Source organism: Elephas maximus, chromosome 25 (genome assembly GCF_024166365.1).
Source record: "Elephas maximus indicus isolate mEleMax1 chromosome 25, mEleMax1 primary haplotype, whole genome shotgun sequence".
Lineage (NCBI taxonomy): Eukaryota > Metazoa > Chordata > Mammalia > Proboscidea > Elephantidae > Elephas > Elephas maximus.
Window position 1 is genome coordinate 15,956,466 of NC_064843.1, and position 71,919 is coordinate 16,028,384.

Genomic DNA, 71,919 nt, shown 5'->3' on the forward strand with positions numbered 1-71,919 from the left:
AACTCCCTGAGGGACCGAATTGCTGAACTGAAGGCTGTGGGGACCATGGTCTCAAGGAATATCTAGCTCAATTGGCATAACAGAGTTTAAAAAGAAAATGTTCTACATTCTACTTTGGTGGGTAGTGTCTGGGGTCTTAAAAACCTGTGAACAGCCATCTAGGATACTCCACTGGTCTCACCCCTTTGGGAGCAAGGAATAATGAAGAAAACTAAAGACAAAAGGGAAAGATTAGTCCAAAGGACTAATGGGCCACATCTACCACAGCCTCCACCAGACTGAGTCCAGTACAACTAGATGGTACCCAGCTTCCACCACTGACTGCTCTGACACGAATCACAATAGAGGGTCCTGGACAGAGCTGGAGAAAAACGTAGAACAAAATTCTAACACAAGAAGAAAGACCAGACTTGCTGGCCTGACAGAGACTGGAGAAACCCTGAGAGTATGGCCCCCGAGTACCCTTTCAGCTCAGTAATGAGGTCACTCCTGAGGGTCACCTTTTAGCCAAAGATTGAACAGGCCCATGGAACAAAACAAGACTAAAGGGGTGCACCAGCCCTGGGGCAGGGACTGGAAGGCAGGAGGGAACAGGAAAGCTGGTACTAGGGAACCCAGGGTTGAGAAGGGAGAGTGCTGACATGTCATGGGGTTGTTAACCAATGGCATACAACAATGCGTGTACTAACTGATGAGAAACTAGTTTGTTCCGTAAATCTTCATAGAAGGTTCAATTAAAAAAAAAAAAAAAAACTTTGCCATGGAGTCAATTCCGATTCATAACGACCCTATGGGACAGAGTAGAACTGCCCTGTAGGGTTTCCAAGGCTGTAAATCTTTACGAATGCAGACTGTCACATCTTTTGCCTGTGGAGCAACTGGTGGGTTCGAACCAAAAGGCTTGCATTTCAAACCCACTATGAGCTCCATGGAAGAAAGATGTGGCAGTCTGCTTCTGTGAAGATTTACAGCCTTGAAACCCTGTGGGGCAGTTCTACTCTGTCCTATAGGGTCATTATGAGTTGGAATCGACTCATTGGCAATAAGTTTGTTTGTTTTTTTTGGTGGGTCTTGTATATCAATGTGTCCCTACCCGCTAAAATATTGCCTGGTAGAGTAGGCACGTGTGGTTGAATGAATGTTTGATGTGTTGAACATTGACATGACTCTTCTCAGATTACAGATTAATCACTTCATAAACATTTTCTGTATCTATTTGAATCCGAGATTTGTAATGTCAATGGCATAAAAAACCCATGTGCTTTACGGAGATGATTTCTTCAGTTGCATCCGCATTCTATGTTTTCCTTTAGTTACGGTTTGGATGAATGGAAAGCATCCTGAATATGGTAGGGGGCCTGCTTCTCCTCTGTGGAGGAGGCATTGGTGCAGGCCCTTTGCATTCTTCCTGTTGCCCTCATCAGTATAAATCTCTTATGCGCAATATGAATTTAAAAGTTCCCTGAACTGTTTCTCATAATAAAATCACGTAATCTTTCTCATGTGGGATTTACGCTGCGTCCACTTTAAGATGACAGCCTTCAGGTCTTTTCATCATACGCAGAATGGAAAGCTTAATTAGGTTATATTTGTCATAAACATTTGCATGTGTCCTATATGGTTGCTTTGAGTCGGGGTCGACCCAACAGCAATGGGCTTGGTTTTTTTTTGTTTTTTTGGTGTTTAGCAACTACACAATAAAGACACGTTTTAATGACCTGTATACATTCTGTGTACCGCAACTATGTCCCAAGAGATAGCCTCTCTTTCTCTTGCTAAAATTGCACACAATATTCTATACGGTGTTGCATTAAACACACACACAAAGATATATATATATATGTACACACACACACACACACACTGGGCCTTGTTTTTATACACATATGTTTCTATATATATTTATACATATGAAACCATACATATAACATATTATATATATAACATATATACATAAACCAAAACCAAACCCATTGCCATCAAGTCGATTCTTACTCATAGCGGCCCTATAGGACACAGTAGAACTGCCCCATAGAGTTTCTGAGGAGCACCTGGCAGATTCAAACTGCCAACCTTTTGGTTAGCAGCTTTGGCTCTTAACCACTACACCACCAGGGTTTGTGTGTATATATATATATATATATATATATATATATATATATATAGGTTCAGATAGATAGATAGACAGATAGAGAGAGACAGAGAGATACTGGGCCTCTTTCTTTTTTTTTCCTCCCAGTTCCCTTTTAGAACTGGGAGGAAAAAAAGAAAAAAAAAAAAAGGCCCAGTATATATATATATATGTATAAATATAAATAAAAACAAATATATATAAACATATATGTGTATAAGGATGTGTATAAAAACAAGGCCTAGTGTGTGTGCGTGTGTGTGCGTACATATATATACATATAAACCAAACGAAACCCAGTGCCCTCGAGTAGATTCCGACTCATAGTGACCCTATAGGACAGAGTAGAACTGCCCCATAGAGTTTCCAAGGAGCGCCTGGTGGATTCGAACTGCTGACCCTTTGGTTAGCAGCTGTAGCATTTAACCACTATGCCACTGGGCCTTTTTCTTTTTTTTCTCCCAGTTCCCTTTTAGAACTGGGAGGAAAAAAAGAAAAAAAAAAGGTCCAGTATATATATATATGTAGTATGTATAAATAAAAATATATATAAACATGTATGTTTATAAAAACAAGGCCCAGTATGTGTATGTGTACATATATATATCTGTGTGTGTGTTTAATGCAACACTCTATAGAATATTGCAGTGCAATTTTAACAAGAGAAAGAGATGCTCTGTCTTGGGACAGAGTTGCAGTACACAGAGGAAACCCTGGTGGCATAATGGTTAAGTGCTATGGCTGTTAACCAAGAGGTCACCAGTTTGAATCCGTCAGGTGTGCCTTGGAAACTCTATGGGGTTGTTCTACTCTGTCCTGTAGGGTTGCTATGAGTTGGAATCGACTCAACAGCAGTAGGTTTGGTTCCATTTTAGAAGGCGGAAGAGATAAATCATAAAAACAGAGCCAATAGATAGAGTCCGAAAGAAAAAGAAGCTTCCAAGGAATGTTATACGTAAAAATTGACTTAGCACGCTTTCTATTTCATCATGAATGATTATTCAGATTCAGAATGAACGCATTGAGAAATTATGAGTGATCCAAGAAAAATAATGTTTTTCAACTCAAGGCTTCGTTATTACAATCAAAACTTATTTCATAAAAGATGACATATTGGCCATACTACACATGTTTAAAGAGTGAAAATTATTTCTTACGCATTTGAAAATGTACAAGAAATATATACATATAATTACATATTTTCATATACACTAAATATATAAAAATAATTGTATGTTTATAAACCAAAAACCAAATCTGTTGCTGTAGAGTTGAGTCCGACTCACAGCGACCCTATAGGACAGAGTATAACTGCCCCATAGTGTTTCCTGGTAGTGGCTGGTGGATTTTAACCGCTGACCTTTTGGTTAGCAGCCCAGCTCTTAACCACTACACCACCAGGGCTCCTATTTAATACACAGTATAATATATTATACTGTATAGTACGCTACAATATAGCACACTTTACATAGTATATACTCCATATATAGTATGTGCTCCATATAGTACATACCCCATATACTATACACAATACACTATAATATAGTATGTTGTTGTTAGGTGCCATCGAATTGGTTCAGACTCACAGCGACCCTATGTACAACAAACAGAACAAAACACTGCCTGGTCCTGTCCACTCTCACAATTGTTGATATTTGAGCCCATTGTTGCAGCCACTGTGTCAATCCATCTTGTTGAGGGTCTTTCTCTTTTTCTGATGACCCTCTCTCTACCTTACCAAGCATGATGTCCTTCTCAGGGACTGGTCGCTCCCGATAACATGTCCAAGGTATGTGAGACGACATCTGGCCATCCTCTCTTCCAAGAAGCACTTTTTGCTGCACTTCTTCCAAGATAGATTTGTTCATTCTTCTGGCAGTCCATGCAATATTCTTTGCTAACACCATAATTGAAAGGGATCAATTCTTCGGTCTTCCTTATTCATCGTCCAGCTTGAAAATATAGCTTGGCTCAGGCTCACCTTAGTCCTCAAAGTGACAATCAAGTGTTCCGGAATTCCTATTCTTCACATTGTTATTCATAACTTGTTATCCACCACACAGTCGAATATAAAACCAAAAAACCAAACCCAGTGCCGTCAAGTCGATTCCGACTCGTAGTGACCCTATAGGACAGAGTAGAACTCCCCCACAGAGTTTCCAAGGAGCGCCTGGTGGCTTCAAACTCCCGACCCTTTGGTTAGCAGCTGTAGCACTTAACCACTATGCCACCAGAGTTTCCAAGGCATAGTATTAAATAATTTTATATTAAAATATTTTTATGTTTAATATATAGTTAAATATATTAATATAGTTTATATTTGAATACATTTATAAATATATTAATATAGTTTAACAGATATTAATCTTTATAGTTTTTTTCAAATGCTTAAGAAATAATTTTTAATCTTTAAACATGTGCAGTATGGCCAGTGTGTCATCTTTTAGCGTATACCCCATAGAAAGCCTGGCAGCTGATGGCACAGTGGTTAAGCACTTGGCTGCTAACCAAAAGGTCAGCAGTTTGAACCTACCAGGTGCTCCACAGGAGAAAGGTGTGGCAGTCTGCCTCCATAAAGGTTATAGCCTTGGAAACCCTCTGGGGCAGTGTCTTAGCCATCTAGTGCCGCTGTAACAGAAATAGTACGAGTGGATTGCTTTAACGAAGAGAAATTTATTTTCTCACAGTCTAGGAGGCTAGAAGTTCGAATTCAGGGTGCCAGCTCCAGGGGAAGACTTTCTTTCTCTGTCAGCTCTGGGGTAAGGTCCTTGCCATCAATTTTTCCTGGTCAAGGAGCTTCTCAGTGCAGCAACCCCAGGTCCAAGGGACGTGCTCTTCTCCTGGCACTAATTTCTTGGTGGTAGGAGGTCCCCCTGTCTCTCTGCTCCCTCAAAAGAGATCGATTTAAGACACAACCTAATCTTGTAGGTTAAGTCCTGCCTTAATAACATAAAAACCAAACAAAACCCGTTGCTGTTGAGTCAATTCTGACTCATAGCAACCCTATAGGACAGAGTAGAACTGCCCCATAGAGTTTCCAAGGAGTGCCTGGTGGATTTGAACTGCTGACCTTTTGGTTAGCAGCCATAGCACTTAACCACTACGCCACCAGTGTTTCCCCTTATTAACATAAATGCCAATTAATCCTGCCTCATTAACATCGTTGCAGAGGTAGGATTTACAACACTTAGGAAAATCACATCAGATCACAAGATGGTGGACGATCATCCGGAATCATGGCCTAGCCAAGTTGACACATATTTTGCGGGGACACAATTCAATCCATGACAGGCAGTTCTACTCTCTCCTATAGGGTTACTATGAGTTGGAATCGACTCGACGTCATTTTTTTTTTTTTAATATACCCCATTGCTGTTGAGGGTTTCACAGGGGCAGCTGGTGAAGCCAAACTGCCAACCTTCTGGTTAGCAGCTGTAGTTCTTAACCATTGTGCCACCAGGGCTCCCCAGAAATTATAATTTAAAAATTATATATTCTCTCAAGCATTATAGCTAAATCCAGTTTGTTGTTTGTGTACTTTGTCGGTTTTGGATTTTTTTTGTGTGTGTCTGTTTCTGGTTTGCTTGTTGGTTGCTGTTTTTTAAGGTAGTAATTATGAGCCCTTCAGCTAGTACATAGAATCCTCCACATTTTTAACGTTTTACAATTTAAATTTTATAAACATTTAAGCTGGACCGAGATGAATCTATTTGGTCCAGTCTAAAACATCTAGCACTTACCCTTACCTACGCTGTACGCTGTGTTTTTCTAGCTGACCTGACCTCACTGGGGAACCACTGTGAGTATGTGTTGCCACAACTGAGTCAGCTCATAGATTTACAGGAGATATTAATGGGTAGAATGTAGGGTTGGCTTGGATCAATGCCACACAGCTTCTTTTTCTCCTTGAGTTCCAACCCTCTATTCAGTTTATCTCTGTGGTGAGTCTCCAACTTTCACCAGCTCTCCTGAGAGATTAGAAGAAAATTCTGCCCGTGGGGCAGAGCTCAGGCATTCACCCCAGCCCTGGAGCCGTCACTGAAGGTTTGTGGGCTGCCCTAATGCTGCAGCATAGCCAGAACAGTGGGGCAGAACGTGGGGCTTAGCTGTGTGATCCTGGGCATGTTGACTCATATCTCTGTGCCTCGGTTTCCTCCTCCATAAAATGAGGATAATAATAGCATCAACCCCATAGGGCTGTAGTGGGGATTAACTGAGTTAATATACATAAAACTCTTTAAGTAGTGCTTGGGACATGGTGAGCACTATATAAAAGCGTTTACCGTTATTTTTATGTGAGTAGATGACAGCCTTCCACCCCTGTGCCCCATCAAATGGCTGCTTGTTGTTGCCCTCAAGTCACTTCGGACTCTTGACAACTGTATGTGTCTCAGAGCACAACTGCCCTCCACAGGGTTTTTTATTGGCTGATTTTTCAGAAGTAGATTGCCAGGCCTTTCTTCGGAGGTGCCTCTGGGTGGACTTGAACTGTCAACCTAGCAAATGACTGTTGTTTTTAGTTGCTGTCGAGTCAATTTTGACTCATGGCATCTCTATGCGTACAGAGTAGAACTGCTCCATAGGATTTTCAAGGTTGCGACCTTTTGGAAGCAGACAGCACGCAGATAGAGAAGTCCATGGGTCGGTTTGAACCGAGAGCCCTTCTGCTGGTAGTCAAGTGCTTAAGCATTTGCGCTACCCAAGGATCATTAGCAAATGGGTAAATCAAACCAAAAAAAAAAAACAGGCTCGTTGCGACTCATAGTGACCCTTTAGGACAGAGTCAAACTGCCCTATAGGGTTTCCAAGGAGCGGCTGGAGAATTCGAACTTTCGACCTTTTGGTTAACATCCAAGCTCTTAACCACTGCACCACCAGGGCTACTGCTCTGTAAATAAGAGTTGAGAAGCATCTGAGAGGTTCGTTAATTCTAGCTTTAAAATAGAGAAAAGAATATAGGAAACATCTATTCAAGAGGAGGGGATTTATAACCATTCAGGAAAAAAAAATTTACTAAAGAACAAAGTTTTCCTTTATGCGTTTGGAAAATGGAGTTGTTCACAGTAAACAAGTCTTTTGCACAGTAAAAGCGCTGTAAAGGAAGAGAAATTGCTGACTCCTCCCCGCACGCAGCCCTTGGGAGGAAGGCAGGGCCAAAGGGACTTTTAGCTGAGTAATAAAGCAGTATTCCTCACAAACACCACCCTCCGTCCTTGTCCCCAAGACTGTAAAACTCTGGAACCAAACTCTCAAGGTCGCCTAGGTATTTTACAGAAATTACTGGAGAAGTGCTGCCCCAGGATCGTACATTTTTAACTGGTGTTTATTGGGCGTATTCTGAGAAAGTGAGACCTCAAACTGGCTAGTGGCTTATCAAAAAGTGCTGCAACATATTTTTTTATGGTTTTAGGAATAACCCCACCATGTGAATTACATAAAAACTACGCTAGTTTCTTAACATAAAGTTCTCCTTAAAAAAAATATATCTTGTGAAAAATAAACACACACACAGGAAATCAACAGTCACTGTGATCGTTAATAACATCTTAGTGGATGAGAAAGCATTTTTAAGTAAGTCCCTTGTATTGTTCAGAGTCTGGGTCTGTGTGTGTGTGTGTGTCGGGATAAAATAATAGCAAAATTACTTCGAAAAGAAAAAGAGGAAGCCATTCTACACTAATAGCAGAATCTAGATGGCTTCCTATTCAAATAGGGACCTTCCCTGTTGTGAAAACGGGCCAGGAACTTCCAGTTAGGGAGTAGAAACAAGGCTTGAACATTCCTTGGGAATCTGAGGAGCTGGAAGTACAGGCTTACTGTAAAAGCAGAAGATAGGAGAACTCACAGCGCCAGGGTGTACAGAAGGGAACATTCAGATCAGGTTTACAAGAAGCAGCGTGTAGAGAGGGTAAACCACGACTGTGCCAGGAGCCCTGGATTAAGCCTCTGCTCTGCAATTGACTAACTCTGTGACCTTAGGAAGGTCAGGCTCTCTCTGAGCCACTATTTCCTAATCTGAGAAATGGGATATCATGCTCCTTTCTCTGCCTCACAGACTCCTATGAAGATAATTTATCTGTAAGATCCCTCTTAATAAAAATAAAAAACCTGTTGCCATTGAGTCAATTCTGACTCATAGGGACCCTATAGGACAGAGTAGATCTGCCCCATAGCGTTCCTAAGGACCGCCTGGTGAATTTTTTTTTTTTTTTACCATCACCTTTTGGGTTGTTTTTTTTTTTTTTGGTTAGCAGCTTCAGCACTTAACCACTAAGCCACCAGGGTTTCCCTCTTAATAGTACAATGCAAACAAAGGGCATTTTGCTGAAGGAGGCACATGGCCAAGCTTTCCTGTATTGTTTGGACTAAAACATCGTTTCCTTGTCTACATGACTTATCTACACCGATTTACAGTCATTTGTAAAGATGAAATACACTGCTTCCATTGCTGGCCTATGGAGAAACTCCCGTGGTTTAGCACCTAGTGAACGTACCTAAAATTATTGTTTTAAAAATAGGTATCCAGAAATACACTCCCTGGGCAAGAAAGAGACAAGATGATTTGTCCAAGTGAAAACCAGCTCACTTGCAGTTGATTCCTAAGCAAAACATGTGTTTACTATCTTTTGGCACAGGGTAATAGCCTAAGTTTAAGCGCTCTTGATAAATGGATCAAGAAGCTGGTATTTCCTAGCCAAACACATTCTCATCTCTATCCTCTTGCTAGCCAAGTTCTGCAGAGCTCTGAGTGTAAATATGTAATGCCTGCTAGGAACATGGGCCTGCCTATCTGTGGGCCCACACCCATTTGTGTTCCACATGAAACTTGGAGGGAAGCCAGGGGTATGGCCAAATAATTACTGTGCCAGAACTAATCACAGGCCAGTCGGAGGAGGGGACTGAGGCCCCTTCGCCTTGAGCCCGAGCCCTTGATGGAGGCTTTTTTTTTTTTTTTTTTTGCCTGCCTGCTTGTCACCCTAGCAGTACCCGAACCCTTTGGGGCATCAGGAGTCTGTTAAATTATCCCCATCTTATGCTGATTTGGTGCAGGGCTGCCTGGAATTGGACCAGTGTGGCTGCTTGGCTTTTCTGAGCCTGTTTTTGGCGTAGGTAGGCAAGGAGGAGAGAAAAAAAAAATATGGTGTAAGCAAGTTTCGAAATCTTAGATCATTTCATGAATGACTCAGTGTTTCCTTCTGGAAAAGTGCAATAATTGGCTTTCATTAATAACTGAGCTTTGGCAAAAAGGTTCTAAATATTGAGAAGGCTTCCCTGCTATCTGAACACAGCTGTCCTCCAAATCTTCATTTTTATAGGCTTCCAGAGGAATTTCATTCACATGATAATCCGTACTTGTTGAAAAATAAACTGTCACCTACTTCCTCCTTTAGGCTTCCTGTTCTTTCTGAGGAAAGCATTTAGGTTGCCTCTTTTTTTTTTTCTAAGTTAAAGCTATTCTTTAAAAGATCAGTTATACACTGCACAAAAAGAGGGCAGACATTTATATCCTCCTAGAATAAGGAAATCATACAGTGTATTTCCTTAATGCATGAAATACATAACTAAATAGATTTCAAATATTAGCTTTAATCCATTTGGGCACATTTCAATTTTAGAATTTCAAGAAAAGGTCATTCTCTCTCTCTGTCTCTCCTCTTTTTCTCTCCCTCTTTCTTTCTGGGCACAGACACAATCCTGAAGTTTTAACACAGAAGACATCCATTTTTCTGGCGTTACTACTGTTGAATCCTGAGCCACAAACCCAGAAGACTCAAATGAGTCATTACTGGGATAAGTGTTTCTAATGTGAAAGGTATGCAAATAGAGTTTAATCGGCTGAAGGAAGACTCTGTAATTCAATAAATAAAGTCGAGAATGTTACTGTGGTTACCGTGGACTCTATTTGCATACAGGCTTATCTTGTTTTTAAAGCAAACGGGGAAAAAAAGAGGAGGAAGAAGGGGGGAAAAAATTCCAATTTTTGCCACACGTTCGCATAATAAAGCACCACAGCTCAAGCCCTGTCAACAAACAAAAAGTGCTTAGTGTGGAGGAATCCACAACACACTGAAAACATTTTCTAGAATGGAGCAGGGCGCAAACATAGAAGTAGCCTCAGGTCATCTCACCGAGAAGATTGCACAAACTTTTTGTCGCTTCTGTCTGCTGTTAGGTCAGAACGGGTTCTGTTACTGCTCAGGTTACAGGAGCCGGCCTGCCTCATTTGTTGGAGTAATCACAAAGTGTCTCCCTCGCTGTTTCTGGAAGACAAACATCAAACATACAGTCAGATTGAAATAGAATAGGGAAAGACAAAAAAAAAAAAAAAAAAAGAGCCTCTCCACCTTAGATTCTAATTGCAAATATTAGATTGTAAATAGTGCAAACACTAGCTTCAAATTGTAAATGTTCTCACTTTCAAGGCCGTGAATTAAAACCAGAATCACTTATCACCACTTTAGAAAAAAAGCTCAACTGTTCATGTGAACTACGTAGTATTCGTTTTGGACTCCAGAAGAACGCTGACTCCAGTGCCATTGCTCATCCATGGAAGGTGGAAATATGTCAGGGAAATGCGGGACGAGGACAGAGCATACTTGCTCAGGTAGAGAGTGAATTTAAATAAATACTTCAGAAAATATCTAAATTAATCATCTGCGCAGTCACTATGAGGAAGTCGGGCAGTGCCCCTCAGCAGTCAGGTTTCATTCCGGGCCGCACGTGGGCCACCTTCGAAGGGGATGCCTGGCGTTGCGCACACGGCGTCTCACACTTGGGATTGCTGTTTATCAGACGCTCATTCCGCCTGCAAGTAGCTGAATCGCCGTCTTCCAGGTCCGCCATGTTAGGAGGATTAGTGAAAAACGCTTGGAATAGAAAACATGCAAAGGGTTTAAAGGTCCACCTCATAAATACTTTGAGGTGTTTCTATTTTATACAGTTAGACAACCTAGTGGTGGAGGAGTCATGAAGGTTTTTCTGAGAATTTACTCATGGGCAAAATGGAGCAGGGGTCCTTGTTTTAATTAAAAGTGCCCTGGACTCGATTTTGACTCATGGCGACCCCATGCGACAGAGCAGAACTGCCCCCATAGAGTTTTCTAGGTTGTAATCTTTATGATGGCTCAGTGGTTAAGAGCTCCGCTGCTAACCATGCTAACCAAAAGGTTAGCAGTTTGAATCCACCAGCTGCTCCTTGGAAACCCTACGGAGCGGCTCTACTCTATCCTACAGGGTTCCCATGAGTCGGAATCCACTTGACGGCAAAGGGTTTGGTTTTTCGGTTTTGATCTTTATGGGAGCAGATCGCCAGGGCTTCCTTTCAAGGAACTTCTAGGTGGGCTTGAACTGCCCAACATTTGGGTTAGCAGCTGAGTACTTAACCATTGTACCACCAGGACTCCTTTATTTTTTTAGTGACTGTGCCAAAAAGAAGAAGAAGAAGAAGGAAAAAAAGGCTGATTCGGAAGTGGAAAGAGAAGCAAGGAGTGATAAGAGCCTCCTGCACTTGGAAATAAAGACGATGTTTCCTGATGTGCTTTGTTCCCTAAGATTGTAATACAGATATATGTGTTACTGTGCTTTGAAAAAGAAAATCTACATATGTATTTTTTAAGAAGTTAATACATGCTTGTGGTACCAAATTCAAAAGTTACCGAAAGAGTATATAGAGAAAAACAAGTCAGCCTCCCACTCACACCTCCAGCCTCTTGCAGTGGCCTCCCTAAAAGTCACCACTATGGTGAGTGCGATGACTTCTTTTTAAAGGAGATAATTACCCTGTCAATTTGGTTTCCATTATAATGTGAATACCCCTTTTGTGGTCTTTATCCTTGGATAATTTGCTCTGAAATATCTTAAGAGATCAAGAAGAAAGATGTTCAGTGGTATGGTAGTCTTCACCTGTTAGAGTTTTAATTCAGCTGTCAGTAAAACCGTTTTTATTCTATGTTTCACTTTTCAGAGATATTCTGCACCATCCTACCCAACCTCCCCCAACCAAAATGATTTTGGGGTGAGGGAGAAAAAGGGGTAGCGGGGAGCCTGGACTTTTATACAGCGTTCGTATTTTACAAACTTCCATAAGATAAAGAACAACAACAAAAAAAAACCCAAGATGTGATTCAAGAAGCTGACATGATTTTTAAAACATGAGAAAAAAAAAATCATGGTAAAATATTACGTGAGGAAAAAAAGCAGGATACTACCAAGTACTATGTCATTTGTTGAAAGTTGCAAGAAAAATACAGCAAAATAGGAACCGTGGTTATCTGTATGTTATGGATTGGTTTTAGGGGTGTTTTCTGCATTTTTCAAATTTTCTATAATGACCAGGAAGGCTTTCTAATCACAAATATCAAAAAGTAGTTTTTAAAATAATTACATACCTTGTACTAAATGTACTAAAGGACATTGTAAAATTTGAGAACTCTTGGATTTGAAATATGGCAGGTACATAGACCCAATAGCAATATTCTACTTTTATTGTGAAGTTACCTGAATAATTCTGTGGCCTGTACTATAGTCCATTTACATTTATTCCGCACTCATTTATGGTTTAACCACATAGATTATCATCTCAACATCTATGCCCACAGTTTGGAAGATGGTATTTTTAATACTATTCTGTATCAGGACATTCTGTATCAGGTCAATAAAAATTAATTACGTTTGGATACCAAGGATCTGCTTTGCTTTTCTTGAAGCGCTGGTCTTGGTACCTACAATAAACTTGAAAATGGATTACAGCTACTCCACCCTAATTTGCAAAAAACCCTGGAGGTAGTTTCTTGGCTTAATCAGCATAATGATCCATTTATACTTGTGATGTTATTTTTCAGTTGGTATGCCTGAGTGTGCTTAAATAAAAAGGACAAAAATAAATTTTGGGGAAAAAAAAATTAATTGCTTTCAAATGTTCCACTAAACTCAAACCCATATACTCTTACTCAAGAATTCCCTTGCCAGATGATTACATCCTTGTTGGCCAAATCTCTGTAGCTTTTTCCTCTTTTCTTAATCTTAGGAACTACAGAAGATATTTTGTGTCCTTGGCTGGTCAGAAACTGTAAAAGGTTTCAAAAGATTTAAATAGTTAAATGCCATAGGAAAACAGTTTAAAGCTTAAGAATCAGAAAATAGCAGAACCATCTTAAGCCCCGAAAAAGGAAAAGTAGGTATATATATTTTTTTCACAATACATTTAAATAGCCATTTATTAACTTCGAATGTAGTTTCTGCTGAGAACATCCCAATAAATGGCTGGTCTCTATGACTAAGGAGATATTCCAACTAAGGATCTGCTGATAGGCAAGGAAATATCAACAAGGCCAGGAGGTCTCATACATAGGTCGCTATCTAACAGACAGTACCAGGAAGCCACCTGGCTAGATACTGAAGAAGCAGTAGTTGTGCCCAAACTATTACAAGTTTGCCGTGATTATTTCAGTTCATTGAAGAACTGCAGATGGGCACCGTCCACACTGTATTCTGTATAGATGGAATACACTAAAATACACTGAGTCCTAGAAGCTCTGAATTCTAGAGCTCTGAATTCCAGTGTTCTTCGAATGGGTTTACAGTGTTTTGGTCCGTATTTAAAACCAAGAGACATCAAATCTTTAACAACTTGGAGACAATTGTTTTCTAGTAAATAGGAATGGAAAAAGACAACTTCAGACCGAATTCAGATATCATCTGTTTTTAGGAGCAAAACTCTTGCTTAGATATCAGTAATAGCCCCCCAAATATTAATAAGAACAATTTTATCTCAATCTTGATTTCTTTCTAGTTGAAGGAACACTCAGCTTCTTGGGTTCAAGATAATGTCTCACAACATGACATAGCATGTCTCCTTTAAGACAATGTCATAGTCATGGGGTAGTTTTCTTACAAGGTTTTTATGTACCCTCATAGGATTTTGTGATAAAAGCAAGGAGCAGAGAAACTGAGGCAGGGAGAGAGTCAAACTGTGGCTCTTACATTACCCAAGACACCAAAAGCCCACACTCTCTTTAGTTGAAGCCAGTACAGTTGGCTCTTGATTCAACTTGGCATAACTGTTATTTAAAGTAAATGCATTTAAAAATCTATTTTTCATTATAATTACCATGTATGGTTAGAGGTAGTTCATTACTCTCCAGGGTCAGAAGCATAAAAGGAAAGGCTCTTATTTTCAAGAGATCAAATCAAGGGTTAGTCTACCCTCCTAAATAGCCTGAGAAGTTCTCAAATGCCAGAAATGTCTTTAGAAGAAATACAATTCCTAAGTAGACCTTCTTTGCTCCCTCTTCGACCTCTCAGAAGGCAGGTTTGTCATTAAGACAAAAGCTTGCTTTCTCTTGGGGTATAATACCATGGGCTTCTCTTCTCTGTCTTCTTATTTACAGCTACCCAAAAACCTGTTGCCGCCAAGTGGATTCCCACTAATCACGACCCTATCCGGCAGAATATAACTGCCCCATAGGGTTTCCAAGGAGTGGCTGGTGGATTCAAACTGCTGGCCTTTTATGGTTTGCAGCCGAACTCTTAACCACTGCATCATCCTTTACAGCTACAGTACTTAAAATTAATCTATCAACCTGGAGACCAATGAAGAAAAGAATTCTTTGAAAAGATAGAGTTTAAAGAAGAGAAGACTAAAAGGGAAAAATGGGGTCATGTGTCGGAGGACAGATTTGGGATTCCCGAAACTGCCAAAAATGGTGTTCAGAGTAAATAACTGTTACAATGGTTAAATCCGATATTTACAGGGAGAATATGTCTGCTGATAATCGGACATTTCAGTGAAGGTTGCACTTAGTGCTGCCTTTGCCATTTGAACGTGATCAAATCTATCACATTGGAAAACCGTGTAATCTCGTTTGGAAATCTTCCCCAGGCTTTTGCATCCTATGTGAGTCCTGCCAAAAAAAAAAAAAGTCCTGCCAGGGAAGTTTAATACGAATCTCAAACTTAATTTAAGTAATTTATTAAAAAAGAAACTTCTGGCCCGGTACTTTGAACCTTTTAACTATTAATAACCAAGAAAGATGTATTTTCAAGTTGGTAAAGTTTCCACCTATTCTGCCTGCAACTGTGATCTCAGTATATATAGGGTGTCTGTGAAGTGTGGAAACAAAGAATAAGTATGGCTTCATCTTTTTTTTTTCATCAAGGACACCTTTAATCTGTAAAAATTAGAATAGAATAAACTAGCATAGAGCATGACAGAATAAAATAAAACAAAGAAGTAAAGTAAAATAAAATAACACCGTGTTTCCAGACTTTGTGGAAATCCTCTGTTAAGAGCTTGTGGGATATGTCGATCCAACTGAACAACTAGATGAAATGGGAGACTTCCCCAGCAGGAAATGGCGCTTTCTGATGCTGCTAATTAAGGAATGTGGAAGCCTTCCTTCTGAGTCAGTTTGGCAGTATGTTGAACTCTGCACTGCTTACATGATTGTTGTATGAAACTTTAGAAATGAAACCAGAGTGTCTTGTCACTTAATATTTAAGAAGCAAGAGGTGGTGTGTATGCGTACGTGTGTGTTTAAAAGGTTTCTAATCTTTAACATGGTTAGTTGCAGCTGGCCTTTTTATCAGCTGATCAAATTTACTGCCTAGTCTCAGATGTCAGGGTGCCATCCCAAAGAGAAGATTTGGACCATTTACAAGTTAACATTTTAAGGTACACGGGCTTATCATAGGATCCTGAGGATTCACTGGAATTATGTAGCAATAAAAACATCTCTATGGGACTGTGAATTCTTATTTGGTAAAATATGTGTTTATTTGTTGGATTTCAGAGGTAATAGAAGCATAGTATAGAAAAAAAATAGAGAAAAACAGGAAGTGGAAAATAACCATGCATATAGCTAGACAATCATTTCAAAATTTTATTATAAAAATTTTCAAACTTACACAGAAGTAGAGAATAGTAAAATGAACTCCCATATATCCAACATCTAATTCTTTTTTTTTTAATTTATTTTATTTGCTTTCTTGTTGAGAATACACACAGCAAAAAAAAAAAAAAAAAAACAACACCAAATCAACAGTGCCTCCATGTACAATTCAGTGACTTGATGGCATTCTTCAAGCTGTGCAATCCTTCTCACCCTCCTTTTCTGAGCTCTTCTCCCCCATCAACATACACTCATTGCCCCCTGAGGTTCCTATCTAATCTTTTGAGCTGCTTTTGTAACTTTGATGCCATATAGCCAACACCCAATTCTATCATTCCAGGACGTCAACCACATTTGCTTCAGTTTTTCCTTGTTAAAATATTATAAATTCCAAGGTATCGTAATATTCCAAAGTATTATAAATTTCAAGATAGCTCCTCCTAGATGCTTCAGTACATATCGCTAAGTATGTATATATGTTCTCTTTAATAACCCATTATTGCAGTGAATGAAATTCACAGTAAGTCTTGGATATCACAGAATGCCCAGTCCATAAAAAAAATTTCCCTGATGAGAAAAACCAAAGGTAACGCTTTTATTTCACCGGTTTCATTTTTTTTTTGCTTACTAATATACAGATTTATATAGTTCATTAAAAAGTAGAATTTGACATCTTGATTCCATTTGCTCTTGTAACTGTTTCCCAATGGTATATTTTTTTTCAAAACTTCGTCATTTTAAAATGGCTGTGTGGGGATAATTTGGATGACTAAGCATTCATCATTTATTTGTGTGGCTCCAAAAATACACTGAGAAAGAGAGAGACAGAGAGAGAGAGAAAGAAAGAGAGAATATGTTTTTCCCCCATAGTAAGTCTTGTTGCCGTGAATATCTTTGCTCATAATGCCTTTTCCTTGATTAGGGCTGTTTCCCTGGGATGGATTCCAGGAGGGCTAGTGCACCAAAATGTATGAACATTTGTAAGGCTCTTGACTGTTCTTACGGAGTTGTTTACAAAAGAACTGTACCAATTTACACTTCCACTTACAAAGGATGAGTGAGGCTCTATTAAAATGTTTAAAGCCAGTGCTTTTCAGAGCTTTTATAAATCATCGGCTGTAAGAGGCTGACTTTATGTTTGTCATATGGTCAGAGTCATCTCAAAATAAATAAATACACATTTTCTATAGCTATAAAAACATAGCACGCACAGACTGCCAAACAACCACAAACTAACTTTGATTAAACGAGGAAACCGGTCGACTTGTTGAAAATGTGGTAATGAGATAGTTTCCACCCAGCCGGGCAACCCAGTCCCAGCGGGGGAGGGGAGCCTGCATTTCTTCATGCCTTTCTGCCCATCCTGAAGAAGGTAGAAATGAACAGGTCAGCCTTCTCCTTGTTTCCCTTAACATATATATATATTTTTTTAAAGCTGAGTATTTGATTTGTTTCCACATGGCTGGGTTGATGATGCAGAAATACGGTTAAAAACTGTTTGAAAACTAGCACACAACTTCTGGTGGCAGCCGTTTCCTGTAAACGCAGCCCCATAGTACTGGGTAACAGGGGATTAAACCCGAGCCATTTTAGCTGCGACTCCAAATTCTACTTTGTTTCCTTGGGGACACACTGTTCTTATTTGTAGACTTCAAATAAAACTGCTTCAGAAACTGTTTATTTCTGTTGATGGCATTTTTATTTTGTTTTAGGAATATAGCCTATGTAGTTATAAATTCTTCTAGAATATTCAACTGTAATGGTTTGCACAAGTTTGTGGGGCAGATTTTGTGTGTTTTATTTGAGGCAGGAGAAGGAAAACTATCTCATTACTGTTATATTTATGAGTAGAGAGAAGAAAAAGGAGAAACTTGATAAGAAAATACTTAGCTGCATGATGGCCCTTAAAAATACAGCAATTGAATTTTTAATTCTTTTTTTTTTTTTTTTTTGAGGCGGGAGGGTAGTTCAGAAAAGATGGCCTTATTATCCACGTTTGCTTTTCACTGTTTTCATTTCACTCAGCGCTGGCAAAGTAGTTCCTCAAAGCAAGTGGGAACAAAACATAATCTCTTAAAATATTTTTAAGAGGACATGCAGGCTTGGTATTTGTGAAAATATGTCAACAAAATGTGCTAACCAGATTTTTAAAAAAATGCTGTCAAAGAAGCCAAAGGGATTCGTTAAACTGAAGAGCTGTTTTTAGGACAGGGAGACATCCAGAGAGAATAATGGCTCGTGCCATTTTGGCTGACGTTTATTGAGTGATCACTCTGTGTCTGGCACAGTTAAGGCTTCACTGTGATTATCTCACACAGCCTCCCAACTGCCTGAGGCATTGGGCGACACTGTGATTCCCATTTTACAGGTGAGGTGAGGTAACAGGGATCCCAGAGGTGAGCCGTGGAGGCAGGGGTTGAATTTGGACACCCTGAAACTTGTGTCATTTGTTCATTTCCGGTTTCTGAGGAAACCTCGGTGCTGGAAGTCTGGGTCCATTACGGAAGGGAACTGTGTGGCCGTCTAATCTTTGTCGCTCGCTCTCTGTGCGCCTATCAGCGCATGGTTCGGCCTTAATCTCTTCTCGGAGGCCCAGCGTGGGGTGGAGGGTGGGGCCTGAGGAGTGCACCTTCAGTCGGCGACTAAGTGCTGTCCTTTTAGCCACTCACCTCCAGCCCTGTCTCCTTCAGGGCCCTCCCAGGCCTCGCTTGACCTCCATCTTGGAGACGATGCCCAAGGAACTTTGAGGATCGCCCAGGAAAGGTACATTTCCTCAGAGAACAACGCGCGCGCGCCCTTTGTCTACACTGCACGGTCTAGTTGGTGATTTAGAGCCACCCACGTTCTGGAGTAGACGAATTCAGTAGGAATAGTCTCCTTCTGGAACTATAAACGCACATTCTTTCCCCTTCCTGCCCAACTGTTGCCCTGGTGGTGCAGTGGGTAAGAGCTTGGCTGCTGACCTGAAGGTCAGCAGTTCGAATCCACCAGCGGCTTCTTGGAAACCAGATGGGGCAATTCTACTCGGCCCGATATTGTCACTATGAGTCGGAATGGACTCCACGGCAACGGGATTGGTGGGGCTCTAACTATGAATAAGTGGAGCCCTGGTGGCGCAGTAGTTAAGCACTCGGCTGCTAACCAAAAGGACGGTGATTGGAATCTGCCAGCCGCTTGGTGGGAGAAAGATGTGGCAGTCGGCTTCCATAAAGTTTATGGCCTTGGAACCCTATGGGGCAGTCGTACTCTGTCCTATAGTGTCACTCTGAGTTGGAATCGACTTGAAGGCAATGAGTTTATGGATAAGTACCCTGGCAGGGCCCCCAGTGGTTGAAAACATGTTTTTGGGTGTCATACCTGGTGTTGATAGCTGGTGAGCCTCTTCCAGACCCTGATTGTCGGCAATGGTATCTATTAGAATCGTATGCTTTAATTGAGCACTTACTGTGTGCTAAAACCTCGCTGAAGCATTTTATTAGTGAGGACTTACTTCTTTTGCACGAATACACTTGTCAGTGAGTACTACTGTCACCATCTGAAAAATGGGACAACGGAGGCAAAGGCAGCACACCTGGGTAGTTGGATGTGCTGATTCGAACCCAGAAAGCCAGTTTCAAGCGCTCAGCTTTTTAACCACCGCATCGCGTTGCTGCTGAGAGACCCAGATTTCCAGTCTTGGCAGTAGGGATATGACCCTGCCTGACCCGTTGCCATGGAGTCGTTTCTGACTCATAGCGACCCTATAGGACGGAGTAGAACTGCCTTAAAGGTCTCCAACGAGCAGCTGGTGGGTTGGACCTGCCGACCTTCTGGTTAGCGGGACGTAGCTCTTAACTACGTAGTGACCAGGGCTCCAACTTCCCTGCCTAGGTGTACAGAAATGGTGGTGCTTGGTGCTTGGTAAATAGTGAATGCGGCTCTCTGGGTGGTGCAAACGGTTAACGGCGTTTGGCTGCTACCCTAAAGGTTGGTAGTTCCGGTCCGTCCAGAGGTGTCTCAGAGGAAAAGCCTGACTGTCCACATCTGAAAAAAAAATCAGCCCTTGAAAGCCCCGTGGAGCATATTTCTACCCTGACACACATGGGGTTGCCATGACTCGGTGTCCACTGCAGGGCAACTGGTTAAGTAATGAGAGGTATTATTATTATTCTCTATTTTCCTAAGGCCAGGGTCAATCTCTTAGTACAAAAAAGACTGGAAAAGAAGGAGAATGGGCTTTTGAGTTAGAAAGCTCTGGGCTAGAATACCTTATTCTAATTGTAGAACCTCAGTTAAGTTAGAGAAGTTAGTAAATTAGAAAGTTTATTAACCTCTGAAGTTATCAGTTTCCTCATCTGCCAAATGGATTAAAATATACGTGTTATCAGCAGAACTAAATATATAATGATATAAGTCGTAAACGTCGTATGTAGAGTTGAGAATGTTGGCACATAGCAGAGGCTCAACACATTGTTTTATCTATTGCTATTATTGCTTTTGTTATTGTTGTAAAAGTAACCTGAAAATGTGGACACACTTAGGTATTTGAGTGATTTCAGCAAAGGAAGATATCCGTGTTGCTGTTTTTATGAGCACTCTTGGTTTTATCAATCTGTTTTAATAAGCTTCCGATAGGCCAGGTCATGTCATTCCTCTGCTCACAACCCTTCAGTGGCTCTTGGGTTCATTCTGAGGAAAATCTAAAGTCTTTACAAAAGGTCCCAGGCAATCAATATGCAATCCCCTAGCCATCCTCCTTTTCTGACTCGTCTGCTGTTCTTATGCCACACCAGCCACAATGCCACGCGGGCCTCCTTGCTGTGTGTTCTTCCTAATCCCTTAGGCCGGAATGCTGTCTTCCCAGAACTTTTCATGGCTCCCACTCTCACCTCCTTCAGCTATGTACTCAGTTGTATCCAAGGTGAAGCCTTCCAGCTCAGCCTATTTAATACCACTCCCACCCATCCCCCTCCATCCCTGGCCCACTTGCCTACTTTATTTTTCTCCTTATCACCATCTTACATGCTATAATCTTAAATGCGAACTCCAGGAGGACAGAGATTTTTATCTCTTTCGTTCCTTGCTCTTTCTCCAGGACCTGGAACAAAGCCTAGCACAGAAAAAAAAAAAAAAAAAAATAGCACAGAGTAAGTGCTTAATACGTGCTTGTTAAGAGAGTAACTGAATGAATGACCGCACAAGCCCAGGAGCACATCATTTAATTAATTAAATAGCATAGAGTAAGAATGGAAACACTTCCTGAGTGCCTGTCACTACTTCAGGTGCTACAGAGGCCACGGAGGAAACGGGCCTTCCTTTGAGGAGCCTGCAGTCTATTCAGGCTAGGCAGACTCCGGTAAATGTCATAAAGGAGGCATGCATCCAAGGAGAGGTGGAATGAGGAAGGTGGCATTTGGAGTGGACCTTGGGGGATGGGCAGGATGACCACAGATGGGTGTTTGCCTGAATATGCCATGTGTGCCTGGGGAGATGGAAGAGGGGCAGCAGGCAGTGGGGCCAGGAGATTGGAAAGTATGGAATGGTTTATTAAATGTTTATTAAAAAGCAGTATATGGGAATAACACGAATTTCATTCCAAGAAGTTCTCTTTCACGGTATTTAACACAATTTGTAATTATGTATTAATAGTTAGCTCACTTTTAGTTAGACAGGTAAAATATGAATGTTTTTCCATGTAAAAAGATCACAGCAGTTAGCCACCAACTAAACTGTCCTGGTTCCTTGCCTACATTCCAGAATTAACCACTTTCGGTGTGGGCCTTCCCAACTTTTATCCCTGCATTTGCATAAATATTCCTTATAGGTCTGTGTGTGCATTATATATTACATTAAAGGCTATGTATATTTTTACATTTATATATTATATAAATTTTATATATAATATATACATGTTTAAGTATATTATATGATACATAAATGTTATATATACATATTTATATATGATTTATACCTAAATACATATATATAACATTTATATTGTTTAGTTGGTGGCTAACTGAAACCCTGGTGGCGTAGTGGTTAAGTGCTACGGCTGCTAACCAAAAGGTCGGCAGTTCGAATCTGCCAGGTGCTCCTTGGGAACTCTATGGGGCAGTTCTACTCTGTCCTATAGGGTCGCTATGAGTCGGAATCGACTTGAGGGCACTGGGTTTGGTTTGTGGTTTAACCGAAACCCTGGTGGCGTAGTGGTTAAGAGCTATGGCTGCTAACCAAAAGGTTGGCAGTTTGAGTCCACCAGGCGCTCCTTAGAACTCTATAGGGCAGTTGTGCTCTGTCCTACAGGGTCGCTATGAGTCAGATATGACTTGATGGCAATGGGGTTTTTGTTTTATATATTTATATTATACATACACACACGCACATATATATACACATATATATAAACATACATATACATATATAAATGAAGTTCTTGAGTGGTGCGAATGGTTAAGTGCTTGACTACTAGCCAAAAGGTTGGTGATTTGCATACAGCCATAGGCGCTTCAGAAGACAGTCCTGGCAATCTGCTTCCAAAAGGTCACAGCCTTGAAAACCCTATGGAGCACTTCTACTTTGCACACATGGGGTCACCATGAGTTGGAATCAACTCCATGGCAGCTAACAACAATATATGTACATACACGTACATACATACACACACACACAAACCCATAAGGAATATCTATGTAGATGCGTGGATAAAAGGTGGGGAAGGCCTACACCAAAAGTACTTAATTCTGGAATTCAGGATACACACATATTTACACACACACACACATAATGTACATGTATATATATACTTATACATTATGCATATGTACACATATTTCCTTAAGAAAATAGATTCGTATTTGTGTTTTTAAACAAAAATTGCGTACTTTTGGCAGCTTGATTTTTTTTTTTTTTTTTTGTACTTCACAGTGTATCTTGGCAATCTATCCATATGTACAGGAGGTGTGACTTCATTCTTTCAACTGCTGTGTATATTCTAAAATTTGGATACATGGAGTTTCTGTGGCCATTTTCCTTTTGATGAGCGTGTAGGTGTTTTTCACCATTATCAACAATGCTGCAGTGAACATCCTTGTGTTTGCTTCTCTGTGTACATGAGTGATTATTTCTCTAGAGTAGATATTGTAATTGTATGCTTGTCTATTTATTTATGTTTTAATTTGTTTGATGTCTATTTCTCCTACTAAAATATACCCTCCATGAGGGCAGAAATTCTATTTGTTTTGTTTCTCTTTAATTACTACCTAGTCAGGTGCCTAGAACAAAGGTCAATAAATATTTATTGAATGAATTCAGGCTGAAACGGTTGGTTGGGGCTGTGGTGTGACTTTGAATCCTAAGAGAGGGAACTACGGCTTATCTTGGTAAAATTTTCACACTGGGCAGTAGCAGGATAGTTATTACCGGGGGTTTTGGGAAAAATGTTCTGGGCCAGGAAGAAGGCAGCTCTAGGAGGACCAGTCAGGAGATGATTACACAGGTCAGAAGGAAAAAGAAACAAGGACAAGGGGAATAGAAAGGAAAGGGTGGGTTTGAGAGATACTGAGATGATAGGACCTGTAAGATTTATCAGCTGATTAGCTATGAGGGACAGGATAAAGGAAGTCATGGAAGGTCAATACCTAGTGCTGAACACTTTAATTTTACAAAACTTTATTGCCTCCCAGCTCTGTGTAAAAAGCCCTCTGCTAATTGCTGTTGGGACATAAATTTGCATGACTTTTCTTCCCTACTTTCAAAGGAGATTTGCAGTTTATGGAAGAACATTGGAAGCCCTTGTGGCGGAATGGTTAAGAGCTTGGCTGCTCACCAAAAGGTCAGCAGTTTGAATCCAACAGCCACTCCTTGGAAACCTTAGGGGGCAGTTCTGCTCTGTCCTGTAGGATTACTATGAGTCAGATCGGCTTGATGGCAACGGGTTTGGTTTTGATTGTTTTGGAGAAGACCCACATGTACACAGGTCTACCAAGAACAAAAGGGAGTGCCTGAGAGGTGGGAGGAGAGGAGTCCCAGGGCAATCAAATGAAATACTGCTATTCCAGAGTAGCAGAGGGGAGCAGGGTGGGTGAGGACCTTTCAACTTTGCCCCAGAGCCACACACATGGCTGACTCTGGCGAACATTCAGGAAGTAGGGTGTCAACAAGTATGGATCATCTTTTAAGATCCATCTATATGGGATCCAATTGACAACAGCAACTCAAAAGACTAGATAGGAACCTCAGGGGGCTGTGAGTTTGTGTTAATGGAGGAGGAACAATTCGGAAAATGAGGGTGAGAGAGAATGGGTGCCCAACTCTAATCAGTGTCACTGAAGTGTATGTGTGGAAATTGTTGAATTGGTGTATGCTCTGCAGTGTCTATGCTCAACAACAACAAAAAGTAAAATTTATATATATATTAAAAAAAAAAAGAAAGATCAGTGTAGCTTTTTTAGAAGTAAGGACATGCAGATTTGTGACATGCTGGAGTCTGGCTCATTGGCTTCAGTATAGTCTGGAAGGCAGGGACACAAACTGTTAGCTGTGTGACCTTAGGCAGGTTCCTTAACCATCCTGAGCTTCATCCTCCCCCTTTAAAAAAAGACAAGGCAATAGTAACTAAAGTGATGAAGATTAATTAGATCACAGCTAGTTCAGTAACAGCTCTGATCCTATGATCATAAACTCAACAAAAGGAGTGGAAAATGTCTGCTTGAAATAAAAGGACTCCAACTCCCTAGAGCTGGTCCTGTTCTCTTTGTTTAACCAAGACGGGATAATATCTCCTTTGAGGAAGAAACATTTATTTGAAGTTCAAGAATTCTTTCAGTTTTACTCTATTTCCTTTCGGTGCTTTCCCAGTGTTCTTGGGATAAAATCCAAAGTCCTCGTGGGTATAGCAAAGCACGCCTGACATGTTATCAGGAATTTTGTCTTTATTCTAAGAGCCATTGGCTGTATTAGGCAGGGCTGGGACACAATCAGAATCCCTGGGTGATGCAAAGGGTAATGCACTGGACTGCTAATTGCGAGGTTGCCGGTGCCTCATAAGAAAGGCCTGGTGATCTACTTCCAAAAATCCAGCCATGGAAAACCCTGTGGAGCATAGCTCTACCCGGAGACATATGGGGTTGCCATGAGTCACAACTGACTTGATACAATTGTTTATTTTATTTTTTTAAACTGGTGACCTGATCAGATTTGACTTTTTGACTTTTGAAAAGATCAGTTTGGCTGCTGGGAGGGGTGATTGTTTGCTTTTCCGCTGGAAGGGAAGTTCTGCGACCACAGGCACTGTGTTCCTTTTCTTTACAGCTATATCCCTAAACCAAAACCCATTGCTATGGAGTCAGCTCTAACTCATAGTGACCCTATAGGACAGAGTAGAACTGCCCCATGGTGTTTCCAGGGAGTGGCTGGTAGATTTGAACTGCCCGCCTTTTGGTTAGCAGCTGAACTCTTAACCACCGCGCCATGAGGGCTCTGCTGGTGGGAAATGCCGGGCGCATAGTAGGTGTGGATTCTATTGGTTTGATCTTTCTGCCTTTAAAGTGAGACTAAAAATACCTATGTCTTAGTTACCTACTGCTGCTATAACAGAAACACCACAAATGGATGGCTTTAACAAACAGAACTCTTTCTCTCAGAGTCTAGGAGGGTAGAAGTCCATATTCAGGGTGCCAGCTCCAGGGAAAGGCTTTCTTTATCAGTTCTTGGGGAAGTTCCTTGTCATCAATCATCCCCTGGTCTAGGAGCTTCACAGTGCAGGGACCCTGGGTCCAAAGGATGCACTCTGCTCCCGGCACTTATTTCTTGGTGACATGAGGTCCCTCTCCTTTCTGCTGTATTCTCTCTTTTATATCTCAAGAGATTGACTCGAGATACAACCTAATCCTGTAGATTGAGCCCTGCCTCATTAACATAACTGCCTCTAATCCTGCCTTTTTACCATCGTAAAGGTTAGGATTTACAACACAGGAAAATCATATCAGATGACAAAATGGTAGACAAACACACAATACTGGAAATCATGGCCTAGCCAAACGGATACACATTTTAGGGGAACACAATTCAACCCATAACATCAGCTAGGCTTTCGGCATCTTCTCTCTTCTTTGGGCATAGGACTTTTGGGGTATATCAGTGCTCTAGTCCACCCATCCCTTCCCAAAGCCCATCCCTTCCCAAAGCAGAGAAATGCAGGAGACGCGGATGGGTTGAATTTGGACAAGTCCAGCTCTTGACAGTGTGATTCAGATTCCAGAAAAAGAAAAAAAAAATTTGTTTTTCTAACCAGTGAACTATACAAACACCTCACCATACAATTCATCTCATATAAAAGAGACTGAAGAAAAAGAAACATGAGACCAAAGACCCTGCGGTGGCTGCTCTTCCTTGTAAACTACAGAACCTCTCTGTATTTCAGGTTATCCATTAGGGAAACCGAGGCTAAACCAAAACCAAACCAAATCCGTTGCTTCTGAATTGATTCTGACTCACAGCAACCCTATAGGACAGAGTAGAACTACCCCATAGGGCTTCCACGGAGCAGCTGGTGGATTTGAATATATACATATATACTCAAAGATGGAACCTGCACCAAAGCAGAGCTGTAGGCAGAGGCGATGCTCAGTATTCACAAGAAGAATCATTAGAACAACAACCCCTTAAGTGTGGTCTTTTTACTAGAATTTGAGGTCTGCATCCCACTGCTCCCCTGCTCCATGGAAACTCATTTATTGATCACTGTTATATACGGACAGCAGGCTAAGATGCAGCAGAGAACAAGACACAGTGCCATCTAGCTTTACGGAGTTTAGCTTCTAGTAGGAGGAAGGCAGAGCCAGGAATGGATACTTGCTGAAACGTAATGCGTGTTACTGCATGTTTTTGAGCTCTGGGGGCACCTGGCAAGGACATGTGATCTACGTCAATGGCTAGCCCATCTCCCTATCTGCCCTTTTCCTCCATCCACATTCACTTCCTGGAGAGTATTACCCATTTCCATCATACTAAATAGCCATCAGGGGTGGAGGATGGTGGGAGGAGAAGTCCTAAGAGGGCAATTCAGAATTCATTCCTGAACATCTAAATGGAAATGAAGTAGGCAGTTAGGAACATGTTTCGGGAGTGGAGGGCTGAAGTCTGGATGGGAAACATAAATGCAGGAGACTTCAACACTTAGGTGGTATTTTGAGCCATTGGATTGGATGAATCACCTAGAGAAGGAGAAAGGGAAGACAAGGAAGCTCAGCTTTGGGCCCCCAGGCACCTCAAAGTTTAGAGGTCAGGGAGAGGAAGAGGAACTAGCAACGAGAACTGAGAAGGGGCAGTCAGTGAGGATGAAGCGAAATCAGGAGGACAAGGTGCCCCAAATCCAAGAGAAGAAAGTCTTTCGAGGTAGAGGGAGGGATCAACTGTATCAAGTGCTGCAGATGTGGCAAATGAAACGAGGATGACGGACAGACCATCAGGTAGCCTCCACAACCCGAGTCACATCCCCATTCCTCCTCGCGGTCTCATTCTCTGCCCCTCAGCCTCGCTCATGTTCCCAGACACATCGGCCTCCCTAAAGTTCTTTCCTCAAGCCTCAGGGCCTTCTCACCTTCTGTTCCTGCTGTATGGACCTCTACTCCCCATCTTAGTGTGGCTTGCTACCTTACTCATTGAGGTCTTTGCTCCTCCCTCTGTCCCCCCACCTACCAAAAAACAAAAACAAAACAAACTCATTGCCAAGAGTCGATTCTGACTCAGTGATCTTATAGGACAGAGTGGGTTTCCAAGGCTGTAATCTTTATGGAAGCAGACTGCCACATCTTTCTCCTGCGGAGCAGCTGGTGGAGTTGAACTGCTGACCTCTTGGTGGCTAACCACCTTGCTACCAGGGCTCCTGTGCTCCTCAGGGAGCCCCAATTTAAAACAGCAGGCTTTCCCCTGCCCAGTTACCCTGTCCCTTTTTTACAGCAATTATAACTTTCTGTGTATTGTCTGACTCCCTCTAGAAGGTAAGCGCCAGAGGGGCAAGGGCTTCATCTCCCATGCCTAGGACAGTGCCATCAAACCAAAAAAAACAAACCCATTGCCCTCAAGTTGATTACGACTCATAGCGACCCTATAGGACAGAATAGAACCGCCCCACAGAGTTTTCTAGGCTGTAAATCTTTATGGAAGCAGACTGCCCCATCTTCCTCCTGTGGAGCGGCTGGTGGGTTCGAACCACCGGACTTTTGGTTAGCAGCCGAGCGCTTAATCACTGTCACCAGGGCTCTGTCCAGAACAGTGTCAGACCCCCGAAAACCCTGGGCCTACAAGCTTTGCACAGGGTGTCTCATTTAATTCTCCAGAGAGCCCCAAGAGAATTTTCATCATCCCCATTTTACAGATCAGGGAATGGAAACCCAGAGAGAGGAAGTAATTATTCCAGGATTATGGATCTCTCAAGAGGTGGAACCAGAGTATATGAGCCCAAGTGACTGGGGACATGTTCTTTTTTTTTAAAATAATTAATTTTATTTTTTTGTTGCTGTTGAGAATATACACAGTAAAACATTGACCAATTCAGCGGCTCCTACCTACAATTCAGCAACATGGGGCGATGCTGTTAACCGGGAAGCTTCGTCAGAGGGCAGCACCCAGAGAGCAGGAGGTTTAAACCATTCTCAGAGGACTAGACGTTGGTTTCCTCAAGAGAATGGGGAGAGAGTGCCAGGCAAAGGAAACCACAGGTGTGACATGCTTGAGGTCAGAGAGAAAGCCTAGTGGCTGAGGCTTAGCATGTTAAGCGCTTGCTAAGACTTGAGGCTAGAGAGGTAGGCAAGGGCCAGATGAAGCCAAGAAAGTCTGCTTTTTCCAGAGGCAATAGGAAGCCATTAAGCAGGGCGGAGACGTGATGTCATTTCCATCGTAAAAGATTTCTAGGGCTTCTGGGCGGAGACAAACCTGGAGAGGAAAAAGTTTGAGAAACTTGTGTATACCCATTATATTTTTCCAGAGGGATGGTCATGGTGCTTTGGCTTGTGCTGGAGAAGAAGATAAGTGGACAAATTTGAGATATATTGAGGTAGAGATGATTGGGTTTGCTGATGGATTAAAGGTGTGTTTGGGAGGAGAGTGGTGGTGGTGGAGGGGTGGAGATGAAATATCAGTCTGACTTCTAGATTTTGGCTTGAGTGAGTAGCTTGATGGATGCCGGCTCCATTTTTGAGATGGTGATGGTATAGTCTGATATCAATAAATGTTAATTACCTTCCCCTTCTTCCTTTCATCCCAAATTCCCCATTTGCAATATCACATGAGTGGTGAAATCTTTAAAGAGGTGCTTGCAAGGTTATGCTACCCCTATAACTTTTAAGAAAGTTTACATTACCATTTTGAGGAAAAGCGACCGTGTGGAACCATCCAGAATATGTTAGCCAAAACCCAAGCCCACCGTGGTCCAGTTAACTCTGACGCATAGCAACCCTATAGGACAAAATAGAACTGCCCCATAGGGTTTCTAAGGCTGTAATCTTTAAAGAAGCAGGCTGCCGCGTCTTTCCCCCGCAGAGCAACTGGTGGGTCCCAACCGCTCACTTTTGTGTTAGCAGCCAAGCACCTAACCACTGCACCACCAGGGCTCCTCGAGTATGTTGGAGGAAGACCTAAATTGTGCTTGCAAAGGGTGGGGGTGGGGACACTCATCAAATTTACCAACGGGACAAATAGTTGAAATAACAATGTTTGATGTGATCAAGACACATTGACCTAATCATGCTAATCACGTTGGTATTGTACCAAAACCTCTTTAAAACTGAGCTTTCTCCTGGGCCCTTCCCTTGTCAGCCTGTGAAAGCCGGCCATCACATCTCTCCCAGCCTTGTTCACGCCAGGTGGACTGGCAGACTCCTTCGGAGAGCGTCCCCACATTCCGGAGACGGCCTTCACGTCTGAAAGGTAATTTCTGCCATTTATTCTATCATACATTATCGTCATGTTTAAGGACGGTTAAAAATTGTGAGGTGACGGGAGTGGGGCCCAGAAACTTGATAGAAAAGAGAGAACTGTGGCTGTCCCTGGGTTCTGTTTGCGATCCCTACTTAATTGAGCGCATTTGGTCGCGTTAAAAGGGCGGTCTCTTGTTTTCCTTCTCAAATGTCCTTTGTAGTTTCAGATGCCGGCGGCAGGTTGGCCTAACTTTTTTCATTTTCTTTTCCTGCTAACTCCTGACTGCAGTTTTTCAGGTTTTCCTGCTCTGAACACTGAAGTCTTTTAAGTGGAGTATCTGTGCTGGCTCTCTTTCAGCTCCAGGGATTTACAGTTTCCAAAGGGTTTTCCTACACTAGTGCCACAGTCAAAGAAATCCTTGTGAAATAATAGGATCGTTCCGCAGTCTCTTTTTCTAATTAAGGCTAAGTCTCAAAAGATGATTCCAATAAATGCTAAATACAGCCGATTGGAAGGGCTTTCTGTTACGTTGTTAGATCTGGGACTGTTGTGGCAGGCGTGAGCTGGGTAGAAAATCAGATGTAAGCTAAACGAAGAGGCCTCCAGTCACTGGGATTACATCCGAGATAATGGTTTGATTTTATAAGCGCACACCGGGAAAAATAACTTAAGGAGAGTCTGTCTGTTTGGATAATGGTGAAAAATGAGGTGGCTTGTCGCATTAAAAAGAGGAGAAGTGGGGCTTTTTCAGCTCCTCCCAGAGTACGTGTGTGGGGCGTCCACTCCCATGTGAGGGGGTGCATGTCTCCTGGTTGCCTTTGTTCTGGTGCCTGGTTGCTGCGGCACCTGACTCCTTCACAGATAGTCTACTAGGGGGTGGGAGCCAAGCAGGATCCTGTGGGGGTGGAGCTAAGTATGTGGAGACCAACGGTTCCCTTTTCAGTTTTCATTTCTTGCTCTGATAATTTAATTCCTAGTTTTCTCTTACACAATCCAGTGCTCCTAGCGTCCTTCTGTTACTCTTGGAGTTTCCATTTCCGCTTGAACTATACATCCCTCCCAAATAGACCTTCAATACCGTGAGCCTCCACATTCTGAGGCAGCATGAGTCTCACAGCCGCCCTCGAGGCGAATTTAGATCGCTCCACGTCCATTTAAAAACACAGTACGTTTCTGCAACCCGGCAGTCAGTCACTGGCAGAATTTTGCAACGATTTCCCAGTTTTGTTGGCATATGTCCAGAAATAAGGTTCTTTGTAATTCTTTACTCAAACATAAGGTTCACATATAAAACTCAGCAGATGGATCAGTTTATACAATTAGCTTACAATTTAAAAATCTACAACATAATAAGGCTTTGTGTGTGTGTGTGTGTGTGTTGGGGGGAGACAGTAACAAACCTTGTGATGCTATTATGCTAACAAAGTGGTAGCTTTGTGAGGGGGTAGGGAAAAAAAGCACAACCGTTTTTTAGCTCAGAAAACAATTCAGGAGCAACAAGGTCTGAGAGCCGGGAGCCTCATTGTTCTTAGTAGAACGATTATTTGTCAAAACATTTGATTGTTTCCCTATTCTGACCGAAAAGTTTGGACTTTTCTTTTTGCCCAATTTTGACACTAGGATTTTCAACTATCCGCGCTATTGTGTTTACAGCATTCAAGGTTTCAGAGTTCAAAGGTTATTCATTAACATGGAGAGTGAGGCTACACTTATTATGTGAAGACCCAGCCTCGGGTACCACTTGCTCAGTTTCTTTGTTTTGTAGCCATGCTCATCGCCCATCATTTGTTTTGACAAGTTAAATGAAGTTTCGTGTTTATGAAGAGTGCATTTTTGGACTGTGTTTTAGAATGTGAATATGTGTAAGGCTTTCAAAAAATATTTTAAAGGAAAGTATTACTCCCCTGTGAGAAAAGGAAACATAGTACTCCAAGTGATCAATAGTCACTGTACTTGAGTGGAAAAAAAAAAAAGTGCTGGCTGAAGAATCTACTTCTGGCACTGCTAATTAATTAAGTGTGAGTAAGTAATTGATTCACTTCCTTTTTAAAAAAGACTAACCAGACCATATGTAGTGGTTAGTAGCTATATATAAAATGACAGCAAAACATCACACTTAGCAAAATCTTCCCCTTAGCTAAGAAGCTCTCAAATTCCTTTTCCTATTTATTAAGGATTGCATTGTTCATATAGGGCTCCCCTCCCTCCCTTTTAATTTATTAAGCATATATTTTAAATGATTTTTTGATGTGTTTTTCCATTTAGGATACACTCAAGGCCAATAAAAAAATATTTGGCAGTTTTTTTTTTTTGGTAGTGACTTGCCTAACCCCGTTTCACATTTGCATTCGTTTGCATTTTGGGGCAGAAAACTTGGAGGATGGGATAGTTTCTATAGTTCCTCCTCGGGGTTTACTTACAATAAGGGAACATCACGGGCCTTCAAAAAAAATTTTTTTTTTTTTTTTTTGTGGACAGGAAAAAGAACAGTTGGATAACTCTAAATGAGTTATACTTGGGGAGGAGGGGAAAAAGGCTAGTTTTTATTTTTTTGTCCTTGTTTTAAGCTGTTCCATCCAAATGGATTTCTATCCAAATCAATTGGATTTTGGAATCTAGACCAAGTTTAGAAATGTCGAATTATAACAGCAGGGCAAACCCAGCCCTTTTAGGGGGAGAAAAAATCACAACAATTTAGGATGGCTTTTTATGCGGGTACTCATTTAAAACATTTTAATCTTACGGCTGAAAAAAAGTTGGAAAAAATTTTTTTTTTTTGTACACAGCTGCCCTCTAACCTACCCGAATGGGTGTACAGGTTTTGTTTGTTTGTAATTTTGGATGACCCAGAAGTTCGCGCTGCCAGCCCCTCCCTTCGCCCGGGCACACCTTGCAAGGGAGGTGGAGGCGGCGAGGAAGAAAGAGGCCTGGCTCTGCGCCTGCGCACTCCCCTCGCGCCCCTCCCCCGTACCTGTCACTGGAACTGCCGGGGCGCGCGCGGGCCACGTTAAACCGGATGGCGGGGGAGGGGGCTACAGGCGGGCGCGCGCGTGCGCGGGAGTCCAAGGGCGAGAGCAGGGAGCGCGGGCTCGCGCCCGGGAGGCGGAGTCTGCGCCGGTGGGCGGGGCGGGGGCGCGCCTGCGCAGACCACGTGTTGCCGGGGGCGTGACTGGGGGCGGGGCTAGGCGGCCGGTGCAGGAGGAGGCGGGGCGTCTGGGAGCGACGGGGCCGAGCGAGGGCGCAACAGCTGCTCCCGGAGCACTTTCTGCCCCAACTGTCCCCGTGCGCCGGACGCGCCGCGCCCCGGCGGCTCTAGGGACCCCCCGCGCCTGCACTGTCCCCGCGCGGACGAGTAGGGGGCGCCCGCGCCTTTGCCCCCGTGCGCCCCCCGCCCCGCTCACCTTAGCCCCGCGCCCGAGGTGAGCCCGGCCCCCAAATCCTCCGGGCGGGGGGTGGGGGGCGCTTCTTTTCGGGGGAGGGTCTTGAAGGCGCGGGGCTCCGAGCGCCCCGGGGATGGCCTCGTCGCACATCCCGCGGACCCCCGCTCCTTCGGGGGGCCGGGTGCGGGCGCGGCCCCGGGAGGTGTCGGCACAAAAGGCCGAGAGAAACTCCGCGTCGCTGGCGCCGCCGCCTCCCCGCCCCCTCCCCCGCGCCCTCCCATTCAAACCCGCTCGCTCGGTGGTGCTAGTCCATCCCGGCCGCCGCCGAGCGAGGACATGGTCGAGGAGCCGGAGCCGCAGGTAAAGGGGGCGCCCCCGCTTGCCCGAGCCCAGGGGCGCCCCGGGCCGCCCCCCGGAGCGGCCCGAGCCGCCCTCGAGGCTCCCGGCTCTCGTTATCTGTCCCCCTCCCGGATGGCCCCCAGTCCCCGCCTGGACCCCCCCCCATTCTGCTCTCTCTATTCCGCCCTCTAGGGCGCCCCCTCCCTACCCGGCTTCTGAGCGGGTCCACCAACGCGAAGGTGTCGGGGAGCCCCGGTGTGTACTATGTTTGACCATCACACTCTCCGAAAGGTCCAAGATGGCTTGGGAGTGGGGGGGGTCCCCATTTTCCTAGTCGGGACCTAGGGGCCGGCCGGAGGGGGCCTGCGTGGGTGGGTAGGGGGCTGCTCCTGAGAAGTTGGGTCGCTCCGCCGGGCACGTCTCCCAGTTTGCCGACTTGGCGTTGGGGGGCGGGCTAAGGGCAGGGGGCCGGCGCCGGGTGCCCCCGATGGTCGGGGGGTGAGGGGGGGGTCCGGGGCAAGTTGGAAACAGCCAAAACAATGCGCTGTAACAGGCGTCCCCCGCAGACAATGGCCGGGACTGTCCACACTGGCCGGTGAGGGCGCGTCTACAGGGGCGAGGGAGGGGCTCGGCCTGGCTGCGGACCGCGGCGCGTGCCCCCAAATCCAGGCGGTGCTGAGGGCTGTTCCCTGGATATGTACGATAGAATGGTGTGAGTTTTTTTTTTTTAATTAAAATTTTTTTTTTTTTTTTTACTCTTTAAATGCCCCTTAACCGCTTTCAGAACATCTTTGTGATTCCCAGTGCCACTGGGAGCCCCAAAGCCAGCTGAAAGTAGAGCCAGGGGCTCCGAAGGGCTGGAGGGATTGAAATGTTAGCCTAAAAGCCTTTCTTTTTCTTAAAAGGGAAGTTTGTGCCAAGAGGCTTCGAGTGTGAGACCGTGCAGTTTCCGAGGCAGAGCCCTCTTCTTGGCTCTCCATTCGGCCCCTAAACGCGAGGGGACGGGATGGGGAGGGCAGGGGGGCGCAGCCGGGGTCCGGAGGCAGGGTTTGGGGGGGTCTTTGTCCCGAAGTACACTACCTGGCAGGCGGGGTGCTCAGGCCGGCACCTGAGCCTCGGGGGGTGGGGGGGAGTCAGGGAAGGCCGTTCATTCCCGGCGGGGGGGACCCACATTTTGGGATTCCGGGCAGGGCCACCCGGCGCTGGAAGCCACATTCTTGGGCGGGTGGGAGGGAGTGGGGTGGGGTGGGGTGGGCAAGGAGTTTTCCGCAAGATTTAGTTACAGGAGCCAGAAAGAGCCACCAGGGGCCACTTCTGGGACCCCAGAGCCTGTTCACGCACGGAGCAGCGGAAACTTTTCTGTTTTTTTCTTTTTACAAAAAAAGGGTAGCCTTTGGACTTGAGGCTTTGGTGTGGTTGTTCCACTTTGAAATTCCTTGGGGGCTCAGTTTATCTTTCTGGGATCAGCCTATAGGGCTTGAAGCTCCGGACATTCCTAAACGTGTCTGAGATAGATGGCGGTTGCAGGGGGTCCACGGGGCAGTTTGAGGTCGCATATTGCTGGCCACCATGTATGCAAGACACCATATAGACGATGTTCCCTAGTTTTCTAGATCGTTGGGAACCATTAAGCTGTATGTTTTAAGGAGCCTAGGTCTGATTCAGTTCAGGTTGATTCAATTATGTCTTCATCGCTTTTGAGTTGGTTGAATGACTTGACATCAGATTAAGCTCAACAAAAGAAAAGGCAGCCTAACAGCAGCTGCCGGCCAGGCCTGGCGGGCTAGGTGGGGGCTTTCGGGGCTGGGGCTGGGGCTGGGGCTGGGGCTGGGGCTGGGGGGCTTTTACCTTCTCTCTTGTATGTGTCAGGAAGTCCATTTAAAATGTTCATATTTGACTGTATTTCTCTATTTCTCCCCCCCAAAAACTGTCTTGATTGATATCGAATAAGACTACAAATGCCAAATTTTGTAATACTTTGAGAATGACTAATAGATCCAGAGATTCTAAAAAGCCTTTATGTGTCTGAAGTGACAAGTGCAGAGTAATAGCCTAATTGCTTTTTGTCTGAAAAATAACAGTCAAACCACTAGTTTGTGCTTGCTTAGTTAATGTGTGCTGAGAACTTTTAAGGTGTGTCCTGAATGTAGATGACTTTTTCCTTCTGAGAAGTCATGTTTATTTTCGATATTGTTCTGTTGAGTTTTCCAAAGGCTCTTGATAGTGTTTTGGTTTTGTGTTTGTTTTGCTTTTTGTTTTTGATCCTGATCACCTTCCTCCCCCCACCAAAAATATATTGCTGTCTTTTTAAATGTTATATAAGCATTCCATTCAAGAGGCAGGGACTTATTGAAAAATTCACCCGTTAGGAGTTAAAAGACAAATTTTGTAATTGGAATTGTTAGAGTGAATAATCTGCTTCTTTGGGATTTTGGTTGTTCGGTGTGACTAGAAAGGTAACTCTTAGCCTTGAATGCTAATTTGCATAAGGGAGGAGGACTTAGAGGAAGAGATTATGAGTTATAGAGGAAGGACACATATTTGTCTCTAGCATCCAACTTCTTGTAATCCTTTTATCTCCACAACACCTTCCTGACGCTTTGCAGTTTGACCTTTGCTGTTGGCCTTTTAATAACTCCTGCGATCGAAGTTTAGTGCTGACTCGTCTTGGGCTCTTAGTGTTGCCTTTCACTTCTTACTGAAAAAAGGAACTAATCCACCACCTAGATAAAATTGGTGGGAACTATTTTCTCTCCTTCGCTCTGAAAAATCTCTTTAGGTTCAGCTTCAGCCCCCCACCCCCCCACTCTCCCCCCAGGTAGTAGGGGTGGATGGAGGAGGGGTGAGGTTTTGTCCTTGCCTTTACTTTTAAGGTGGTTTTGCATTCTCTTTGTAATCTTCCATTTTTGGCTGGAAGACCTTCAGGCAAGAATAGGAGCCCCCATTTCTCTTCCAGTGGACTTTTTAAAAGAGGGAATCTGAAAATAATACTTGATCATCAAGTCACTTTCGAACTGAGGGAATAATTACGGCATATAATGGCCTGGCAATGACTCAGCCCCTCTATCTCCTCATTTCCCCTTTAACAACATTGATTATAAAATGGTATGTTTCTGCCACAGCAGGGTTGCCATTACCCAACCCTGGAGCACTCTTAATTGTGAGATGCTTGATTAGGGCCTCAGGGGTCCCAAAAGATGTGCTATTTTCCCCCTTTACAAAATTACATTCTTTTCTCACAGTTGTCACAGACATACCGGTTGATAAGAACTTTGCAGTAGTACTAAAGACTCTTGACTGCGTGAAACATACTCCTTGAAAAAAAGGTCTTCTTTTATCTGAATTTCTTCTGTAAGTAAATGATTGGACCCTTCTTGTGTTCGATGAAGCTTACTTTCCATTGGCTCAGAAATTTTTCACTTCTGAATTGTTCCATCTCATGCATGGCTATGGCAGGGAAAGCTTGTATGTCATGATTTTTTTGAGCTTGCTGGCTATGCCTTTTTTTGAATGGTTCATTCCTAATTTCCCGTTTCAACTTAATTCCATAGCAGTAGCTTTAATAAGTTGGAAAGGTGAAGCCAAATTAACGGAGCAGTGGCTGTGTTTTCAAGCTTTAAAATTATACAGTAGAGATGAAAAATATGAGGCACTCAGTTGTAGTATTCCAAATAGAATAAAGTAAATGTAGTGAGACCTGAAGTTAAATTACTACAATTGGAATATATACAATAGTTTTCCAAATTACTGAGGAATTGAAAAACTAAAACCTGGAAGGTGTATACTGAATGGCTATGGATCCCAAATTAAAGGAATTCCAGTCATATTAAATACTCTTAAACAGTACGGGGGTTAGTTACAGGATGTAAATTAAATGAATTTGGGACAATAGAGGAGTCCTGATTTGCACACCTCATCTCTTGATTTTGGGGGGGGGGGGAGGAGCTTAAAGGCACATGGAAGAAAGGATATATTACACAAACAGCAGGAAATTTCTTCAATTCGGGTAGAGGAAGCCTGATCATTGACTGTAACTTCAAGGCCTCGTTTTGGAGGCAGGACAAAAAGTTTTCTGAAATGCTGGCTTTTAGGAAGCAGGGCGATCTGGATTCTTTTTCTCCAACCAGTCATCTATTTAGTCAAATTCGCAGTGGTATCTGGGGCAAAGGTTTTTGAATTTAGCCCAGGAAGGCAGATAGAAATCTGTCTTTAAGGAAGTGGAAGAGCAGGGACCATTCCTTCCTCAAATCCGCAGCTCACGGTGAGCCACCTCAATTCTAGTACAAGTCCATCCTCCAGATAAATCTAGGGGAAGCCCCCCTTTGCCAGCTGCCACCACAAAGTGTTCTTTTATGTCCAACATTGGGATAGTCGTTAAAGAAGTTTACATTGAACATTTGTTGGCGGACTGTCCTCAGCATCCCCATTGCTTCCTGCCCAGGGCAACAACATAACTGAGTTACTGGAAATTTGGGGCCGGTGTGGTAATTTTATGATAAAGTTGAGAAATAAAATTACTAAACCTGTAAAGACAGCTGAGTGAGTTGAGTGAGAGCAGTAATATAATCCCTTAGCCTTGGGTCTTAAGCTTTACTGAAGTTACTTTGAGGCCTACATATTCCTCTACAGTATCTCAGAAGAGCTGTCTAGAGTCAGATGTTTGTTTTTTTAATAGGTTCATGTCCTGTGTTGTGGATTGCTGTTCATTAGTTTCTACTGTGCCTGGAAACCTTTTTGAATTTAAAAGAGCTCCATGGACTGGAAATAGAGCCTAGATATGCATCAGTGTTAGGAGAAATACTATTCCTTTCTCCTACCTGTATCAAATCAGGATAACTTCAAAATAGGTCAGTTATAACAGAAGGGGAACTTCTAATATGTGGATAAGTTTGTCAGGCCAGTTCCATAAATTACTCAACAGGGAGTGTATGCATTAGTTGTAGTTTGAAACTCAACTCCTTTTTCTTAACGGGAACTCTTTTTTTTCCTTAATTTTGAAAGCAAACAGATGACATGAAAGAGCCAGGATACAACTTAATTTCCATTGAACAACAGATAGGGGTGGGTATATTGTTTATTTTAATATTTTTTTTGTGGTAAACATATATGTAACAAAACATTGGGCATTTCAGCATTCTTCACATCATGTTGGTCACGTTGTTCAACCATCGCCCTATCTGTTACTAAATTATACCATCACTGGGAGGGGTGTATTTAAATGGCCCTGGAGAAAGATCTCATGCCTTAAAAGGCATTGCCCATGTTTGTATTCAATCTGGGTTTAGTCAAATTGGATATAATGAAGAAGGCTCATCTTTTGACCGCCTGCACAGGGTGGTATAGAAATGTAAGAGTGTATTGGGTATCATTATTTGCAGAGTTACGTGTGTGTGTTTTATATATACACACACACACATATATATATGTTGAATGTTTTTAGAAATGAGTACAAGTAAAGACAGAACAGTTTATTTTTTAATTGGACTGAACTATCTCACCCTGTCTCTTTTTGTGCAGTTAATCCTGTCTAAAATCTTTTCAAAATATTTAAGGCTGTACTGGTTAAGTAGAAGGAATAGTAGAAACTATTGACAGCAGTGCTTTAACTTGTTTAAAATCTTTTTTTTTTTCTTGATCTGTTTCTCTTATATTACAGTTCTCTTTTTCAGGTCAAACTGGAGTTTTTAAAAGCCAATTTACATTCCACAGTACCTGTTCATATTAATATTGAAACCAAAACTAATATATGGTGCTTTTAGTTTATATTTAAGGTCAGATCCTTTATCTGATCTTAACTGATTTGGAATGAATCAGGCAGAGGTTTTTTTTTTTTTTTTTAAATAGTACTTTGATCTCTAATCCTATTTAGAACTGAAGGATTTATACACAAATTCAAGAAAATAAGATTATGTCCTATAGGTTCTTCCAAAGCTTTGTCTTGGAATAGCTTGATAGCATAGGTTGTAATGTTGAATACAAAATTTGAATATTTTAATCTCTTCACTTCTAAGCGTTTTTCCATAGGTATATTAGGAAAGTTGGATTCACCATTTAGCTCAGGGGTTACGACCTCGGTTATTTCCATGAAATAGTGTTGAAGGATTTAAAGTTACAGGTTTTGATTGCTACTGTGGAGTGCTATGTAGAGTTTTCTCCACTTGTCAGATAAACGGGGCAAAAAAAAAAAAAAAGGTATCTGTAAAATATAGAAAGACAACTTGTGGGAAAAACTGTAAGTTTCCTAACCAGATCTTGGAGATAATTTTGCAGTTTTAAGGATCAAATGAATTGGCCAGAGAGTAGCAGTTTTGTTTAGGTTGAATGTCTTAATGATCACTTAATGTTTAATGATCATTTATTTGAGCTCTTGGGGAAAGGATTTATAGGAATATTGTAAATTAATTGGCTATCAATGGGATTTTTATGTGATTTTGGTAGTTTTTGAGGACTTTGACTACCTTATTGCTCCATACTGTGGTAGATAAGTAAATATTCCCTATCAAGAAATGTAAGATAATTTGTAGAGTTGATGTCCTATCTCTAAAGGTTAACAGTTTGAGTACATCTGTACGTAAACAACAATACTTCCCAAAACAGCAGCTGTCGTCAGCAAGGTGGCAGTTGCCTCTACTTTGGTGTGCTTAAGTCCTGCCCAAATTATTGTGCTTTTCGTTAAGCATTGTATAATATTTGCTGATTGCAAGATCTGTAGGCGGTGATAGAATTCACAGTAGCTTTATAGCTTTAGTTGCAAACCAACGATGTCTTTTTTATTTTTAAGCAGAAGAACTAATCTAAAGAACATCAGGCTTAGATTTCAGGCAGTTAGAGCAATATGGTTCCACCTAGATTTTAAAGATTATATTCAGTGTAAATTGAACCCTAGCATTCTCTTAAGATACACAGTTATATTGAACTAACTACTTGCCTGAGGTTCCTTAGAGCATGTACAGCTGAAGGTTCAGTACTGTTGTTTACCTAAGTAGAGGTTTACTCTTTTTTTAAAAAATACTGGAAAACACTTTGGGGAAGTACCTCACAATCAGCTTAGTCCCTGTGTTCAAAGTGCTGACTTTTCCTGCAAACTGAAAGCATTTAGATTTTAATGTGGGATTATAATCTCCTTCTTTTTCCCCTCCAGTTCTTTGTCAAGAAAGACAATTGACTTTATCTGCAGCACCGTCAGTCCCTTCTGGCTGCTGTGTGCTGCACATGTGGCAAGCTGGTGGGTTCTGGGACAGCCCTGTGTGTGTACCATCACACACCTCGTTTATTGGCATGGCCATTTGTTATTTGACAGTAATTAGATTCAACTATCTATTTTCATAGGTTCTCATTCCAGTCCGTTAGTAGGACAACCCCTCTACTGATTTTTGATTTATCGGTTAGCAAATTGGTTTTAAGTAACTTAGATTTGATTTAAAGTATTATTCCTTGCTTTAGAGTCAGGGGAAGTGTTTTATCTACCTACATCATAGTTTTAAAATTAACCTGACTGCCCAGTTTAGGGTGCCCAACGTTTATGTTTCGGTGGGTCAGGGGTGAGAGAGAGGGCTCAGAAGTCCGGGGGTGCAGTTCTGCTGGTGGTGATCAGCTTTATGGTGTGAGTAAATATAATACTTTTTTTTATTGCACTGTTGAAATTGCAGGGGATGATGATTAGATGGTAGCCACAAATAGCCATGTAGAAGTTTTGGTGAACATTTCAAGTTAATTCTAAGATCGGGTCAGTTGTGGTTAGAGGCTGTGGCTAGAGACGGGCATATGGATTCCGTGCGCGTGGTAATAATGCGGTCTTTGGTCACTTATTCACCAGGTGTTGATTGAAGCCTTACCTTGTGCCGGGTACCCAGTTCTAGGCACTGGGGGACAGTGGTAGACAAGGCCAATGAGGCCTCTGCTCTTGAGTATCTGACTTTAAAGGGCAGAGGAACACAATTGTGAGCAAACAAATGGACAGTATGAGTTTAGATATGGACAGTAAATTTTCAAAGGAAGTAGTCGGGAAGCTGAGATAGCAAGTGACTGAGGTGGAGGCTGTGCTGGGCAGTGGTGGGAAGGAGCCTCTAGGAGGGGCCTTTGTGTAAGACTCCAGACCTTTGCCTTTTTTTTTTTTTAAATTGTGTTTTTGGTGAAAGTTCACACAGCATGTTAGGCTCCCATTTGAAAATTTCCACACAGACTGATCAATGACATTAGTTAACGTTTTTCACGTTGTGTCACATTCTCTTTAATTGTGTTCTGGTTGTTCCATTACTCTGTGCCTTTTTGGTGGTGGTGGGGGTGGCGGAGGGTTTGCACATGGTTTGGGTGGGTTATAAGGTTGGCTGTGACACGGGTGGTTTAGTTCTGTCAGGACAGTTGGGCAAAGTTCATGACTATCAGAATCTGTCCTGGAAGCTCTCCTGGAGGAGGAAGTGCTTCCCTTTTGCCTGGGAGGGTGAACAGGATAGGCCAGCTGAAGATGAGGGGAAGGGTGTCCTGGGCAGCCAGGCAGGGAAGAGGACGCTGCGGTGTGGGTGACAGGGCTTACTTGAGCAGAAGATGGTGAAGGAGGCAAGGCACAGTGGGAAGTAATCTCAGACAGTCTTGTGTCAGAAGATGATGGTCACTTACTGAACTCAGGTATTTGAAAATCAGAGAGAGGAAAATAGTAATCGGACTGTCTCTTTCTAAGACAGGTATCCCAGAACTCCCAGTAACTAAATTATGCGGTTACCCTGGGTGGGAAATATATTTCTAATCCAAAGATTGAATTTGGATTGGGAGTACGATTGGTGTCTTTTTTGGAAATGATGAACAAGTTTTAGTCTATATAGATTTATATACAGTCTATGTCTGTAGAAAATTAAAAAAAAAAATTCACAGATAAGGCAGATTTCTTAAAAAATAATTTTGGGGTCTGATGTGGAAATTAACTTTGATTTTGCAAATTAAGGATATTAAGAAAAAAAAGAATTCCACTATTTGCTCTTGCCACTGTTTCCTTTTTTTTTTTTAAAAGCGATTTAAGCACCAAAAAGTAGGAAAGGCCTGGGAATAAAGGACACTCTTTATTCAAATTGAAATTGATACATGTAGCTTTGTGTAGCACTCAATGGGTTATTTCTCATTCAGCCCCTGCCCAGTGAGAACAGTGCCATCAATTTGGTAACTGCTTTTCTAGCCTGTGTGCTGTTAACTCTTAAGTTAAATTACTGCCTGGGACACTGGCATTCAGTAAATATCTGTGGAACGAGTAAATGATTACACAGAACCCTAAATTATCAGTCACATATCATTTAATATCCTGATCAGTAGAGTCATTGAAGATGTTTTGAGCGAGCCTATATACATAAATATCGTTTACCCCAGAAACGTAGAATTTTGGAACTGGAAGGAGGATCCTGTAGTTTTACCAATCTGCATCAAGTAGATAAAGATGAGGGACAGCTTTAAGGTTGTGACTTAGGCAGGCCTAGAACTCAGGTCTCTGGAGTGTTCTATCACACCAGGCTGGTAACCAGCCCATGTGTTTGTCCTCCATTGTGATTGCAGCAAAGACAAGGCTGAGAGATTCAGATAAACCCGACCCCTTTGGTACTTTCTTTCTCTACCTTAATCTTTGATCTGCAGTCTTACTTGGAATAGCTTAATGTTAAAGACCTAGTTTATTCAAAACTACAGATAACGAGGAGTATGAGAATTTTTTTCCTAAGTGCAGGGAAGGGTAAGAAATGCTTCCTGGCCTTCTGAGCCCACGAGCCCTTGTTCTTTGAGGAAGTGGAGAAAAGAAAAAGTAAAGTTTTTGTACTTTGACTGGTGGGAGTACTGTGCATGTCTTTTTGTTTTTCACGGGTAAATTAACTAGATGGAAGTAGTTGGGACTTGTTTAAAATGCTTGCCATGAAAGTAGACCGTTTCGGAGTTTAATTCTTCTCCAGGAGTGAAGATTAGCTTCTAAACCATAGCCTACAGAGCTAAATAAAGCAATCCAGCGTTCACCTGGCCAGTGTCTAACATGAAAGGTGGAGAGGAGAATGAGGGAATCTGGTTTCTGATTGACTAAGCAAGTTGAAGCAGCTATGTTGAGGGTTTTATTTTAAATGGATACATTCACAAAATTGTACTTATATCTTGTTTTGGACAAAGGAAGTCCTATTGTGAGACTTGTTGGAGATAGAAAGTTGTTAAAAGCAAACTTTTAGGATCTGGGAAGTGGATTGAGGCTTAGAATAACTAGTGAATCCACATGGATCAAGGTCACCTTGACCATTCTGAGACGTTCCGTGTTTCTTTAATGGGAATCTAAGGGCTTTTTTCCTTTCCTGTTTTTGCATGCTTAGGATGTTGGCCTAATATGTCCGATCTGCAGACGTACTTCAGGCTTCCGTGTTTCTTGCATGTTTGTATTTAAAATAATTTGAAGCTCTGGCTTCATACATTTTGCCTAAAGTGCCTTAATTTTGTCATTTTATTTTTAGTGATTTTTATAGTCTGTAGATTTGTGGAGGCTGTTTATAGGATGCACATGTGTATTTTAGGGGCCTTGGAAACATACTCAGCTGAACTTAACAGTTTCTGCCCTAACTTTGAATTTTAGATTTAAATTAGTAAAAGTTTCTCAACGGGATGAAATGCTAGTGATTTAATTAGTGTACCGATGGGCTGAAATGCTAATGGTTTAATTAGCAAGCACGTTTAGCAGGGAGTGATTAATATTAGTTAAAAAGTGAAGCAATTGGATGAGGCACGTACTCTGCTACATGGAAAAGACCACTGTGACTTCTCCATGACAGCCTTTTATTTTGTCTCAGAGTAGCTAACGTTTCTATTTTTTTTCTCTTCCTTGACAGCCTTTTATTTTGTCTCAGAGTAGCTAACGTTTCTATTTTTTTTCTCTTCCAGGTTTTGGAAATCCCTTGTCTCAAGGTTGCTGGAACTGATTTCTTGCTCAACTGAGTCACTCATTCAATGGAGACAAAGGGAACTCATGCTTTGTGCTGATTCATCATTGAAGCAAAGCATTGTGGGGGGAGTCTGGATGCCTTCTTTGTGGAAAGACCAGTGACGTTCTCTATCACCAAGCTCCTGAAAACTTCTCAAGATAAGAAGTTAGAGGAATATATACTTTCTTTTGAACTTTTATAATAAATATTTGCCCTGGTTTTGAAGCCCCGGGCTGCTGGAGGTGTGAGCGACAAGTCTTACAAGTGGCCTTATTCCAACTCCAGAAATTCCCTGGCAGAACTTAGAGATTCTTATTTTATATACAATCCTATAGTGACAGGAAACATGCCAACTCAGTCCCTCTTAGTGTACATGGACGGACCTGAAGTTATTAGCAGTTCCCTTGGAACCCAGATGGAGATGGATGATAGCGTGTCCATCAAAGGGACCACTGCTGTTCCATTCAGAGCGACGCATGAAAAAAATATAATCCAGATAGAAGGATATATGCCTCTGGACTGCATGTTTTGCAGTCAGACCTTTACACATTCAGAAGATCTCAACAAACATGTCTTAGTACAACATCGGCCTATACTCTGTGAGCCTGCGGTTCTGCGCGTCGAAGCTGAATATCTTAGTCCTCTTGATAAAAACCAAGTGAGGGCAGAACCCCCAAAGGACAAGAATTGCCAAGAAAACGAAGACTTTAGCTGTGAAGTATGCGGGCAGACATTTAGGGTCGCTTTTGATGTCGAGATCCACATGAAGAAACACAAGGACTCTTTCACGTATGGATGTAATGTATGTGGACGAAGATTCAAAGAGCCGTGGTTTCTTAAAAATCACATGCGGACACACACCGGCAAGTCTGGAGCGAGAAACAAACTTCAACAAGGCCTGGAAAGTCCAGTAACCATCAATGAGGTGGTCCAGGAGCACGCAGCTGAAAGCATCCCCTCTCCTTACAAAATCTGCATGGTCTGCGGCTTCTTCTTTCCAGATAAAGAAAGTCTGATTGAGCACAGCAAAGTGCACACCAAAGAAACTGTTTCTGGTACCAGTGAGACGCAGGCCAACTCTTGTCAAGAGGGAACACCGTCCCCCAGGGAAGAGTTCCTGCAGTTTTTAAACTTAAGACCAAAATCCCACCCGGAAAACATCAAGAAGCCAGCAAAATGGATACCTCAGCTTGACCCATTCAACACCTACCAGGCTTGGCAGTTGGCCACCAAAGGGAAAGTCGCCATTGGCCGAGGAGAAATTAAGGAACCAGGGCAAGAAGGAAGTACTGACAATGATGATTCGTGTTCAGATAAAGAAGAACTTGGAGAAATTTGGAGTGCAAATAAAAGCCATTCAGAAGGTTCTGGAAAGTCCAAGACAAACAAAAACAGTTGTGCAGGCCTCTCACAAGATAAAGAGAAGCCTCGACACGCGAACGGGGAAGTGCCTTCTGTGGACGCAGATCCCAAACTAGCCCATAACAAAGAGAAGCCCACACATTGCTCTGAATGTGGCAAAGCTTTCAGAACCTATCACCAGCTGGTCTTACACTCAAGAGTACACAAGAAAGACAGGAGGACAGATGCAGAGTCGCCCACCATGTCCGTCGATGGAAGGCAGCCGAGGACGTGTTCCCCAGACCTCGCCACCCCTCTGGATGAAAATGGAGCGATGGAACGGGGAGAAGGTGGTTCTGAAGATGGCTCTGAGGATGGGCTTCCTGAAGGACTCCATTTGGGTAAGTTGCACCGTTGTGTGCTGCGTCTCCTCTGTTCTCATCCCAAACGAACACTGGCGAGTAACGGGGCTGTGGAGAGCAGAGTGCAAATTCAGATTTTTGGTGGACAGTCATTGGATTGGGAGTTTGGAGAGCTGGGCTGTTGAGTCCAGGCTCTTTTTTGGTAGACTATGGTAAGTCGTTTAACCTCTCAGGGCCTTAATTTTCTTGTTTCTATAATAACAGGGTTGAGTTAAAAAGCCTACTAACGAGATTTCTTCTTCTGAAAATTCTGTGATTTTATATTTTGGTAACAAAGGACATATATTTGTGCATCAGCCTAAAGCAGTTGCTCTCAGCTGCGGTGGTTTTGACCCCCAGCAGACATTTGGCAATGTCTAGAGACATTTCTCGTTGTCACGATTAAGGGGAAGGGGCAGGTTACCACTGGTATCTAGTGGGCAGAGGCCAGGAATACTGCTGAACATCCTACAATGCCCGGGACTGCCTACACAACAAGAATTATTTGGCTCCAGTTGTATTTCTTTTTTTTTAGTTGTCAGTAGTGTGGAGGTCTTCACTGAAGTTTTGCCAGCATCCCTCATCTTACCTCTGAGAAGCAAGTCATTCTTAGATACAATACGCTTCCCTTTCTATCAAGGCCCAGTTCTCCTACGATTATTCCACATGAGTTTCTAGTGGTCACAAAAAGTACAGGGGTTGATTATCAACCAGAACAAGAATAGTGTTGGGGAAACCCTTGGGTGCTGCCTGATACCCTGTCCTTGTAGTCTGGGAGGCTAGTATCGTTTCACACTTAGCTCAGTAACCAAAACACAGCTTGTGAAATACAGGGAATGTTCAGCACACCAGAGATGCCTTTTACAAACACCTCATTGGCTCAGTAAACGTTTCAGGATACTAATAGCATTTATAAGAAACAAGATATCCCTGAAAGTTTGTTCACGTATTAGATCCTGCGCTACGCCCCCGCCCCCAGAAAAAACTGTTGCTATTGAGTCGATTCTTCATAGCGACTCCATAGGACAGAGTAGAACTGCCCCATAGGGTTTCCAAGGAGTGCCTGGTGGATTCGAAGTGCAGACCTTTTGGTTAACAGCTGAACTCTTAACCACTGGTTCACCAGGGTTTCCGGTGACCCAGCGGACATTATCTGGGACAAAGAATTCCATCTGGGTCTTGCCCGTCCTCTAACTTGTGTTAGTACTGACTTGGCTGTAATCCTTGACTAAAGGCTTCTGTTGCTTAAAAACCCTGTAAATCCCGCTCTTGTATAGGAGGACATCCTCAGTCAGCGAGTGATGATCGGGAGCTAGTCTTAGTGAAACGGTATAGTTTACAAAGTGGTCTTACTCAGAGGCCAGAGATCATTTGCAATGCCTTTCTGTTCCCTTTTCAGTGTAACTGTATTGCGTGTTTGAAGTCTTCCAAGAGCTCTGTGTATGAGACGAGACACAAGATGAATTTGACAGTGTAGTGGGCTCTTCAGTTCTGTTTCTGGTCACGTGACAGGTGTGATATCAACTGTTTTCATATAAAATACATAGTTTGGAGTTTCCTGGGATAGTGGAAACTAGCGCTTAGCATCCTACAAATCTTCAGTTGTCAGAAACCTAGAAAACACATTTTGGTGTCATAGTGATACCATAAAAAGGGCTTTAACTACAGAGCTCTGGCCTCGTGAGTGACTCCCAGTAATGTTTGGTATTGTTTAGGGGCAGGCAGTAATGGGGAAATAATTAGGGCCCATGCGATGCCCCAGTGCCCTGAAAGAAATGCGGTGGTCAGTTCCTAATAGGCGATGTGGGCAGAAGAATGGAGTGGAAAACTTGGGTCAGGCCATCAAGTAGAGAGAAACACCTGTACGTAGATGGGGGCGCCGAGATTTGCGTTCAGTGGGTTCTGCCACGGCTTTATTCTAACCTTTGGCTTAACCTTTCTCTGCCCTGATTTCTGTTTGCAAAATTGATTCATTGACCCTTGTCTTCCCCCGCCCAAGGATCATTGTTAGTAGTCTGTGTGTGAAAGGTTCTCTTGGTCCTTGAAAGAACAGCATAGCAAAATCAAAGGTGATGCTAACAGAGCAGGGACCAGGTGGACGTGGACACTTCACGTCCTTAGTTTTAAAATAAAGGCATTTCATAACTTTTTGTTTGTGATGCAACATACCATAAATCCTGACACATAGCTGGGAGTAGGAAATTGCAGCAAGGTACAAATCCAGTAGTCGTGTATGATTTTTAAGTAAGCCAGCTGGGCTTTCTGTATTAAGGGCATTCCTTTTCCTGCATTTACGTTATCGTGTGGTTTTCTAGTCCTAGATTTATCTTGCTGTACTACCAATTCTGTTTAGATTTACTTTTATGAAGATCAAAAGACAAAATAAATTATGTTTTAGTCTTCATGACGCCTCTTTAGATCAAGGGCTGTGCATGTTTTATAAGTGAATACATTTTTCTTAGAGGGGAGTTGGGCGGTCAGGGTCTGTCATCTTTGTACCTGGAGGTTTGCCAGGGTCTGTTCATAAGCTGATTATTGAAGGTGTGGGAGAGGTCTTTTAGTGGGAAATAACAGGTGTTCAAGGCCAAATGACCCATTTAACTGAGAGGAATTTTAAGAGGTGTCCAGATTTTTGTTGTAGACATGTAGCAATTTGATACTGCAACAAAGGGGGCATTTATTATCTAGATCTAAAATACTCATTTTTGGGGGATTATTTTAACTGTAGAGCATCTGATTGTCCTTTGGAGAGCCGGTGAGTGTTCAAAATGCAGTCATCATTTAATTTGTGTCCCACATGGACCTTTACTCTGTGCAGCATAAGACACGCCACTTGATTGTTGCAAAGAATGACGTTTAAAGTTTCACGCCTGTCGTTGGGGGGATAGATCTGGATTTGTCAGGTCTATATAGATGGCCCCGGTGTGTGCTTGTGGAAGATACAGTCTGCTTTCCAAAACTTGGCTAAATTTTGACAAACTTTCCTGGGTGCCCTGTGCCAAAGCTTTGTAATTTTCTGTTAAAGATTAAGTTGCGCTTGCTACCCTCTAGTGGTAACTTGCTTGATCTTAAAGTAAGAAGCGCCTTTTTTTCCCCCCATTGGCTGGGAGAAGAATTGGCGCCTTAGGCTGGCTGGCTCAGTCTTCTAAATTACTTCTGAGGAAGCTGGCCATTCCAGCCAGTGGTGGCCTCCCCTCTTCCGTGAGCCAGATCCTGGGCGGTTCAGACGATGCTGCCCAGGTAGCCCAGTCTAGTAAGTGATCTTCCTGGTGATGAAGACGAACATGGAACCAGATCTCCGTGATAACGAACTGTGCTACACCCAGAAAATGCAGAACAAACGCACGCGTGCTGTTGAGGCGATAACACTTCAAAACAACATTTGGTGTGTTTTAGCCTCCTTTGGCTCTACCCCAACACATGTATAAGAATTCTTCATTATGGTTTCGGAAAACGTTTCTATGCAGAATAATTAATAAAGTCAACATGCCTTATTCATGTGCTTCAGCCATTTATTTTAAAAAAATTTTTTTTATGTTGATTTCATTTTCTTATCAAAGAGCTTTAACGTTGATAACGTCCACTTCATTTCCTGGGCACGGTTACCTGACACATCTGCTGAACGAGTTACAGTCCATTCAGTGTGTAAAAGCAGCTGTTAACGTTCTCTCAGCTAAACATATAATAATGCTCATGGTGATTCAGCTGTTTGCTTAACGTACGAATTGTTGTTTCTTTTTTTAGATAAAAATGATGATGGAGGGAAAATAAAGCATCTTACATCCTCGAGAGAGTGTAGTTATTGTGGAAAGTTTTTCCGTTCAAATTATTACCTCAATATTCATCTCAGAACGCATACAGGTAAAGAACATCTTCAGGTTTCTTTTTAAAGATGTGTTGGTGAAAAGAACGACGGTGTAGTTCTGTGATTTTGTTTTATTTTATTTTTGTGTTGTTCAAATATTCTGCTAGATCCCTGGAATAGCCCAAGAATCAACGTGTAGTGTACTGACTACAGCTCTTTTACTTTTTTAGTATCATTGTACCTTGAACTGTTGTGTTCTCCTGTTTGGAAGCTAGTTTCTGGCTTCTGTACCCTGACTCTCATCTTAGTAAAACTTGTCTAATATATTTTAATGTCACAGCTTTTTTCGTATTAAGTTTTGTGATACAGTGTGAAATGAGAAAGTATTTAGCGGTCTTTTCTTTAGATTATAGAAGGAGCTGTAATATAATGGGCTTAGGTGGCTGTGTGGACTTGAGTATCTTCTGCCACTTACCAGCTGTGCAACCTTGGGCAAGTTAGTTAACCTTTCTGTGCTCCAGTGACTGTAGCTGTAAAAAAGGAAATAGTTACGATCATATTTATGAACAATATAGCAATAAAGGTGTGTTCCCTTCCATGGGACTCTTACCAAGATTAAAAGAGTTTAAAATGCAGCAGTTAATTATTTCTCCTTAGAGGCACGCATTCACATTTTCAAAATTTCCATGTGGTGAGGGTGATGAAATAAAACAGCTCCCCAAAAATTCAGGATATGAAAGTCAGCAGATAGGGAAAAGAGAAGGAAGGAATCCTGTATTCTGTGTATAATGTATTAAACCTGCCTAGTTTCCGAAGATCTGCTTCGATGTTCTTTGTAAACTCCCATAATCCAGCGGCGTTTCTTGTTTCAGGTGAAAAGCCGTACAAATGTGAATTCTGTGACTATGCTGCAGCCCAGAAGACATCTCTGCGGTATCACTTGGAGAGACATCACAAGGATAAGCAGATGGAGATCGCCACCGAAGTCAAGAATGACGGGAAGAATCAGGACACAGAAGATGCACTATTAACCGCTGAGAGTGGGCAGACCAAAAATTTGAAAAGATTTTTTGATGGAGCCAAAGATGTCAAAGGCAGTCCACCTGCCAAGCAACTTAAGGAGATGCCGTCTGCCTATCAGAACGTTCTAGGCAGCGCTGTCCTCTCGCCAGCTCACAGAGATACTCAGGATTTCCGTAAAAATGCAACCGACGACAGTGCTGACAAAATGAACAAAAATCCTACCCCTGCTTACCTGGACGTGTTAAAAAAGAGACCAGTGATTGAACCTCAGGCAGACAACCTCCTCTGTAAACCGGAAGTGGATGCTGCTCCTCACCCAGACGGCAGTGCCACCCACAGCATGGAAGTCAGCCACAGAGAGAAGACGGTAGAGTCTGCCACCGACTGCAAACCCAAGCCCACCATGGACTGTCAGGAAAAGCCTTTAAATCTGTCCCTGGGGCCCCTTCACAACTGCCCAGCGATTTCTTTGAGCAAAAGTTTAATCCCAAGTATCACCTGTCCCTTTTGTACCTTCAAGACATTTTACCCAGAAGTTCTAATGATGCACCAGAGGCTGGAGCATAAATACAACCCCGACATCCATAAAAACTGTAGAAACAAGTCTCTGCTGAGGAGTAGACGCACGGGGTGCCCACCAGCTCTGCTAGGCAAGGACGTGCCTCCCTTGTCTAATTTCCATAAACCCAAGCCCAAGTCTGCCTTCCCCACGCAGGCAAAATCCTTGCCATCCGAGAAGGTGAAGCAGTGCCCTCTGGGGCCAGGCAAAGCTCCGCTGACCTCGGGGACAGACTCCAGCACTTTAGTCCCCAGTAACCTGAAGTCCCACAGGCCCCCACAGAGCACTGGAGGGCAAGGGGCTGCCCCCACCAAACAGCAGCAGCCTGAGGTGTTCCCTAAAACCAGCGTTTCTCCTGCACCAGACAAAACAAAGAGACCCGAGACAAAATTGAAACCTCTGACGGCAGCCTCTCCCCAGTCCACCCTTGGCAGCAGTCATGTCAATGGCTCCGCTGACTACCCTGCTAAGAACGACAGCCCATGGGCCGCTCAAGGAAGAGACTACTTCTCCAACCGGAGCAGCACCAGTGCCAACGCGGAATTTGGTGAGCCGCTTCCCAAAAGACTGAAACCAAGTGTGGTAACTCTTGATGTTGACCAGCCTGGGCCCAATTACCATAGAAGAAACCACGACCTCCCCAAGTACCATGTTGTCCGAGGAATCTCCAGCCTGTTGCCTCAGGAGTGTGTCTGCCCACCGTCATCAGTATTGTCCCCCAAACCGAGGTTCCTGAGCTCGAGTGAGGTTGATTCGCCAAATGTGCTGACTATTCAGAAGCCCTACGGCGGTTCTGGGCCACTTTACCCTTCTTGTGGACCTGCTAGTAGCCAGCCCTCCAGTGCAACGTTAGAAGGTATTTTGTGATGGTTGTTAGCATGCTTAAATTGCTTTTGTGTCTAAATTAGCTAATGTCTAATCCGTGTTTTCTCAAGGGGGTGGGGAACTGACAGCACCCGCAAGGGGTTAGTTCTTGGGGGCAAGACATTTCTTAGATGGCAACGGTCTATGGCCCTCCAAAGCTCAACCCCACACAACAAGGTCTCACACCTCAGTACTTTATTTCTTTCATTTACTTGGTTTTTTTCATAGGGAGATGATGATAAAATTAAGGGTGAGGGAAAAAAAAAAAAGATTAGAAAACATTGGTCTGTTCCACTGCTAGATGAGCCCTGGTGGGACAGTGGTTAAGCGCTCGGCTGCTAATGGAAAGGTTTGATGGTTTGAACCTACCCAGTGGCTCCATGAGAGAAAGACCTGGCAATTTGCTTCTATAAAGATTACAGCCTAGGGAACCCAAGGGGGCAGTTCTCTGTCACATGAGGCTGTTACAAGTAGAAATCGACTCAGTGGCACCTACCAACAATAAATCCATTGCTTGCCCTTGAAATTTGAGGTGCCAGTTAGGCCTACCCCACCCCATCATAGTCTTTTTTCTTCTTGGCACATTTTTTTTGTGCTGAAACGCAACCCACCTTGGGTTTGGGGTGCTTCTGTCTATGTCTCACCTCCCTCATGGGTTGAGGGGTAGGGTCAGTAAGTGTCAGTGAAGACCCTTGACCCATCAGGAGCAGAAAATGCAAGAAGTGCTTATTAAATCATCTCTCTAATGGTCTTGACATCAGGACTTCTGGAATTGTCTGTGTAGCTTTCGTTACATTCAGCGGATTTTTTAAATAACATTTTCCCACAGATGTAAATTCTTAATCTTGTAGAACACTTTGGAATCTGCCCCCATAGAAAGTTATTTTTCAAATGAAACATTTTCACAGCCCTCCTTTCCTCGTGGTAGCACTTGCCGAGGCATCAGGCACTCACTTGTGCCTGTAGAAAGACCAACCGGGGTGTCACGGGAACATGTCCTACTGGACTGACTTGATAAACCACAATGCCTCCCGTGATCTCATGAACTTGGCTGGTTTGTGCAGCTCAGGGAGACAAAATCCATCTTCGACCTCTCGGTCTGTGATGGTTTCCAGTTACGGATTCTGTGGGGGTGACAGCATTTTCTCAGTGATAACATGGTGCCAGTTAGTCAGAACAACTGCTTTGACACACTCCAGTGACATCTATAGAAATCTTGATGAAACATTAATTTTTGCTGTCTTTTGATTCAAAACGTCCATCCCTCCCCCCGCAATCCCCCACATCCTTAAAATGGACATGAGTTAAAACTTTAAAGAAAAGACTCTGTTTTAGATGTCACATCCTTTTTTAATGAGTATTTTTTCATGCCTCTTCTGTATAGTCTGTAGTGTTGCCATGAGGTGGAATCCACTTGCTGGCAGCAGGTTTGGTTTTTTTGGTTTTCTGTACAGTCTTGGCCCAGGTCTGAAATATTTTATGCTGGGCTTTTCTTTTGACTTTTTCGTTCTTAATAATGGCAGCCTGGACCCTAGATCATTTCAGCTTTAGTGACTTAAAATTCTGTGCTAGCAAATGTCCTCCACTGGGCGGTTAAAAACATTTTAGCTATAACTTTATAGACACTAGTGTGTGACTTGTGTGTTCTGAGCAATGGTTATGCACTTGGTTGCTAACTGAAAGGTCAGTGGTTCAAACCCACTGGCTGCCGTGCAGGGGAAGGATGTGGCAGTCTGCTTCCGTACAGATTTATAGCCTTGGAAAACCTATGGGATAGTTCTACTCTGTCCTATGGGGTCACCGTCAGTCAAAATTGATTTGACAGCAACAGGTTATTATTGGCATTAGGACTTCTGAAAATTACTCCCTTAACAGCCCATCCACATCTCACCTAATTGCTTGAACTTACTATAAATGCTCTTTCACACTCTTTTTTTCCAATCAGGAAAAAGGCCTGTGTCGTATCAACATTTATCCAACAGCATGCTACAAAAGAGAAGCTATGAGAATTTTATTGGGAATGCACATTATCGACCAAATGATAAAAAAACTTGATTTCCTGTTTTTGGGGGAAAAGGTGAGCATATGTTTTAATTAAATACAATGCATTGATTTAATTTAATTGAAAAAGTAGTGAGTATGTCCAATGTCATATAGTAAAACTGATTTTACTTTTAGATTTTCTTTAGATGTATCAAAATTTAAATTCATCGGAGTCTCTGGACATCAATGATGATAATAGTAAAAATAGTAGTATACCCACTCCTCACTTATCAATGTGGTTAGGTTCCAAAGACCAGGTCACGTGAAAATCGGCATTATGTGAAAATGGAAGATCACCACATCAGATCACAAAATGGAGGAAGACTACATCGTTATATAACTGCCAAATTACATGATTACATAACTGCCAAACCACTGAGAATCATGGCCCAGCCAAGTTGACACATAACCTTAACCATCACAGCATTACTTTCGCCTCACACCTCGGGATTTGTTACTGTCAGATGTTCGTTACTGCACAAAATAGTCAGATAGTAGGTTTTTTACTGTTGTTGTAAATGCAAAATGTCAGGTAATGAGATAGTCGATAAGTGAGGAGTAGGTGTAAAAGCAGTTGGAATTTACCTCCTGCTAGGCATTGAACAAAGTGTTTTATAAACATGATCTCATTTTATCCTTGTCATAACAGGAGGAGTTAGATCAGCAAACTGTCCTCCATCTGTTTTTGTAAATAAAGTTTTATTGGCACATATACACGCCCGTTCCTTTACATAATTTTCTATGGCTGCTTCTCCAGTACAACATCTGAGTTGAGTAGGTGTGACAGAGATTCAGTGTCTCGCAGAGCTATGCATATTTACATCAGGCCCTTGTATGTCTCACAAAGCTGGAAATATTTATCTGGCCCTGCACAGAAAATGTTTGCTGGCCCCTGGGTTAGGAGACCCTGTCCACACTTTTCAGATGATGAAACTGAGACCTGGATTGCACAGCTTGCCCAAAGCCCCACTCTGCCAGTACGTGGTGGGAGCCTGGTGTTGGCCCCAGGTCTGTCTGACCTCAAAGCCTATGCCATAATGCTCCAATTTTAAGGGCGCGTTCAAAGCCTTCATGAATCCTTGTAGTCCTGGTTCATGCCATACATTTTCCTATCTTCATATGTTAACTTTCAGTTTCTTGGTGGTGGTAGTTGCCTTTACCAGACTTTGTTTAACAGATAATAAGTTCTGACTCTTTGCTGAATCATCCTAGTTAAATCATTGCTAAGTATACATCTAGTCTCCTGATACTTTGAAAAATTTGAGCTCAAATGGAACTCATCGCCTTTCTAGATTCCTGGGTCTCCTTTGTTGTTGTTGTGTGCCCTTGAGTCTATGCCAACTCATAGTGACCCTATAGGACAGAGTAGAACTACCCCATGGGGTTTCCAAGGAGTGGCTGGTAGATTGGAACTGCCCACCTTTTGGTTAGCAGCCCGAACCTCTTAGCCACTGCGCCACCAGGGCTCCCCTTAGTTATATCTGTTTATTTTCTTGCTTATGCTTTTTTTTTTTTTTAAGGAATTTTCTAAACCTTACTCAGTTCATCCTTGATCACTTTTCAAACGTTTCTTCCCCACTTAGGTCTTGATGGAAGGAAGTGTGTACTCTCCACTGAATTAGATCAGCCCGCCCTTTGAGAAAGCGAATGGTGAAAGCTACTGACATAAGCTGTGATTGTACTGTACATACAAGGAGCACTACAGTTTTGTAAAGTTGTTCTCTTAGCTTTTGTACCAAATAGCAATAAAAACTATAGTTGGAACAGTTGAATTGTACACAAATGGAGACCAGAAATCTCTATTTTGTCCCTGAATAATATTTTTTTTAGAATTGACCAAATAGGAAGTGATGTGTTTTTTTTTTTTTTTTTGGCATACTTGAGAGAGAGCGCTGCTGAAAAGAAGTTGTCTGGGTTGGGGTGGGGCAGGGAGGAGGGGGAGGGGAGAAAGTCTATAACGCTTGCACCTCAGGTAAAAATCTGTACATACATAAGTTGGAAACCTGCTCGTTTAAATACTGTATGTATTTTTTCCTCTAAAGTAGCTCATCACTTTGAGCAGTCTCTTGCTATTTGTGCTCTGTCATTTCAAATGTATTTTTTTTTTTTAATTCTCAATGAATTGTATGATGTTAAATCCTCCCCAGTCTATTGTTGTCTTAATGGAAGTATTGACCCTCTATTGATACGTGCTGCATGCGTTGAGATCGGCCACTGTCCGTTTGGTGCCCTCTCATTGCAGACTTCAGCAAGTCAGTTGGGAAAGACGACTCCTGTTTGTGGCTGCTGCGTAGCTTGTCGCGGGCCCACCGCGATCCCGAGGGGCACGTTGGTGCGTTCATTTCCCAGTGCACGTGTTCACAGAGTCGCATTTCCTCCGTGGAGCGGCCAGGTACTGAGTGAATGTACCAAGCCCTATGTGAGGTTATTGGAAATTTGTTTTTCTAACAAATTAATCATTTCTGTTGGAAAATTCCAATTGGGGGGGCATTTGCCTAAACTGATGTGTAAAAATCCTCACTGAATTATACATGTGAACTCCAGACGTTGGGAAGCAATTTGGAAGGAGATGAAAGTGTTTTTGGTAAACCCTAGGTTTGTATGTCAGAGTCTTGGTGTGTCTGGCATCTGGGTTAACTGTGGACGTATTAAAGTTAATTGTAGACACGTTGATCCTGAATAAGGAACTGCTGGCTGAGCCTCCTGGGAAGGGATGATCTGTTTCCAGACGTCTGTCATCTCCCTGCCGCTTCCCATCCCGCGACCTAACATTTCCCCCCCTCTTGGTTTTGAAGCAGCAGCGTTTTTCTCAGTGTACGTGCAACTTGGGTTTTAAAGGGAGGCTAGCCACCAGGTGGCTGACCGGATAATTTACATGCTGGTTCCCTTAAAGTGCAGTCCCTGGCTGCGTTTATTTAGCAGTCTGTGGCTTGAGCAATCACAAAATCTTTCATTGAGAAATCATCTCAAAAATAAATTTGCACTGTTAATTTTTCTTGCCCTGCCCTTCTGCACAGAGCAAGAGTATAAGACCTAAAATAGCAAAACCTGGAAAGAATTCCTGACTTTTTTTCATTATGCAACATGATGCATCCTTGATGTAAGTCTTAACTCCCGCGTTCAAGGGGGACCTAACCGGAGATCAGCCCGTTGGCATCACAGTGAAGTGCTTTGTATCAGGAAAGTGGACACTATTGGCCTTTTTCCTGTTCACAAGCTGAGCCATATGTACATAATCTAAATTTTGTTTTCATAGTTTTGCACTTTTATAGCCTATTTTTGAAGATGAACACATTTGCAAGATGATCTTTGCCTAATTCAATGAGTGTTACAGAAAGTTCGCTGTAACTGTAAATGTAAATCTTAAAAAGGGGGTATGTGATAATAGAGGGCTGAAATTTAAACCTGTATTTAAAAAAAAAAACAAAACCAAAATCACCAAATCTATTTGAAAACAGTTAACTCGTGTTGTGCTGAAATTTTGGGGGCTTTCAGATTTCTCCTTTTTAACCACATTTCTGAATGCATAAAAATGCAATTTTTGTTCCCCACAGCCCTGTACTTAGAAATATGTTTTTTGCCCGTCAGTATTAGCTATTGGAATACTACTGGTTTTGTATGTTTTTTTTTTTTTTCTTTGAGACAACAGTACACATAATAGAGGTACAATTCGTTGGATTTTTGTTTATGTATTTATTTCATTCCAGTTTGATTTATTTTAATTGTTGATACTTAAGTCGTCAAGCAGTAGACATTACTTGTCTTATTTATGATATATTTCAGCTTAAAGTTATGTTATTATATGTGGATGTAAATAAAGATTTGGTGTTTTGCAGTCTCGGGTTTTGGTCTTTATTGTGTTCTGGTTTCTGATTTTGTTTTATTTACCTTTTTTATAAAGACAATTTTAAACATGCACAAAACTAGAGATTAGTGTAATGAACCCCGTGTCGTTGTCACATAGCAGTGTCTTGCCAATCTTATCCCCACAACCCCCGCTGGGGTATTTGAAAGCAAATCTCAGACATGATTTAATTTCATCGTGATACTAAAGTATATATCCCTAAGGTCCGGACTTTTTAATAAGTGTAAGCCAGTGGCACTATCACACCTAATAAAATGAACAATGGTTTCTTACGACCAGCCTCTAGAAAGTTCATGCCAACATTTACCGGTTCAAAAATGACTGTAAAGTTTGGTACATGGCAGTCAGAAGCCTTGGTGCCACAACTGCTAACGCTCACCTGTTGACCAAAAGGTCAACTGTTCGAACCCAGTGGCTCTGAGGGAGAAAAGGCCTGGTGATTTGCTCCCATAAAGATTACAGCCCAGGCAACCCCATGGGGAAGCTCTACTGTGTCCTATAGGGTTGCTATGCGTCGAAATTGACTTGAGGGCACATGGTAACGTGGCAATCAGGCTGCTAGTAAGATCTGCTCTTTACATTTAGTTGATAGGTTTCTTCAGCCTCTTTTAATCTAAAAAATCCCTCCTGCACCTGCTTTGTGACAGTTTATTGAAGAAGTTGGTTCATTTGTCCTGTAAAATTCTGTTCTTGTTTTGGTTTATTGCACCTTTGTGGTTCCATTTAACCTAGCCTCTAGATGTCCTGTAAATTGCTACGTTAAATCTAGAGGCTCAATAGTGATTGGTTCACTTTTTTTTTTTTTGGAGGGGAGACCTATGTACTTCCTATTGCATCACCTCTGAAGACCTAATGCCTGGTTTTGTTTCCCTTAGTGATGTTAAAAAGAGCCCTGGTGCTGCAGTGGTTAAGCACTTTGCTGCTAACCTAAAGGTTGGTGGTTCAAACCCGTCAGCCGCTCCGCACAAGAAGGTTGTGGCAGCCTGCTTCCGTAAAGATTACAGCCTTGGAAGCTCTGTGGGGCAGTTCTTCTCTGTCCCGTGGGGTCACCATGAGTTGAATTTGACTGGACGGCATACAACAGCAGTGACTTTAAACTTGACAAGTGGGTTCAGGTGTTGTCAGACTAATCCAGCCATTAGAGTTTCCCTGTCAGCCTTACTCCTTAGGATTTTGGCAGCCTTTGATGATCATTAAGGGGTGTTGTAAAGGTTTTTTTTTTTCCTCATTTTTTCAACATTTATTAGTTTGAATTCTATAGAGAAGACCTTCCTTGTGGTTATTTGGTCACCCTAAAATAGATGTAAAAAAAAAAAAAAAATTTTTTTTTTTTTTTTAAAGCAGGCTAAATCCTTGATTCTGCCCCTTGATTTACCAACTTCCAGAACAATGAGTTGGTGCCTAGCAACCTCCAGAGAGAACCAGTGAAATGAACTTTCAAGACGTTAGTTACGCGCTTGTGGGTCTTTACGCATTTGGTGTATTTTAAGCAATTGTGGTCATCATTTTGATGCTCAAAGTCTCCCATCTTTGGCTGGTGGGAGTGCCTTCAAGTCGGCTCCTGTGTTTTGTGGCCAGCAGTCTGATAGCTTTTTGTTACGACAAGCTGTTCCAAGCTTATCTTGTATGTTGCCTAACCCAGACTTGGAAACAGTTATTTCTCCAAGGAGCCTGGGTTCCTTCTATGGGAAATGATAATTAGAAGTGAAGATCTGGGGGTAAGGGGTACTCATTACTACCAGAGTGCTTGAGCTCCTGGGCCTTTTTGATGGACAGAACAAAGAAATACATACTTCTTTTTTTGGCCAAAATACTACATAGTTTTTAAAAATATTTTGTTGAGAATATACACAGTAAAAAATACACCAACCGATCCTACATGTACAATTCAGCAACATTGATGACATTCTTATAGTTGTGCAACCATTCTCCCCCTCCTTTTCTGAGGTGTTCCTCCCCCATTAACCTAAACTCACCGTCCCCTAAGTTTCCTGTCTTAATCTTTTGAGTTGCTGTCTTAACTTGATCCCGAGTAGATAGTTCTTAAAAGAGCATAATGCTCAAGGCAGACGTTAGTTAGTAGTTAAGCTAAGCTATTGTTTGGTTTTAAGAAGAATGAGGGGATATTTTGGGTTTAAGGTTTAAAGGTTATTTCAGGGTAATAGTTTCACGGGTTCGTCCAGGCTCTGTAGCTCCAGGAAGCCTGGGTTCCATGAGAACAAAGAAAAACTTTTTTTTTAATTGTGGTCAATATGTAGGTAACAAAACGTTTGCCATTTCTACAGTCTTCACATGTACGCTTCAGTTTATTCCTAGACATCGTTATACCAGTGAAAGGCGCTTTACAGAGAGGATCATGGTTGGGTAGGGCGGGTATTTTAAATGAAAGGTTTTAAATTTTACATAAAAGGATAAAAAGTAAATAGAACCAAGAGAGTTTTGGAGTATTTGAAAGGTTTTATTTGGGGCTGGTGGGGAGTGGGTGGGGAAGGAGGGTGGGGAGGTGGCTGGAGGCCAAAGTTTGATAATCAGGTCATAAAAACCCCAGCCCAAACCCATTACCATGGACTCAATTCTGACTCATAGCAAACCTATAGGACAGAGTAGAACTGCCCAGTAGCGTTTCCAAGGAGTGCCTGGTGGAATCGAACTGCCAACCTTTTGGTTAGCAGCCTGAACTCTTAACCACTGCACCACCAGAGCTCCAATCAGATAATAGGACATTAAAAATAGTACCCAGAAAAGGATGTTATCCACATCTGAAAAGTTTAGACATTAAACAAGTCATCTATATGTAGAAAAAGCCTTCATTAAAAAAAATTTTTTTTTTTTTAATTGTGCTTTAGGTGAAAGTTTATAGAGCAAATTAGTTTCTCGTTAAACAGTTAATACACAAATTATCTTGTGACGTTGGTTGCCAACCCTGCGATGCATCAGCAGTCTCCCCTTCTTCGCCCTGGGTTCCCCATTTCCATTCGTCCAGTTTTCCCGTCCCTTCCTGTCTTCTCGTCTTTGCTTTTGGTCTGGTGTGCCCATTAGTCTCATATACATGATTGAACTATGAAGCACGTTCCTCACTTGTGTTACTGTTGGCCCTATAGACCTGTCTAATCTTAGGGTTGAAGGGTGAACCTCAGGAGTGACCTCAGTACTGAGTTAAAAGTGTGTCTGGGGACCATCTCTTGGGGTTTCTCCAGTCTGTCAGATTAGCAAGCCTGTTTTTTTTTCATGAATTTGAATTTTGTTCTACATTTTTCTCCAGCTCTGTCAGGGACCCTCTATTGTGATCCCTGTCAAAGCAGTTGGTGGTGGGAGCCGGGCACCATCTAGGTCTGCTGGACTTAGTCTGGTGGAGGCTGTGGTAGTTGTAGTCCTTTAGTCCTTTGGACTAATCTTACCCTTGTGTCTTTGGTTTTCTTCATTCTCCTTTGCTCCAGCTGGAATGGGACCAGTAGATGTGTCTTAGATGGCCACTCACAGGTGAAAAATCCTTCCTCGATCCGACTGTCTATCCATCATAACCCATTGCCGTCTAGTCTATTCTGACCCACGGCGACCCTATAGGACAGAGTAGAACTGTCCCATAGGGTTTCCAAGGAGTACCGGGTGGATTCGAACTGCCAGCCTTTTGGTTAGCAGCTGTAGCTCTTAACCACTACGCCACCAATGTTTCCGTTCATCACAGGGAAGGTTAACATAATATGGCTGATCTCAAAGTTTTGGGTTTTAGAACCCCTTTACGCCCTTAGAAGGAGTCCCTGGGTGGTGTAAATTGTTAAGCCCTCCTCGACCACCTGAAAGGTTGGCAGTTCAGACTCACCCAGAGGCTCCTTGGAAGACAGGCCTGGCGATCTGCTTCTGAAAGATCACAGCCTTGGGAACCCTATCGAGCACAGTTCTGACACACATGGGGTCACCGTGAGTCAGAATTGACGGCAACCGCTACTACCACCACCACCAACACTCTTAAAAATTATTCAGGACCCCCGAAAGCTTTTGTTTATGTGGGTTATATCTATTGATCAGAGCCTTGGCGGTGCGGTGGTTAAAGCGCTCAGGTGCTAATGGGAAATCAGCGGTTAGAACCCCCCAGCTGCTCTGTGGGAGAAAGATGTGGTCGTCTGCTTCTGTGAAGAGTACAGTCTTGGGAACTTTATGGGGCAGTTTTACTCTGTCCTGCAGGTTGCTGCGAGTCTGAATCGACTTAACGGCAACAGACGTTATCTATCGATAATTACCATAATAGAATTCAAAACAGAGTTTTAAAAATTTGTTAACTCATTTAAAATGAGCAACAATCAACCCATTACATATTAAACATAAATAATGTATCTTTTAATGGAAAGTGGCTGTATTTTCCAAAACTAAAATGTTATGGAAGGGGTGGCATTTCTTTACGTTCTTTTGTAACTCTAGTGTCGGACTCAATAAAAGAGCTACGTTGTCCTTTCCACTCCTGGTCTTGTCGTTTGATATCATGTATCATGTGGTCTCTGGAAAACTCCATTCCTGAGAGGATGGGAGTGAAAAGGGCAGATACTGTAATATCTTAGTATGAGAAGAGGCCTGGTGGTGCAGTGGTTAAGCCCTTGGCTGCTGACTGAAAGGGTGGTGGTTGGAACCCACCAGCTACTCCATGGGAGAAAGATGGGCCAGTCTACGTCCATAAAGATTTCAGCCTTGGAAGCCCTCTGGGGCAGTCCTCCCTGTCCTATAGGGTGGCTATGAGTCAAGAATCGACTTAACGGCAGGGGGTTTGGTTTCTGGCTTTGTTATATGGAAACCCTAGTGGTGCGGTGGTTAGGAGCTCAGCTGCTAACCAAAAGGTCAGCAGTTCAAATCCACCAATCACTCCTTGGAAACTCTATGGGGCAGTTCTACTCTGTCCTCTAGGGTCTCTATGTGTCGGAATTGATGGCAACAGGTTTGGTTTTAGATTATGAGATAATTTTGACCTTGGGGACTCACCCTGAGGAATCTCTGGGTGCACTGCTAGAATTGCTGTAATAATCCAGTACTTGAGGGTGTTACATGGAACACAGACATAGCACTATTTGCTCCATTAAACAAATGAATTAAAAAAATTACGAGCAGTATGTCTTTATAAAAAAAGCAAGCCTTGTGTAAGCCTAAAGTGTAGAGAGTGAAAGTCCCCTCCTGTAAGGATAACCATCTTCAATAGTTCAGAATATTTTCAGATTTTTCTCTCTGCCTCTACTATCATTTACAATTCTTGTGAACAGAAGTGGAATTGTTCTATATTGCTCTTTTCTCCCGCCGAGTACAATAAGCATGGAGCCATATATATCAGTTGCTGTCAAGTCGCTTCCGACTCATAGCAAACCCTATAGGAGGGAGAGCCGCCAAGACTGTAATGTTTATGGGAGCAGATTGCCATGTCTTTTCTCCCTCAGAGCAGCCGATGGGTTCAAACCACTGACCTTTCTGTTACCAGCCGAGCATTTAACCATTGTCCCCACCAGGGCTCCTTACAATAAGCACTGAGCCATATATGTGCTGGAGACAGCATTAAGGGATTTATACGCATGATCTCAATCAGGGGTTTGAACCGGTTCATTCTGGTTAGAACCCCTGCTAAGAATTTGCATTTCCACCCCAGATACACTGAATCAGAGTATGTATAGCTTCCTGGGAACCAGTTTGAAACCCTGATCTCAATGTAAATGTGCCCTGGTTGCTCAACCGTTAAGTGCTTGGCTACTAACCAAAAGGCTGGTGGTTCGAACCCCCCCAAGTGGCTCCATGGGAGAACGACCTGGCCATTTGCTCCTGTAAAGATTACTGCCAAGAAAATCCTATGGGGCAGTTCTACTGTGTCACATGGAGTCGGACTCATTTTGATGGCGTCTAAAAATACAACATCTCATCTCAGTGCGGCCAGTATTATTCTCCTCATTTTACAGATGAGTAAACTGAGGCCCAGGCAAGTTAAGTAGCTTGTCCACAGCTGGTAAAGGGGTGGGGGTAGGTCTATGCCTTTAAAAAAAAATAAAAATTTTTTAATATGGTGTTTTAGGTGAAAGTTTTCATAGCAAATTAGTTTCCCATTTAATAATTTTTTGTACAGATTTTTCCGTGACTTTGGTTACAGTTACTGTAATATGTTAGCATTCTCATTATTTCCATACTGCTTCCATTAATCTAATTTCCCTGCCCCTCCTTGCCTTCTCTTCTTTGCTTTTGGATAAATACTGACCATTTGGTATTGTATAGTTGATTGTTTAAGGGAGCACGTTCCTCAGAGTTAATATTATTTATTTTATAAGCCAATCTATTATTTGGCTGATAGGTGACCTCTGGGAGTGGCTTCAGTTCCAAGTTCAAAGGGTATCTTAGGGCGATAGTCTCAGGGATTCCTTTAGTGTCTGTCAGTCCAGTAAGTCTAGTCTTTTTTAGGAATTCAAGTTTTGTTCTACATTTTTCCTCCGTTCTATCCAGGGCCTTCTATTATGTCCCTGGTCAGAAGAGTCGGTGGTGGTAGCTGGGTACCATCTAATTCTTCTGGCTTCAGGCTAGATGAGGCTGTCTTTTAGGTATGTGCTTTTAACACATTGGAAGGTAGCTGGTCATAGTTTATACCTGCTAATTTAATAAAATTTGGCTGTAGCAGTAACAAGTCCGTGATTTCATTTGAGCCTAAACTGGTCTCTTGTCACAAGAAAGTGAATGATCACAAGACGTTTTTGCTAGACTTTATGCAAGAGGGGAATCCTTGAAGACCAGCAATAACTCAACACCTGAATAATTCCAGACTGTTTTCCTATAGAATCGACCAGAATGCAGATATTTTGTTTAACACTGGGAAGTGGCATTACTGGTGTAAAAAAACTTTACTGTTTACTTGTCCTGCCATCTTTGCTATTCAACTATTTGGGACAAATTTTCAAAGATGGAACATAAGTATTAATTCAAATGCTTCCAGAAATATGACTATTAGTATGCTTTTATTGTAGTATTTCACATTTTCATAATTCAAAGTTCCGTAGGCTCCCCTTGTTTATATCCATTTTCTCATTTAGTCCTTGCATTTAGGATCGTAATGTTGGAGGCAAATAGCACTGCTGCTCTCTTGGCACATACTTCCAGTAACCCCCAAAACCCAGTTTAATTAAAAAAAAAAAAGAACAGTGGTGTTCTCCACTTTGCCCTAAGATACTGGGTTCTGAGAGAGGTGGAGAGTTGGGATAGGTCTGGCTTGGGGGACCAAGTAGGGGGAAAAAGTCAAGGTGAAAAGAAATCCTGGGCAGGAGGGGTCAAGGATTAAGAGAAAGGATTTGGGTCTGGAGGGAAAAGGAAGAGAACTTGTTGGGTTTTTCTTTTTTTGGTTTGTTTGTTTTTAATACACTTCAAAAATGGGCAAAAAACTTGACAGATATTTTTCCAAAGAAAATATACAAATGGCCAAAAACCACATGAAAAAATGCTTAACATCAGTACTCACTAGGGAAATGAAGACTACAACCGTAGTGAGGGGTTCCTTCAGGCCCACTAACCAGTAAAACCGATTGACATGGAGTTGACACTGACCCATGGACCCCATGTGTGTCAGAGTGGAACTGTGTTTGTAAGGTTTTCTTTGGCTGATTTTTGGAAGTAAATCACCAGGCCTTTCTTCCAAGGTGCCTCTGTGTGGACTCGAATTGCCATCCTTGCAGTTAGCAGCCGAGCGTGTTTCTCGGGCACCAGGTAGGGCAGGGACTTGAATATGTAGTTGTGCCCTTCCTTCTTCTTCCTCAATCACACTCTCCTGTTTTCCTGTCTCCTGCCTCTCTACCGCCCACTCCCTACACAAGACCCATTCTCAGATGACTCCACCTGGAACTTCTGCAAATGGGTTGGGCTCAGTCTGGCTCTCGGGACCTAACGATGAGTAACACAGGTAAATGCCCAAACTCATGAGTCACTTCGAAATGGGAATTAAGACAACGAGACAACAGTGACCACAAAGCTGAACTCTTGTTCAGACCCTGGGTCTGCCACATGATGCAATGATTATAATCTTAGATTTTTTGAAAGCACTGAAATGATAGTATGACAGCAGCTAAAACACTGGTGTCTCGGTGCTTTGAAACAGCATAGAGGCAAATGTCCACCTGGAATAGAATGAATAAGTAAACTGCTTTGTTCCCACGGTGGAGTCCTCCATGGCATGAGAACGAAGTCTACAGTTACGCATAGCAGCATGGGTAAACCTCACAGACGTGCTGTGTGAAAGTCGCCAGCACAAAAGAGTACCTGCTGTATGATTCCACTTATGTAAGGGACAAAACCAAGCAACATTTACCCAGGTTGTTAGGAGTCAGGAGGGTGGCTACTGCCTGGAGGGTGAGATGGTGTGTGTGTAGGGGATGTGTCTTGGTTATCTAAAACCAAAAAAACCCAAACCTGAGGCCTTCGAGTTAATTTCGACCCATAGCAACCCTATAGGACAGAGTAGAGCTGCTCCATAGGGTTTCCAAAGAGCGGCTGGTGGATTTGAACTGCCAACGTTTGGTTATCCTTCGTAGCTCTTAACCACTGTGACACCAGGGGTCTTCTTGGTTATCTAGTGCTGCTATAACAGAAATACCACAAATGGGTTGACAAACAGAAATTAATTTTCTCACAGGAGGCTAGAAGTCAGAATTCAGGGTGCCGGCTCTAGGAGAAGGCTTCTCTCTCTGTCGGCTCTGGGGGAAAGCCCCTGTCTCTTCAGCTTCCATTCCTTGTCTCCTTGGTGATCTTCATGTGGCATGGCACCTATCTTCCCCCATCTCTGCTCGCTTAATCTGCTCCTTTTATATCTCAAAAGAGATTGACTCGAGAAACATCCTACAGTAATACCATCTCATTAACATAACAAAGAAATCCCATTCCCAAATAGGATTATAACCACAGGTATAAACCAAAAAAACCAAACCCCTTACCCTCGAGTCAATTCCGACTCATAGTGACTCTATAAAAAAGAGCAAAAATGGCCCATAGGGTTTCCAAGAAGTGCCTGGTGGATTAGATCTGCCAACCTTTTGGTTAGCAGCCAAACACTTAACCGCTATGCCACCAGGGTTTCCTAACCTCAGGTATGGGGATTAGGATTTATAACACATATTTTTGGGAACACAATTCAATCCATAACAATGGGTTACTGGACAGTGTGCAAGATTTTGGTGTGCTGGGCGAGGCTTCATTTCTTGCTCTGGGTGCTGGTTTGTCTTGTGAAAATTCACTGAGGTCTGTACTCATGGCTTGGCACTTTTTTTAAACTTTAATTTTTGGTGAAAATATACACAATAAAACATACATCCTTTCAACAATTTTCACAGTCCAGTTGATTGACAATGGTTACACACTTCACGTTGTGTCTCCATTCTCCCTTTCTCTGCGCATATTGTTTGGACTCTGCCCTTTAAAGTTCTCATCTGTGTTTTAGATAATTCTTTAAGATAAAGGATTATCATATATGTAATTCTTTTTTTTGGAATTTTCTTTATTGTGCTTTAAATGAAAGTTTACAATTCAAGATAGTTCCTCATACAAAAATTTAAACACACGTTGTTACGTGACCCTAGCTGCTCTCCCTGTAATGTGACAGCATACTCTTCCTTTCCACCCTGAATTTCCTTTGTCCATTCAGCTCCTGTCCTTCCTGCCCTTTTACCTTGTCTCTGTACAGGTGCTACCCGTTTAGTTTCATATATCTACTTGAGCTAAAAAGCACTCCCTTCACAAGTATTGTTTTATGTCTTCTAGTCTAGTCTAATCCTTGTCTGAAGAGTTGGCTTTGGGAATGGTTTCAGTTCTGGGCAGAGAGTCTGGGGGCTGTGTCTTCTCGTATCCCTCCAGTCTCAGTCAGACCATTAAGTCTGGTCTTTTTACTAGAATTTGAGTTCTGCACCCCATTTTTCTCCTGCTCCATCAGGGACTCTCTGTTGTGTTCCCTGTCAGGGCGGTCATTAGTGGTAGCCAGGCACCATCTAGCTCTCCTCGTCTCAGGCTGATGGAGTCTTCTGGTTTATGTGGCCCTTTCTGTCTCTTGGGCTAATATTTTCCTTGTATCTTTGGTGTTCTTCATTCTCCTTTGTTTCAGGTGGGTTGGGACCAGTTGGTGTATGGCCACTTGCTAGCTTTTAAGACCCCAGATGCCACTCACCAACGTAGGATGCAGAACACTTTCTTAATGAACTGGTTAAGCCAGTTGACCTAGATGTCCCCTGAAACCACAGTTCCCAGGCCCCCACCCCTGCTACTCTGTCCCTCGAAGTGTTTCGTTGTATTCAAAAAACTTCTTAGCTTTTGGTTTAGTCCAGTTGTGTTGACTTCCTCTGTATTGTGTGCTGTCCCTCCCTTCACCTAATATAATTCTTACCTACTATCTAGTTAGGGAATCCCCTCTCCCTTTCTCCCCTACTCTAGTAACCATCAAAGAATGTTTTCTTCTGTGTTTAAGCCATTTCTTGAATTCTTATAATAGTGGTCTCATACAATATTTGTCCTTTTGCGACTGACTAATTTCATTCAGCATAATGCCTTCCAGACTCATCCATGTTATAAGATGTTTCACAGAGTCATTGCTGTTCTTTATTGTTGTGTAGTATTCCACTGTGTGAATATACTATAATTTGTTTATCCATGTGTCCGTTTATGGGCATCTAGGTTGTTTCCATCTTTTTGCTACTGTGAACAGTGCTGCAATGAACATGGTTGTGCATTATATCTATTTGTGCGAGGGCTCTTATTTCTCTAGGATATATTCCAAGGAGTGGGATTGCTGGTAGTTCTATTTCTAGCTTTTTAAGGAAGCGCCAAATCAATTTCCAAGTGGTTGTACCATATTACATTCCCATCAGTCTCTCCATAACCTCTCCAACAGTTATTATTTTGTGTTTTTTTTTTGATTAATGCTAGCCTTGTTGGGGTGAGATGGTATCTCATTGTACTTTTTTTTTTTTTAAATTTTTATTAAGCTTCAAGTGAACATTTACCATTCCAATCAGTCTGTCACATGTAGGTTTACATACATCTTACTCCCTTCTCCCACTTGCTCTCCCCCTATTGAGTCAGCCCTTACAGTCTCTCGTTTCGTGCCAATTTTACCTTCTTCCCTCTCTCTCTATCTTCCCATCCCCCCTCCAGTCAAGAGTTGCCAACACACTCTCCCGTGTCCACCTGATTTAATTAGCTCACTCTTCATCAGTATCTCTCTCCCCCCCACTGACCAGTCCTTTTCATGCCTGATGATTTGTCTTCGGGGATGGTTCCTGTCCTGTGCCATCAGAAGTTCTGGGGAGCATTGTCTCTGGGATTCCTCTCGTCGCAATCATACCATTAGGTGTGGTCTTTTAATGAGAATTTGGGGTTTGCATCCCATTGGTCTCCCGCTCCCTCAGGAGTTGTCTGCTGTGTTCCCTGACAGGGCAGACATCGATTGTGGCCGGGCACCAACTTGTTCTTCTGGTCTCAGGATATTGTAGGTCTCTGGTTCAAGTGGCCCTTTCTGTCTCTTGGGTTCTTAGTTGTCGTGTGACCTTGGTGTTCTTCCTTTGTCTTTGCTCCCGGTGGGTTGAGACCAATTAATGTATTTTAGATGGCTGCTTGTTGGCATTTAGGACCCCAGGTGCCACAATTCAAAGTGGGATGCAGAGTGTTTTCATAATAGAATTGTTTTGCCCATTGATTTAGAAGTCCTCTCAAACCAAGTTCCCCAGACCCCAGCCCCTGCTTCGCTATCCTTTGAAGCTTTCATTTTATCTCGGAAACCTCTTTACTTTTAATCCTGTCCAATTAGGCTGACCTCATTGTACTTTTGATTTGCATTTCTCTAATGGCTAATGATCTTGAGCATTTCCTCATGTATCTGTTAGCCACCTGAATGTCTTCTTTGGTGAAGTGTCTGTTTGTATCTTTTGTCCATTTTTTAATCAGGTTATTTATCTTTTTGTTGTTGAGGTTTTGCAGTATCTTGTAGATTTTAAAGATTAGACACTGATCAGATTTGTAGTAGGCAATTTTTTTTTCCTGGTCTGTAGGTTGTCTTTATACTCTTTTGATGAAGTCTTTTGATGAGCGTAAGTGTTCGATTTTTAGGAGGTCGTAGTTGTCTAGTTTCTCTTTCAGTGTGCATTGTTAGTAATGTTTTGTATTCAGTTTATGCCATGTATTAGGGGTCCTACCATTATCTTTATTTTTTCTCCCATGATCTTTACCATTTTAGATTTTATATTTAGGTCTTTGATTCATTTTGAGTTAGTTTTTGTGCAGTTGGATATCCAGTTAATGCCAGCACCATTTGTTAAAGAGACTGTCTTTTCCCTAGTTAACGGACTTTGGGCCTTTGTCAAATATCAGCAGCTCATAGGTGGATGAATTTACGTCTGGATTCTCAGTTCCATTCCATTGGTCTATGTATCTGTTGTTGTACCAGTACCAGGCTGTTTTGACTACCATGGCGGTATAATATGTTCTAAAATCAGGTAGTGTGAGGCCCCTCACTTTTTTCTTTTTCTTTAGTAATGCTTTACTTATCCAGGGCCTCTTCCCTTTCTGTACGAATTTGGTGATTTGTTTCTCCATGTCATTAAAAAACGTCATTGGGACTTGAATCGGGATTGCATTGTATCTGTAGATCTCTTTGGGTGGAAAAGATATTTTCACATGCTTGACTCTCCCTATTCATGAGCAAGGTATGTTTTTCCATTTATGTAGGTCTATTTTGGCTTCTTGCAGTACTGTCTTGTAGTGTTTTTTTTTTTTTTTTGGTATAGATCTTTTACTTCTCTGGTTAGATTTATTCCTAAGTATTTTATCTTCTTGGGGGCTATTGTAAATGGTATTGATTTGGTGATTTCCTTTTTGAAGTTTTCTTCATTGTTGTAGAGGAATCCAACTGATTTTTGTATGTTTAGCTTGTATCCTGATACTTTGCTGAAATTGTCTGCTAGTTCCAATAGTTTCCTTGTGAATTCTTTGGGGTTTTCTGTGCATAAGATCATATCATCTGCAAATAGAGATACTTTTACTTTTTCCTTACCAATTCAGATGCCTTTTATGTCTTTTTCTAGCCTAATTGCTCTGGCTAGGACCTCCAGCACACTGATGAATAAGAGTGGTGATAAAGGGCATCCTTGTCTGGTTCCCTTTCTCAACTGGAATGCTTTCGGACTCTTTGCATTTAGGATGATGTTGGCTGTTGGCTTTGTATAAATGGCCTTTATTATGTTGAGGAATTTTCCTTCTATTCCTATTTTGCTGAGAGTTTTATCATGAATGAGTGTTGAACTTTGTCAAATGTGTTTTCTGAGCCAATTGATAAGATTGTGTGGTTCTTGTCTTTTGTTTTATTTATGTGATGGATTACATTGATTATTTTTCTAATGTTGAACCATCCCTGCATACCTGGTATGAATCCCACTCGGTCATGCTGAATTATTTTTTTGATATGTTGTTGAATTCTATTGG

At 42.4% G+C, this 71,919-nt stretch overlaps 1 protein-coding gene across 6 annotated transcripts; it reads left to right on the forward strand.

Annotated features, from left to right (window-relative positions):
* Nucleotides 1-17,359: 17,359 nt before the first annotated feature.
* Nucleotides 17,360-58,414, forward strand: ZNF217 (zinc finger protein 217). Of its 6 annotated transcripts, XM_049869224.1 has the most exons (8): nt 17,360-17,406; nt 18,711-18,783; nt 29,815-29,925; nt 44,523-46,305; nt 50,050-50,166; nt 50,983-52,548; nt 54,502-54,633; nt 56,183-58,414. In XM_049869224.1, the coding sequence occupies exons 4-7, from the start codon at nt 44,910-44,912 to the stop codon at nt 54,609-54,611; spliced, it is 3,189 nt and encodes a 1,062-aa protein (XP_049725181.1). In that variant the 5' UTR covers nt 17,360-17,406; nt 18,711-18,783; nt 29,815-29,925; nt 44,523-44,909; the 3' UTR covers nt 54,612-54,633; nt 56,183-58,414. The 6 variants fall into 6 exon arrangements, with proteins under 6 accessions (XP_049725181.1, XP_049725179.1, XP_049725180.1 ...); XM_049869222.1 differs by lacking the exons at nt 17,360-17,406; nt 18,711-18,783; nt 29,815-29,925 and adding an exon at nt 33,126-33,335; XM_049869223.1 differs by lacking the exons at nt 17,360-17,406; nt 18,711-18,783; nt 29,815-29,925 and adding an exon at nt 33,389-33,656.
* The last annotated feature ends 13,505 nt before the right edge of the window (nt 58,415-71,919 follow it).

What these genes read in the sequence shown, in the direction of transcription:
- ZNF217 (XM_049869224.1), top strand. Translation starts at nt 44,910, where the DNA reads ATGCCAACTCAGTCCCTCTTAGTGTACATGGACGGACCTGAAGTTATT. An exon ending in TCATCTCAGAACGCATACAG is followed by an intron (nt 50,167 to 50,982) that starts GTAAAGAACATC and finishes TTCTTGTTTCAG; the next exon opens with GTGAAAAGCCGTACAAATGT. An exon ending in CTCCAGTGCAACGTTAGAAG is followed by an intron (nt 52,549 to 54,501) that starts GTATTTTGTGAT and finishes TTTTCCAATCAG; the next exon opens with GAAAAAGGCCTGTGTCGTAT.